Consider the following 72,089-nt stretch of genomic DNA (forward strand, 5'->3'; position numbering starts at 1 on the left):
GAACTGGAGCACTTGTCAGGATAGAAGTAAAAATGGGCGGGAAAAATTCTTGAGGAAAATTTGCTGCCCTCTGCTAGAAAGTTGTCAACGTAAAAAAGGTTTACCAACATGACAATGACCCAAAGTACACAGCAAAAATGACCACACAGTGGTTGAAGGGGAGAAAGGTGAAGGTCTTTGCATGGCCCAGTCAGAGCCCAGACTTAAACCCCATTGAAAATCTGTGGAATGACTTGAAGACTGTAGTCCACAAATGGTCACCATCAAATTTAAAGTGGAGGTCCACCCACCGCTGCAAAAATTAAAAGCCAGCAGCTGCACATACTCAGACCCTTACCTGTCCTGGAGTCCATCGATGTCGGCACCGCAGTTGATGTTTCCATCAGCTGTCGGGTGCATGACGCCTCCATTGCGAGTAAGAGCTTCACACCAGGAACCCTACTGCCCATGCGCTCTGCTCCGCTCCCCTCCCCGCTCCTAGTGGCCCGGCAGCCGGGGAAGGAGGAGGGAGCCCGGGTGGTGACGTCAATACCAGCAGCTAAGGCTCCCGGAAGTGGAAACAGGATACCTGTGAAAGACAGGTAACCTGTCCCCCCCCCGAAAGGTGCCAAATGTGGCACCAGAGGGGGGGAGTGTATAACGAGCGGAATTTCCACTTTTGGGTGGAACTCCGCTCGAACTGAACTTGAGCATTTCTGCGAAGAATTTTGGGGGAAAATTGCAAAGTCTAGATGTGCAAAGTTAGCAGAGCCATATCTGAAACAGACTAAAGGCTGTAATTAAAGCAAAATGTGGTCCTTTTTCCAACTCAGTGATTTGGTTTTTGGATTTTTTTCAATATTTTTCTGACATGGTGTTATAGCTTTCACTTGGATGTTATAAGTTGCACTGAGTAAATAAAAAAAAAAAATAAAGCTGGATAAAACATTCATTATTTCAGGCTGCAAATCAACAAAATGTGATTATTTAAAAGGGGGGAGTGTTTCTTTTCTATACCCGTTGTGTATATAAATATATATATATATATATATATATATATATATATATATATATACACACACACTGTATATAGTAATATTGGGGTACTTTTCCAATGAGTTGCGCCAGTCCAAACTGTACTTTAAGGTATGATAGCCAACTTTTACTGAACATAACAGAAAGTTCACATAAACATCCGTTGACCACACAGGGGTTCCTCTACATCAACATGAATAGTCAACTGACAATGCTGAGCCACTTTATCAGTTTCTCTGGCTGTGTTTCCCAGCACTTACTATTTACTTGGCTCATGTAGCCTCTAGTCGCAGTGCCCTGCTGCACGGTCCACTCCTTGCTTCTGGATAGGGGTTCTCCCGACACCCCGACGGGAGCCAATTTGACTCCTGGGACAAGACCTCCAGTTTCCTGGCTATATAATGTGGCACAAAACACTGCAACAGCTACCATTTTATTATCCAGGTATATATACACTCTATATTGTCAAACGTATTGGGACACCTGCCTTTATGAGAGAAATGTGGTTATAAAAGTTATTGATGGAGTAAAGGTTCACCCAATAACTAGTGAAATAAGTGATTTGATGCTGTCTCTATCTCCAGTAAACAGATTTCCCAAACCTTTAGATTGCCAGGGACAGAAAAAATCTGTGGGAACACAGAGGGTAAAAAAAAAACCTGACGAGCCCGCAAAAAACGTTTTAATCCTCCCCAATCATGCTCCAACAAACACAACATTTTGCTTGGATTTGGGCTTTATTTGTTACCAATTTTTAATGTATATAAATGTGTCAGGAGAATGAGATGAATATTGTATTTCCAATGCCATTTCTATTGACCTCTGTATCCATGTTTCTGGCTTGAAGCATGGTGAAGTTATTTACCAAAGAAATACTGTATTTTTTATTTCGTGTATGTTGTTATTGTGGCTGTACAAGAACAAACAAGATAGATGAAAGAAAAGAAGTTTACATAATAATGATAAAAGCAACTTAGCAAAATTACTAAGGTAAGAATAGGTTAATAGGAAATAACCCATAACTAAGATTTAATAAGGGACTAAACAGAAACAACTCAAATCTAGTTTAACCTATGCGTGGGTGATTTTTATCCCCATAGACCTGTATATTCTGCTTCCTCAGGAAGACATCTAAACGATTTTTGGAGTTGTAGATTTTGAATTTGTATGGCTCATTTATTTAGGAGCTACTGTCATTGCGCATGAAGCACAGAGTGAGATCTTTCTGTCAAACTGACTGCTCAGCCCTGCAGATGATATCAAGAGGAAGTTGTTCCTCATGTAATCAATGTATCTTATCTACCAATTTAATACATGGGTCTCACGTTTCTAGAGTGCTGCAGAGTTTGACAACCCAGTTATGAGTATCAGAAGCCCTGACAACTCCTGGTACACAGCGTGGGACTAAACTAACAAATTAATCCCAAACAGTGACACTCCTGATGTAATCTGTGAATATGATGGGTTGCCTCATGGCAACCATGTGGGATGCTATAAATTATATTATACCACTGGTGCAGAATCCAATGAGGATTCGATTTTTAGGATCAGTGGTGAATGAAAAGACATTGCAGACTTAAAAATGTATACTTTGCTATTAAGCAGTATGCTAATAGGAAAGTATAGAAGGGAAAAGTTGTGATATAAGAAATGTCCAGGGTACACTGCAGCCTGAAATTTCTTGCAGGACAGCCTACATCTCTGTACAAATGTCCTTGGAAAAAAGTTGCAAGCTTGAGACATCACACTTTGGGAGAGCCCAGGCCAACCACTGGAAACAAGGCTGTTGCTAATTAATGAAGAGATTAGGATCCGCAACTTTCTAAAATTTTCTGCTTAAAAGTTAGGCTTAATGAAAGGAGAACTGAATAGTAATACACAGGTGGAGATGAAACACTGCGTGTTAGGCATGCTAATAATATGGAAGAGAAAAAGTTTAATATGTGTGGAACGTGCTGTAAAGAGGAAGGATCTGGTTGTCATAGTGAAAGAAGAAAGACTTTTATACATAAACGGACAGAGAAAAGCAAAGAGCCTTAGTAAAAGGAAAATAATTAAGGGGGAGAAAGAGAAATTGTAAGCTGTGTAGTCTCAAAACATTCTCATTTGCCACATTTGTCAGTTCTAGTCATCTCCCATTTAACTTCCACATTCTATTATGTCATGTTTCAAGACATCAGGGGGGTTATGGATAGATATGTAGCTGAGAAAAAATAAAAGCTGAAATTCCACTTAAGGTGACAGTTTACAAACTGCATATACTGTATGTACGGTAAATATAAAAGGCCCACAGAAAACCATTGGAATATAAAGTGCTTCACAAACACAATACAAAGAATATATATATGATAGAATGATATTTATTAAGCTACCCAGTTGTTTCCTAATTAGAATATCTAGAAAAAAATATTTATAGATTAGCATAGACTATGAACATTAGAAAAAAAAAAACAACCATCAAACAACAAAAACCTCATCAAAGCTAATAAAATGAATAAGTAAATAAATAAATTCAAGCATTATTCAGGGTCAGCATCTACTTTCTGAACTGAGATGCTGGCTCTGAGATAACACAGACATTTAAATAATGATACCTGTGCAGTTTTTGGCTATGTTTTTAAATGAAAAGGACAAAGGAAGCTGCGCTAATAAATGGAAAGTCCATACAATTGCTTGTGGGTAAATCAGTAAACAGTTCAATCTAATGAATCAAACACCAGGGTGAACCAAATCAAATCAAACGTGCCGCCACCTTAAGAAAAACCTGCTTACCAGCTGGCAAGCAAAGTCGGGCAGATGGCTTATACCCAGTCAGGGCCTTTGCTTGTACAGAAGATCAGCTGATGGGCTAGAAGCTGGATGGTTAATGGATGCTCAGAACCCTCCTGACATCGTACGACCTTGGTCAGAGCCCCGGGACCCAGCCAAAAACAGAGGAAAGAAAACCATCCATAGCGTAATACTGTCACTAATAATAATTTAATGGATTAAGTATTGCACTTACATAAAAGGCTTAAAAAATCGCATATAAAAAGCAGAGCCAACCGGCTGCAAACGATATCCCGTCCTCCTAACGTCCTTGCAATTGTATGGACTTTCCATTTATTAGCGCAGCTTCCTTTGTCCTTTTCTTATCCTAATTGTGTTATCACACATCAAGCTGCTGCTTTTTGGACTACACTGTATGATTTTGAGTTATTTGTGATTTTTTATTTTTTCACTTATTTTCAATGTTTGATATTGTTTGACCAAGCACGGTTTTATTTCCTTTTAATATGTTTTTAAATGTCCTACTTAAGTCAGCCTCGTGTTGTACAAACTCACGGTGTTGCAGCCTGATCCCTATGGGAGGGAAGACTAAAGCCACGTACACACGATCGGACTTTCCAAAGGGAAATGTCCGATAACAAGCCGACCGCGTGTATGCTCAGTCGGACAATTGTTGGATTTTCCGCGGACAAATGGTGGCTAGCAGGTTTTAAAATTTTCCACGGGCAAATGTCTGTTGATGGATTTTCACAAGTCCGTCGGATAAAAGTCCAATGTACAAACACACATGCTCGGAAGCAAGGACGAGCCGGAAGCAGTCAGTCTTGTAAAACTAGTGTTCGTAATGGAGATATCACATTAGTGAAGCGACAAATTATGAGATCTCTCAATGCAGCGCACATTCTCTTCTTCTTTATAATGGGATAATAATGAAGCTGCTTTTCTGGTGATATTGACAGAGTTCTGCCAAACGTATTTCAAATGTTTTTTTTTTTCTAGTGATATCCAGAATAATATATTTTTTTTATTTTGGTTCAAGTTACCACAACGCCATTATTATCTCATAGTTTTTAAGCTCAAAGATACAACTATGTTGGTGTCCCTTGTTAATTTGACATTGTATTTTTGAAATGTACCTGCCTACTCACAAACTGTCCTTTTTAAGTAAAACACATAGCCAAGTATTTTTCAAACTAAATATTTTTTATTCAAAAGGGAGCACAAGGTCATATAAAAATCAAGAGGAAGGCAGCAATGGAGAAACAGTTGGAATTGGTGAATCGTTTGTACCCCAGGGCAGACATCAATTATGTGAAGTGCAAAATTGGTAACCTGAGGAGTCCATTTAATAGGGAGCACAATACGGTCCTGGACTCCGAGAGATCGGGAGCAGCAGCAGATGACATATATGTCCCCAGGCTGTGCTCTTACAACAGCCTGCATTTTTTGCCAGACCAGACTGAACCCAGGCCATCACTCTCAATGCTTCCTTCCACACAAATAAACTAAATTAAATAAAAAATGCATTCTCTGCACAAAAAAGTAGAACAACTCAAATCATAATTTAAAAAAAAGAAAATTACAAATTGTAGGGCTGAAAATCCCCAGCCCAGTGGGCTTGTTGGGGATGTTGGGGCTGCATTTGCCATTGTCTGCCATGCTGCTGTGGTGGGTGGGGTGGCTGTGGTGTCTGTGGAGGTGGTGGAGGATTGTGATCTAAATCACAGATGTGGATCTTCTGTGTAATTTGGCCCCTCCTCCCTTTGTTGAGGAGCTTCAGGATCAGCTCCTCACACATACTGCGTTGGTCCTCCTCCATATCCCTCGGCTTATTGCCGGTCAGGCAGCCAAATGCCTCCTGTGCATCCGGGGACATGCTAATGGCAGTTGTTGCAAGCCTGAAGAAGGCAACTACAGCGTCATCCAGGTATCTGGTCTTCCTTTTAGTAGGAGGGCGTAGGGGAAGAAACTGTGACTCCGTCTGGCTGCTTGGCATGGGATTGTCCTGACTGAGACTTTCCTGTGTATGAAAATGGGACATATTTGTGGTTTTTTGGTCATCAATCACACACAATTTTGAGCTCATGACTGTTGCAAATTGAATGTTGACAAATAGAAAACACTATCATTCTGACCCCAGCATTTTTCATTCTTGTCCCAATCATTTTTGGTCACTAAAGTCTATTGGTATGTAAACCACTTTGTTAAGGCAGAGATTTGGGATCAATAACGTCTAGTTAACATCATTCAATTTTTGTCTACAAATATGTTCAACAATGCTGTATCTGGGTCAAGCTGGGCTCATCCACATCTTCTTCCTGTGTAGAAGGACCAGGGTGGACCTCCGGAGCTGTGGCCTCAGCCAATGTGAAAGGAAGCATTGAGAGTGATGGGCGTGGTTCTGTTTGGTCTGAAAAAAATGCAGGCTGAGGTAGTAACACAGCCTGGGGACATATATGTCATCTGCTGATGCTCCCGATCTCTGGGATTCCATGACTTTCTTGCGCTCCCTATTATATGTACTACGCAGGCTACCAATTTTGGCCTTCAAATAACTGATGTCTGCTGTGGTATACAGAGGCTTCACCAATTCCAACAGTTTCTCCATCGCTGCCTTCCTCTTGATTTTATTGGAGTAATCCCTACTTTTGACTTGCAATAGACATGGCAGCTCCCAATACTGCTGTATAAATTCTGGCAAAAAGTCTGGCACTGTGAATTTATCCACCATTGTGCCTGCAAGACACAACACAAGACAAACCCTAATGTCAGGCTAAACTAATAATCTGGTCCCGATATAGGCCTCAATCTATAAGCAGTATAGGCCACAAACCACTGATGCCCTAATTTACAATTGTATCTTTGTTTTATGTATATCCTTTTGGTGATGTTGATTGTTCATCCTCCACTCCCAGATCGTTCCTACGGCTGTGACATCAACCACGTTATGGCTTTATATACACTGCACATATACTCCGCTCTCAGTGCGTCATGGCACTGGGGCGTGACCATTTCTCATCTGCATGCGACACACATGGCGGAAGATTTTGGAGTGTGACAGCATGGCGGATTCTGAGGATTCCAGGCATCCCCGCGGTGGTGGATCTTATAGGAGGCACAAAGCCACCTCCATAAACAAGGCTGAGATGGTGGAGATGGTGCGTAACCTTGAGAAGCATGACTACGATTGCAAGCTGCGCAACTATGAAAGGCCCAACAGTCGAAAGGACCTCATTTTGGAGAAGGTCCTTGCTGTTTTGGAGGTTGAATTTTTGGTCAAACGAAGGACCAAATCCGAAATCGATGGTCAGATTTAAAGCACCGCGAGTAAGAGCAGATGATCCATCACATAATCAAAAAAAGTAAGCAAGATTTGTATCTAAACAATATGTATATGTGTAAATTAGCTGTCTGTATATGTGCTTTCTAGTAGGTTTTTAAAATTCTAGATCATGTTTTCTCTAATCTTTGTCTGAATTTCTGAAAACATGAAATTAAATATAAAGCAGATTGAACATTTGAATATTTTATTTTTTTGCCATTTTTTGGGTAAAAAATATTTTTTGACTCTTCTTTCAACAGGGACAAATGGAAATGTGTTCCTCTTGCGGGACTTTAAAGGGAGAACCTACTCAAGAGTAATAAGGAGTATAAGGAGTGTGAATTTGAAATGAAATTAGGTATTTATTAAGGTATAGACCTAAACAGATCTGCAGTACACAGGGTGAATATACATGGGATACAAAGGGATACAGGAGGTGTGATACAGACAAAAAATTTTTGCAATACAGTATGCAAAGATACACAATCATAGAACTCCGGTACATATGGAAAACACATATGGGGAGTACCCAACTTCTTTCAACAGGGAACCACAAAAAATGGAGGCTACAGACAAGCCACCAGAGGGGACAAATCGCCCGGGCCCCAACAGGGGAGACTTCAAGGCCATCTTCACCCCAAAATCGTAAGTTAAACTTAAAACACACTCATTTAGCCACTGACAGGGGTGATTCTACATGGGCCAAAGGCCTTGGGCTTAGGGCGGAACTTAAGGGGTAAAGAACACTTTCTGGTTTCTGCCTGGCTCATCAGTGCCCATTAATGCAGCCTTGCCAGGGTAGACATGGGTAGAGGAGAGGCCCCGGGGATCAAAGTCACACAGAGTCAGGCCTGCTAGAATGAGCCTCATATATCCCCTATCCCATAGGAGACAAGAGGGGTGGGGGGAAACTGCATGAGTTTTTCAATGTTGGCACTTGTCCAGTGTTTCCCCTCTGTAAAATGACATCACCTTCCCTTTTCGATGCATTTTTAAGGTGAAATAAACCACAGTGCAGCATGGTATAGTCCACTAGTCATGAGCAAACATTGTCCCCAGTGCAAGGTTGGTCAACTAATGCAGCAAAATGAATGTTAGAAACATATGTGACTTGGGAGGAATTAATGTATGTTGTATTATTTCTTTTTTTTTTTTTTTCACAAAAAAGTTTTTATTCAGTATATGAAAGGCAGCATATACAAAAAAAAAGAACAGTTGTCATATAGCAATATAACAGTGCATAACAAATTTAAACTGGTAGCGTTAATTATAGGATACATCATATGAGGACAAGTTGGTAGGAAACGGACAGGAGCGAAATACGTGGCCCACAATTGGCGTAAGCGGGTGAAGAATCTCATTTCACTTTTCACCTCCCCCCTCAATATGTTCGAGGGCAAGATTTCACATGGTTTTATTACCTTTAAGCCCCGGTTCACATTGATGCCACTTTGAAATTGCACTACTTCACCTGAAGTAGCGCGATTTCAAAGTAGCAAGGTCAGTGCAATTTCAGGTGCAACTTGATAGACATTTGTGTGGCTTCATGCACAGATGTCTATTGACGTCGCACCTCAAATTGGAAAAAGTAGTGCAGAAACTAATTTTGCAAATTGCTGTGGTGCCGCTAAATCAGTGTCACACCGATTGGAACAGTGCCATTGCCTCAAATAGGCAGCAACTTGTCATGCAATTTTATCGATCAATTTGCCTGACAAATCGCTCCAATATGAACCTATTCTTTATAGTGTCTGAGGTCAGTGTTTAGCCACTCCACTTCTCTAGGTGCACCACCAGGTCCTGTTTTCTTTATTTTCCGCAGGCTAAAATGGACTGTGTGAATTACTAACCTTGAAAAGGACATCATCACCTGTGCCAAAAACAAAAAATATAGAAAACATGACCTAGAAATGCATCTGGAGAAGGAGAGTTGTGAAACACTGCCCCAAGTAATTTTTTAATTGTAATCTTTATGTGTTTTTAAGAATCGCAAAGCCAAAAATTGAAGATGCACACAAATTGGGCCACAAAATTCTGAATTCCCTCATGATCCCATGCCTAAAATGTGTGTCTTTTCCTACATCTAGTTTGCTAAAGCCCCAAAACACAGTGTGTCAACATGTGCTATTTCCCATCATGGGATTTCAATGTACACATTTTGGGGGTGCAACCCCTTCCTCCAAACTAAAGTAGGTGAGAGGAAAAGGTTGCACCCCCGAAACATGTCCATTGATCCTCCATGATGGGAGCTAGCACATGTTGAAACACTGGGGGTTATTTCTGAAAGGCCAATCCACTTTGCACTACAAGTGCACTGCACTGTGTGTTTTGGGGCTTTAGCAAATAACCTGTTTGTACCTACACACATTTTAGGCAGGGGATCATAAGGGACATTTAACAGTTATGTCTCTATGTGTATGTGGCTTCAAATTTTGGCTTTTAGAGGGGTGAGATCACCCCATTTGAGGAAGGCAACATCAACATAGTTTTGGGATACTAATGTCTCATATGGCCTTCACTTTAGCAAAGTCGAACTTTGTAAGTTCCTGAGTTGGGGAGTTTGAGTTTAAACATGCCTGTTTAGCCCCAAAAAAAGGCAAAATAATGGCAAACATACATGTTATACACCAAGATGTTGGTTTGTTCAAAAACCTTTTAGAATGCACATGTGGATGTGCTTGGAGTAAAATGTTTTATACTAAAACAATGTGTGGCTTCTTATTTCAACACGCAATACCAGTGTATTTGTTAAGATGGTGTAGTTACAGTGACAATGTGCTCTAAAATGTTGGAAACTTAGGCAATTTTAGAGCCTCAAAGCAATTAATTATAGGAGTTGAAAAGGCTGAATATTTTTAACATTAATGCATTACATACATTAACAAAAATAACATTGTGGGTGTGTAGCAGACCCACAGCACAACATAATAGTTAGCTGAAGAAGAGATTGTCACCTCATGGAGCAAATAAGTTATTTTGCACTATTGAAGAAAATGGCCAAAATTAAGGCCATTTCAGAACCTAGGAGACAGATAAGAAACACAAACAGTAATTCAAATGAAATAGGAGTTTAGTATCAAATAAAAAATTTATTCATGAACAGCAACATTTTGCTGCAAAGCCACTGCCCCTCTACCCACAAAGGAGTCCATATACTGTTGCCTGACATCTCGGGCAGTTTGGGAGGGCAACCCAGCACAGCCACTTTCCAGAGCCGTCATCACAGCAGGATCAGCTGGGCCTGACATTAAAAAGTCAACCTCACTTGGAAGTGAGGCAAGGTAACTGCTTACATTCCTAAGTAATTGTGTAGTAATTCCTAAGTAATTGTGTAGTATGCAGCAGCACAATACAACATGGTTTAGCTTGTATTTGGCCAGGTTAATCAATGTTAGAAACAGCCTGAACCGACTGGATAGTATTCCAAATGCATTTTCAACAACCCTTCGGGCACGAGAGAGCCTGTAGTTGTAGATCCTCTGCTCTGGGGTGAGGTTCCTCATAGGAAAGGGCCTCATAAGATGTTCCCCCAGAGCAAAGGCCTCATCTGCAACAAATACAAAATTGAGGCCCTCGACATTCTCCTCAGGAGGTGGCAAATGTAAGTTGCCATTCTGTAGCCGACGGTAGAATTCGGTCTGTGCAATCACTCCTCCGTCTGAGTTACGGCCATTCTTCCCAACATCCAGGTACAGGAACTCTTAATTTGCAGACACTACCGCTAGCATCACTATGCTGCAAAAGCCCTTATAATTATAATAATAAGAGCTCGAGTTGGGTGGTGGGACAATACGGACATGCTTCCCATCAATTGCCCCACCACAGTTGGGAAAATCCCACTGATGTTAGAATTGGGCTGCAACAGCCTGGCATTCCTGTGGGTTCGAAGGAAACTATGGAGTCAAACAAGAAAAAAAAATACTACTTTTGCACATAACATTGCGAGCAGATTTGACACAAACATCCTTGGCCAACATAAGTATAACATTTATTTAAGTGAATATTTAAAGTCAAAAGTGTAAGGTCAACTTATCAGATTCCTCACCCCCTCTGGTGGCCCATTCTAAAAATGTTATGGTGGGGGATGGGTAGATGTTTTGGACAGGTAACCCTCTCCACTTCCATGAGAGCTGAATGCCTAAATAATGTGTAATACTTTGGCCAGCCCCTCCTTACTTACACTATTGGCAGCCCACTGGACAGGTGAGAAGTGTCATAATCCAAAAATATGGATACACACTGTCCAAACTGAAGCACATTACATTCAAAAAATACCTATCAAGATAATAGGAGACAAAAACTTTCAACAGTACCATCTGAAGGGATTCAGGCAGGCACTTGCACTACATGCTTTGATGAATTCATCCAGAAATATGACCACAAAAGAGGTATAGTGTGTATGGGTTTTGCAAAGTCAGCAGATAGAGTATTGGTATCGGCTGAGTTAGCATTTGGGGGGGGGGTTCCAAATGAGTTTGTGCCTCAAAAAAATGGCCTCTTGCACTCTGCCTTAATTTTTAAGGACAACAATAACATTTGTACACATTTTAGGGGGTGTTTAGGGTAAGCACAAAAATGAGCTAACAAAATACATTGTTAAGTTACTGGGCTAGGTGTGTATGGACCCAGGATAGCATGCTGGGGAGGTTAGTGAAGGCAAATATGCATGAAGGACAAAAAAGGAGCATTAAAAGCTTACAGCATGCATGAGGACAAAGAGGACATTCACAGCATATTACAATAATGGTAATTATGGAATGAAGAAATTAATATAATACATTAGCAAACATTAAATACATAGAATGTGATGTTAAAGGCTAAAACTTACCCGAATACATTCCTTCTGCAGGACTTGGATAATGGCAGAACAGGTCTCTGGAATAATGATTCCTAGAGCCTGAGGGGAGATCCCAGTTGTGAACTCAGATCCTGGAGACTTCTCCCCGTCGCCAAGTACCGCAAGGTGGTGACAAGCCTTTGCTGAGGAGTAATAGCTTGACGCATGCAAGTGTCCTGCTTACTAAAATAGGGGGTAAGCAATGCCAATAGACAGTGAAAGCAGGGCTCGGTGATCCAGAGATAATTCCTGAAATCATCAGGATTATTCTCCTGGAGCTCCTGCAGCAAAGGCATATGAGAGAATTGGTTACGATTAAGCAACCAATTCTTGGTCCAAGAACTCCTCTTCCTCCTGTTCCTGGACTGGACTTGGATCAAAGCAATAACTCCAAGACCGATCTCTTCGTTGAGAACGCCACATGGCTAGTAGACGAACAGCTGTTCAGAAATGAACTGACAAGCATGCACTGAAAACTAGAAAGGACCTGACTAGCGTGACCTGAAAATCAGAAACAAACTGACAAGCACACACTGAAAATCAGAAGCGAACTGAAAAGAACGCACTGAAAATCAGAAACGACCTGACAAGCAAGCACTGAAAAACAGAAATGAACTGACAAGCATGAGCTGAAAATCAGAAATGAACTAACAAGCACGAGCTGAAAAGCATGAATCGACACTTGCCAAACTTCTACTAACACGAGATTAGCAGAAGGAGCCCAAAGGGTGACGCATGACTATTGAGCTTCCTTTTTATCGGCTCGTAGTACGTCTAGTAAGTTATTACGTTTGTAATTGTTGGCGAACAATTGTGTGGCCGTGTGTATGCAAGAAAAGTTTGGGCCAACGCCCTTCGGACAAAATTCTACGGTTTTGTTGGCAAACAATCTGATCGTGTGTACGAGGCTTAAGGAAACTGGGCACAGTCAGCTGATTGAAGCAAAGAAACTGTGTTTATTGATAAAATTAAAAGCTTTTTGGAAATAAAAAGAAACACTTTACAGAAAGTGGGATATGTTATCTATTCTCTCAAATTGTAGGCTCTTGTGATTCAGCTGACCAAGAGCAAAAGCTATTTACTGGACTTACCTCCAACCCATTGCAGTGGTGAACTTAAACCATCCCTAATAGGTGAGGGTGAAAAGGTAAAAATATGGATACAGAGAGCTACAATGTCAAAGAAGCATAAACTCTTTACAATGAAAAATGGTTTTGGGTAGAGTCTGTAGCTAATACAAGAAGTTGGAGGAAATCTCTACACAGTGAGGAGAAATTCGCTTAGATAGTGGCCCATGCAACAAATGTTCCTATTGGAAGATTTACACTCAATTTCTCTTCCAATGACAATTCAAAATGTTGGATTCTTCCTCCCTTTCAGTCGTGGTGAAAATGGTCAGTCCCAGGACAGAACATGAGGGTGAATCTTCCCAGTGGGAACACAGGAAGCAATAAAAACCTAAAACTTAAAAAAGGTTCTGACTTTAGATATTATTTAACCACTTGCCCTCTCACACCCCCTAAGGACCAGATTATTTTTACAGTTCTGCTATGGACCTGTTTTTGGCAATAAATTTGCCATTACCTAAGATAAGTAATGTATTTTTGTTTTTGATATGTTGTTTCTTTAAGGACAAGCAAAGCTTTCTTTTCAAAATTTGCAAAAATGCTTAGAAAATTGTGAGAAATAGCATCAAACAGTAGAGCTATAAGGACACCGCCACTTGCTTCTCATCTTTTTAAGGGCTTTTCTGGCCCAATTTTATTAAAAGAAAGTTTAAAAGTAAAACTCAGCAGTTTCCCCACACAGGGGGTTTTCAACATATCTCTTATGCCACACACGAGCGGAATTTCCGTCGGAAAAATCTTGGATGGTTTTTCTGACGGAATTCTGCTCAAGCTTGGCTTGCATACACACGGTCACACAAAAGTTCGCTGAACTTTTGGCCGTCAAGAACATGGTGACATACAACACTATGACGAGCCGAGAAAATGAAGTTCAATGGTTCAGAGCATGCGTCGAATTGTTTCCGAGCATGTGTAGGAATTTTGCACGTCGAATTGGTACAGACGATCAGAATTTCAGATCGGAACATTTTCCGACCGAAAAATTGAGAACATACTCTCAATCTTTTGCTGGCTGGAATTCCACCAGTAAAAGTCTGATGGAGCATACACACGGTCGTATTTTCGGACCAAAAGCTCTCATCGGACTTTTGCTGGCGGAATTTCTGCTCATGTGTACTGCTGCTCTGGCCTTACACTCCAGGCCCTTGTCTGTCTTCTACAGACTGTTCGCACACCAAATCTGGGCTTTCTACTCTGGCTTCCACCTCTCTCCTAGGTGGAGCTCTCCTGATTGCTGGGCAATGACCTCCGGTCCTCCAGGGCATAGCCAGGAACTATGGTCAGGTCACTACTAAAAGCTCTGCACACACCTGTGCAATCAGTGTGCAGGCTGCTCGCAAAACCTGGACCCAAGATTGGAGATTTCACCCCACTCGGATCTCTAAGAAATCTCCAGGCCCCAGGTCCCAAAACTGACTTTACAAAACAATGAGGAAACTGAAAAAGTAGTTTCCTCTGCATTAAGAACACCCACCGGAGCCCGTCAACTTGCCTGGTTGAGAATCCTGGGTTATAGCCTCTATTTAGACCCTGGCAGGGTACCATACTGCCACACATTAAAACATAACAAAACTAAAGAAAGCACACTTTTTCTTTTTTGACCAATGTTAGTTTATAAATAGTTACTGTTGATAAAATGTGTACATTTTATTCTGTAATTTGTCCTGTTTAAAATGACACTAAAAGTATGATATTGATATTATAGTTTATAATAGTTGAATAGAGAAGGGAAATTAGGAGTTGATTAGAGTAAGCTAATGGTTATTACAGGGTTAAACAAAAGAACATTTTATTTAAAAAATAAAAACCCCATAAACGTTGTTTTAACTTGTCAGATTGCTTTAACCACTTACGGACCGCCCGCCGTTGTTTTACGTCGCTACTTTGAAGAGGATTATCGTTGTTATGGCAGTAGCTAGCTACTGCCATAACCCTGGTATCCTCTTCTTCAGCAGGCAGTCCGCTTTCAGATAAAAGTGGTCTCTTCGGCGGATTCACTTTTATCGGTGGCGGGAGAGGGGCCCCCCTCCTGCTGCGCTCCGGTGCCCTTCGCTACTGATGGCCCTGGCAATCGGTTCTTCTCTCTGTTAGGCATGGAGACAAGTGAGGGGAAGATGGCCCCCACGTGTCTTCATATCATTGCAGGGCGGAAGCGATGTCAAAACGTCACTTCCACCCATAGCTCTTAAAGGGACTTTTTTTTTTTCACATGACATTTAATTATTATTATTTTTTTATTGCATTTTAGTGTAAATATGAGATCTGAGGTCTTTTTGACCCCAGATCTCATATTTAAGAGGTCCTGTCATGCTTTTTTTCTATTACAAGGGATGTTTACATTCCTTGTAATGGGAATAAAAGTGACACTTTTTTTTTTTTAAGAAGAAGAACAGGTTAAAAATAAAAAATAAAAGGTAAAATAAATAAGGAAAAATTTTTTTTAAACGCGCCCTGTCCTGCCGAGCTTGCATGCAGAAGCGAACGCATACGCGAGTAGCTCCCGCATATGAAAACGTGTTCAAACCTCACATGTGAGGTATTGCCGCAATAGTTAGAGCGAGAGCAATAATTCTAACCCTAGACCTCCTCTGTAACTCAAAATATGCAACCTGTAGAATTTTTTAAACGTCGCCTATGGAGATTTTTAAGGGTAAAAGTTTGTCGCCATTCCACGAGCGGCCGCAATTTTGAAGTGTGACATGTTGGGTATCAATTTACTCAGCGTAACATTATCTTTCACAATGTTAAAAAAATTGGGCTAACTTGACTGTTGTCTTATTTTTTAATTCAAAAAAGTTTATTTTTTCAAAAAAAAGTGTGCTTGTAAGACCGCTGAGCAAATATGGTGTGACAGAAAATATTGCAAGGACTGCCATTTTATTCTCTAGGGTGTTAGAACCCCCAAACATTATATATATTTTTTCTAAGTAATTTGCTAGCAAAAAAAATGTTTTTAACTTGTAAACACCAAATCTCAGAAAGAGGCTCGGTCCTTAAAGGGGTTGTAAACCCTTGTTTTTTTAATTACCAAACATGTCATACCTCCACTGTAAAGTTAATTTTGCACAGAGTGGCCCCGAACCTCCTCTTCTGGGGTTCCAGAGCGGCTTGCGGGTGCGCTCCGGAGTCCCGCATCTTTTTCCATTCACACAGAATGCAGGACTCGGCCCCACCCCCGGTGCCGTGTTCAATGGATTTAACTGACAGCAGTGGAAGCCAATGGCTGTGCTGCGATCAATCTATCCAATCGGGACATGAGACACCAGCTACAGATGGTGTGCTCATTTCCGGACGGAGGATGACAGCATCCAGGTAAGTAAAATGGGGGGGCTGGGGGGCTGCAGCACTAAAAAACGTTTTTCACCTTAATGCATAGAATGCATTAAGGTGAAAAACCATGAGGGTTTACAACCCCTTTAAGTGGTTAACAGACATCATCTGCAGATTGAAGTGCAACTTAGTTTGATCTCCAGATGAAAGAAATAGAATGGACACAAAGGGAAAAAATTTTACATTTCTTTCTATTTTCCATATGAACAGTGTTCACAGAATCAGAGAGTTTTTTCATTTTTTTAATTTTGTTACAACAGTAGCTGCCAGAGCTGCTCTGTGTACACAGCAAATCCAACTTTGATTAATCAGGGCCTAAGAATTGTTGGGGAGTGGGATCTCAGCAGCATGGCAGAATGACTGGATCTGCTACACATGTCCAGTGTACTATAATGATGTTTCTTTGGGTGTGTGTTTAACCTAGTTAAATATCTCTGTTTTACCAAAAATGATATATGGGTATGCAAAAAACACATTAAAAATGTATTAACAAGGAAGATATTAGTTAAAAATATAGTTACATAGTTGCATAATTTAATTACAAAAATTATTGAAAAAAATAGTTTTTTCTCATTATTACTCAGTATTTTTCTCTCTCATCTTCGTTCTTCTCTTTCTCTCTTTGGCTCTATCTTTCTCTCTTCTTCTCATTCCTTCTCCTTCTCTCATTCACTTTCTTTCATTTTCTTTCTCTATGGTTCGCTCCCCTTCATTATAGCTTTCTCTTCTATTCTTATTCTCGCTCTATCATTTTCATTGTTTCTCTATCTCTTTTCTTTCTCTCTATGTTCATGTTATCTTACTTTCTTTTAACTTCTTCCAGCCCAGCCAGTAGATGTAGATAAATGGCTGGGCAGGTGCACTGTGTTTCTAGGAGGAGTTACAGGTACGTCCTCCTGTTGACATGCAGCAGTGCGCTCTGTCTGGTGGACACAGTGGATAACTGTGCTAGGTACCAGGCCACTGTGATTGGCTGATGTACCAGGTGATCGCTATGATCAATTACACCGGTCACATGATCACAAGTAAACTATCATGATTTTATTGCTAAAGTGATCTCTGTGATTGGTCACAGTGATCACATGGTACAGTGCCAATCACTATTAGATAGCTGTAGCCAATCACTGCAATCACAATAGTAAACAATGAGTCATGAATGAAAGCCACACAGGACAGGTAAAATGATTGCCTTTACAGTTATCATCACTGTAATAAGCAATTATAGTCCCCTGCTCAGAGTAGTACAATGTCAGATTGGTGACACTGTGATACTCTGGTGACATTATGTAAAAGAAAAGAAAAATTGTAAAAAAATAAATATATATATATATATATATATATATATATATATATATATATATATGTCAGTATTAAAAAAATATAGACAATCAGTGTCTCTAATCACCACCACTCACTCACAGTATCCCTGTTCACCGCCTTACCAGTCATATTGTCCCTAATCAATGCCACACCATTTACAGTGTCCCTGATCACCGCCACACCAGTCATTGTCCATGATCGCCACCACACCAACTACCGTGCCCCAGATCACTGCCACCCTGTTAAAGTTTCCCTGATCACTGCCATACCGGTTACAGTGTCTCTGATCACCACCATGCCAGACATTTTTTCTCAGGTCAGTTAAAGTGACCCAGATCATCACCACGCCGTTTACAGTGTCCCTGAACACTGCCACTGCAGTCATTGGGGTTGATTTACTCAAGGCAAATAGTCTGTGAACTGAACCAACCAATCTGCACATCCAACTGACTTGCAAGGTTAGGGCTGTTCCTGCATGATCCCAGTCTCAGCCATCCCCTGAGGACAGCTGCAATCCTGGAACCACATGAACTATTTTTTTCTTCCTTTATTTAGCGTCCTGTACTTCCTGGCCAGTGAAGGTGGCATTCCTGGGGCCACCCACAAACAGTAGGCTAGGCTTGCTTGGCTTATAGGAACTGGGACTGCTATAGATGTCACTACACTAAGCTATTATCCCTGACCACTCATATAAAGGCGACCATTACAGTACATTGCCTTTGGTACAATTGGTTGATTTGTATGATACACAAGATACAATGTCTGGTACATAATCAGTCCTGCACTGAAAAAGTCTCAAACATGTGGTATTGCCATACTCAGGAGTAGCAGAATGTGTTTTCGGTTGTAAATCTTTTTTTTTTTTTTTTCCTTTTTTTAACTTTAATCCTTTTTTATTGAAAAAAATCACATTAAAAAAAAAGAACAACTCACAAACAGGGACTGACATATCCAGCATCTACGCAGTCCTTACATTTACCACATTTGTACAGTAGTCCACATAATAAGCAAAGAAAACGAACATCAATAAAATACCCTCCTTTATCAAAGGGATATTCAAGATTTTTCCCCTTTTTCCCTATCCATCCCCCTACCCCCACCATTAAATCCCCCTCCACCTCCCTTCCCCCCAACCCTCCTATACCTCATTCTCCCCCACCACCATTCATTCTATGCTCCTCCCACATCACCCAATGCTCCCATATTTTCTCGAATTTTTTGTAATTACTTCTTTTCTTATATATATATTTCTCTCTACTGACTTCCTCCTTTACTTCTTTCACCCATTCTTCGAACGTCGGGGGTTCTTTTCTCTGCCAGTTCTTAGCTATGAGCTTTTTCCCTTGAAACAGGCACCTAACTATTGCGGTCTGTGTGTCCCTTGCGAGCTGTTGTTCCTCCATCAGGCCCAGTAGACAGGTCTTGGTACCCATGTTCAATGATGTCTTAAAAATGAAATTTATCCTGTCCACTATGCATTTCCAATATCTGTACAATTTGGGGCAACGCCAGAACATGTGCAACAGATCTCCCCTCTCTCCTCCACACTTCTGGCACCCCGCATCTACCCTCTTCCCCATCCTAAACATCTTTAGTGGTGTGAAATACACCCTATATATCATATATAGGTGAGATACTGCCTGTGATGGGGAGAGGGAGACCCTAGGTCCAGAAGACAAAACATACTCCCATTGACTGTCTGACATTGGCCCAACCTCCTCCTCCCATTTCTTCCTATTTTTGTCTTCCGCCCTGTCTCCCTGGACCGAAACTCTCAAACTACTGTACATATGGGAAATTAAGCCTTTCGTGAATTCTGCATCGATCAGCTTTCTCAAAGAGGTCATATCACTCCATAATGGCTCCTTACCATTAAATTGTGCATCTAGGGCATGCCTTAATTGCAAGTATCTGTAGAATGATCAGTTGGGGATCGCAAATTCAATCACTAACTCCTGGAATGTTTTTAATCTCCCAGCCTTATAAAGCTGCGGTAAATAATGGATGCCCTGCCGATCCCAATCCTCAATCTCCCCCATTATTTTTAACTCATTGAGCTTGCTATTTTCCCATAATGGGGAGAATTCCGAGAAATCCACATATCCCATTATTTTTTTAACCTTAGTCCAGCTCTTGACCATCAACCGGGTGGTGGGACATCTAGTGTCAAAGGAGTCCGCCTCCAGTGCTTATACTATGGAATCATGATTAGTGTTGTTTAATAAAACGTTGTTCCCCGCTACCCAATTACCGAGTCTGTTACTCCCTCCCAAATGCTGGATGTGAGATGCCAAAAAATAGCATCCCGGATCCGGCACTCCCAACCCACCCTTCTCTCCCGGTCGCCGAAGCGTCTGCAAGCCAATCCTTGCTGCCCCACCCTTCCAAATCAGCTCTCTAAATAGGCTATCAATTTGATTAAACCAACGTTTAGTAATCCAAACAGGAGAGTTGTGTAAAATATATAGAATTTGCGGCATCCAAACCATTTTTATCAGATTACAGCTCCCGGCGACCGAAAGAGGCAACTGTCCCCACACCCGACATTTCTGTTTAAGTTTTTTCATTAAAGGAACTAGGTTTTCTGCAATATAATGCTCCGGATCCCTTGAGATATTAATCCCCAGGTATTCCAACTGACTTACTACCTTAATTTGTGGAATTTGGTGCGGGAGGGGCTCCGTCAGAGGGTCTATGGGTAATATTGCTGACTTTTCCCAATTAATTTTTAACCCGGAGAAATGGCAAAAATCCTCAATTATCCCCATGGCCGTCCTTAATGAGTCCTGTGTGTTACCCAGGAACAACAAAATATAGTCTGCGTACATTGCTATTTTCTCCTCTCCCCTCCTTCTTTTAAACCCCTGAACCCCCTGAGATGCCCTTATGGCCGCAGCCAACGGCTCCATTGCCAGGGCAAACAGGAGGGGTGACAGAGGGCACCCCTGCCTGGTGCCCCTTCTTAATTGGAACCATTCTGAACATTCGCCATTGACTCTGATCTTAGCTTTTGGCTTGTCATATAAAAGACTCAGCCAATGAACAAAGCTGGGGCCAAATTGGAGTTTCGCTAGCACCTTCCAGATATAGTGCCATTCCAGGCAATCAAATGCTTTGGTTGCATCTAACGAGAGGAGAGCTCTCTTACCGCTATTTACTGTGGGGATCTGCATATTTAAATATACTCGTCTTATGTTTGTACTTGTAGCTCTGTCCGGGATAAACCCGGTTTGATCTATATGGATTAGCTTTGGAATTATTTTCTTTAGCCTTGTTGCCAGGGCCTTTGCCAGAATCTTCACGTCCGAACATAATAATGATATCGGTCTATATGATGCCACTTCTAACGGGTTTTTCCCCTCCTTCAGCAACATTATTATGGTGGCTTCTGTCATAGACGCAGGTAAATTATCGTCCTTCCTAGTGCCATTTAACACTTCCAAAGGCATGGGGAGCAAAAACTCCCCATACTTTTTGAATATTTCTATGGGTAAGCCGTCGGGGCCAGGGGCTTTCTGATTTGCCATATCTGCCACAACCCTTTGTAACTCCTCGAGTGTTAGTGGGGCCTCCAACATTTCCCGATCCTCTTTCGCAAGAGGGGTTAACTTTAGCTGTCCAAAAAAATCCTTAATTTCCCCCGCCACGTCTTCCTGTGCCGAACTATATAGGTTTTTAAAGTATTCCCTGAACTCCTCTAATATTTCTGGGTTAGTGTTTTTTATTGTTCCCTCTTTTCCTTCAATCGCTGGTATGGTATTTGGAAGGGCATTGGCACTGATAATCAGGGCCAAGGTCCTCCCTACACACTCCCCCTCACAGGCAAACCTCCGTTTTTGAAATACTTTTTTCCTCTCCATCTTTTCCAAAACCGTTCTACTATACTCATTTTGCCTCTCTACCCATGCCTCATATCTGGATGGGGTTGGTGCCTCAACATACCGTTCTTCCGCTCTTCTACCCCTCTCCTTGACTTTTAGTTCTTCCATTTGTGATTGTTTCTTAATGTGGGATATTTTTTGAATTAGGATCCCCCGGAGAAAAGCCTTCAGGGCATCCCAAACTATCCCTAATGGAGCAGTGCCTAAATTTAAATTTGCGAATTCCACCAACCTTTCCACGACAGTACCTGTATCCTCAATAATCTCGAGCCAGAAGGGATTTACTTTCCAGTCGCCCTTATTAAGGCCTCTCTCACCCTTTAAATCAATCGTCACTGGTGAGTGGTCCGAAATCCCCCTTGGCTCGTAAACTATTTCTTCCACTATGTCTAGCGATTCTTCATTGCCCAACACTAGATTTATTCTGGACAGGGTGGCATGTGTCCTGGAGTGACAGGAATATTGTCTTACCTCGGGATGCCTCTCTCTCCAGATGTCCATCAAACCCACCTCATCACAATATTGTGAAAGAGGACTCTTAGGTGTACCTCTACCCAGCTTTTTTGATGGGAACCTGTCTATTTCATTGTTCATAGCCATGTTGAAATCCCCAACCGCTATTACCGGGACCCCTGAGAAATCCGCCATAAATCCAGTTAGGTCATCCAAAACCTCCCTCCCAAATGGGGGGAGATATAGATGTTAGCTAATACACATTTCCTATTCTCAATTATACAATAGAGAAAGATATACCGTCCCAATACATCCACCTTACTCTGGCTGCAGGAGAAAGCCAACCCTGATTTTATCAAAATACTCACACCTCTTGAATACGAGGTGTGAGTAGAGTGATACTGTATCTGAAATTTTTTATGATCCATTATCTTAATTGAGTCCTTATCCAGGTGTGTCTCCTGCAGGCAGAGTATCTGAACCCTCCCCTTATCTGCCATAGAGAGGATCGTCTGCCTTTTCAAATTATCTTTTACTCCCCAGGAGTACTGTTACAGGAACATATAGTGAACTTCTTTTTTAAGTTCCAAGTTCTATTACAACCACCTCTGCCGTGCAACAATAGATCCTATATCCTTATATCCCTTAGCAAGATTAAACCACCTCTTAATGTAACTCCTGTGATATTTGTGGGTTGAACTTCCCCCTACTTCTCCCACCCTTACTTCAAAATCAACGTTCCCCCCTCCCCGCCACACACTCATACACACATTCCTCCCCTCCCACCCCCCACCCATACACCCCCCCCACCCCCCAACTATTTTTTACCCCATTGCCCAATTTTGGGCCTACCCCTATGGCTTCTATAGTGACCGGCCACATTTATTTAAGGTGAGAAAAACAGAACTACACCCCCCGGACCCAGTAAGAGGTGAGCTATCCCCATTATTTCCACTGTGCCTATAAACCATCAAATTTACATACCCCCCCCTCCCCACTCCCCCTTTATCTATAGAAATGTGCATATTACAAAAAAAAAAAAAGGGGTTGTAAATCTAAGTATGTCCTTGCTGTATGTGAGACATATCTTATTCAATTGACATCTTTGTGCAGAAAAATAATTTTTATTTTCTTTCTGCATTTTCCCAAAATTTGTGGCAAAAATGAAGTATTCAAAAGACTCACCATTAGTCCTAATTGTATGGGTGTTTCCACTGTCCTGCTGCTCCAGAACCTCCAAAAATGTGATAGGTAGTCAGTAAATCAGATGCATAATGTATGTAGAATTTATGCTCCTTGGATTTTGGACCCTTTATGAATCTAAGATGTAAAAAAAAGTCTTACACATGTGGTTTCCCTATACAGTACTCGGAAGGAGTAGCATAATGTGTTGCGGGGTGTAATTCTAAGTAGGCCTATGATGTGTGTTAGAAATATCTTATTAATTAACAACTTTGTGTAGAAAAAATACATTTAATTTTTTTTCCTGCGTTTACCAAAAACTTGTGAAAAAAAAATTTCAAAAGACTAGTTATGCTTCTTAGAAAATACTTTGGGGTGTTTCCTTTTCAAAATGGGGTCATTTTGTGTGTGTTTCCATTGCCCTGCTGCTCCAGGGTCCCCAAAAATTTGATAGGTAGTCAATAAATTAGATCTGTAATTTATGTTCCTTGAAAGCTGAAAGGTGCTAATGCATCTAGGCTGTGAAAAAGTCTCACACATGTGGTACTGCCATACCCAGGAGGAGTAGCAGAATGCCTTTTGGGGTGTCATTTTAAGTATGCCTATGTTGTGTGAGAAATAATGTGTTTAAATGTTTAAATTGTGAAAAAATACTTAATTCATAATTTTCTAAAAATCTTTGGCAAAAAATTACAACTTCAAAAAAACTCACCATGCCTCTTACTAATCACCTCAGATTGTCTACTTTCCAAAAGGAGTTATTTGGGGGGTATTCGTACTGTTCTGGCATTTTAGGGCCTCGAGAATTTACATAGGTAGTCAGTACACCAGGACTCATCGATTTCAAATATATATACCATAGTTTGTAGACTCTATAGCTTTCATACAGACAAAATATTTACATACACTGATTTGGGTTTTTACCCCAAAAAAGTAGCAGAATACATTTTGGCCTACATTCATGAAGAAATATAGTTTCTCTTATAAAATTTTGCAAAGAAATTAAGAAAAACTTGTTTTGTCATTATATAGCAAACCCAGTGGTGATTAAATACCACCAAAAGAGTTTTATCTGTCTAAAAACAAGTTACAAAAATTTAACTTGGGTACATGACTGAGTAATTGTCATTCAAAGCGTGACAGCTCTGAAAACTTAAACATGCCCTGGACAGGAAGGGGGTGAAAGAGTCTGGTATTGAAGTGTTTAATACATAAATGTAATATGTATTCGCAATGTTTAACCAATCAGACATCCTGAAACTGTAGCCAGTACGAAAGATCTTATATTGCCATATGTCAATGTCAGAACTTTCTTATTTGACTACAACTTCAAAGTCTCTGATTGGTTGATTTACACATTACACTAAGTGAACTGCAAGACAGCGGCTATTTCATTCATTGCAGCTGTCGTTTCTCCTAGCTATTGCTTCTCTGATGAGGTCTGAATGGTTGTGCAGCATGAACAAACTACAAGGACAACAACCACATCTGCTTCCTAGCCTGGGCCTTCCCCTGAAGCTGTGGCAGGAGAGTGGCTGCGAGCTGGTGGTAGCCACTAATCGAGAAATTAACATTTAAGCTAATATGAATCATAGGTACTCTTAACTATATCTCAACAGTCTAGAACGTAAATTACATAAACATAGATCAATGGATAGACAACACTTGAATCTGTTATGTCAACTTAAAAATAAAAAATAAACACTATAACTGCTTCATTAGAATAAGTAATTTTTAATAAGGCTTTTGTAGAGCATCAAATCATCTGCAGATAAGATTTTACATCCAGACAGATATTACTTAATAGTGGTGTTTTTGTGTGATAGAAGCTAATTACCTCCCAGTAGAATTCCTTGCAGTCAAACTGCTGCATGTGTTTGATGTTGTATTTCAGGGAATTCAAATTAAAACTGAAGACATAACATATGGATAATTTTATCGTCCACTGTAAACATGTAAGGGTTTTGAAAATGCAAACGTTGATTTGACTTCTGGTGAGACATTTACATAACTTTTTTCATTCTTGTTCTGAAAGGCATGGCTGCTTTGCAACCCAGTTCAAATTAAAATGTTCTAACTATTTCATGTAGGTTTTAAAATTGTGACTCAGTGTATTTTAAATTTTATTTAATACATGCTGTGGTTACACGCCAGTAAAAAGTAGTTGATTAAAATGTGTATTAAAGGCCAGTTATAGCTGCAACTGCTCTTCACAGTCCACTGCCATTTGTTGTTAATCCATAAACTAAATTTTGTTTCTTTGAGAAATTTTGTGATGGCATGCAAAAGGTGCTGTCCTTGGTACCTGAATTAAAGTACTACTCTGCTTTTGAAATGTCAAGAAAGTAGTGATGATACTCATCAGCAATGTGTTCATTGCTGCAGCAGTACAGCAACAATGCCATTTCTATAACTGTCATAAAACTATCCATTACATCACTTAGGGGTCTATGTATGAAAACTTGTTGTGTAGAGACCTTTGACATCCACACAGGAACAACAAATTATTACTGTATTGTTTGCAATATGATTATTACCTATGATTATCAGCTCCATCTAGTGGCAATAATGCAGTGTTTTTCTGAAGGACCTCAATAAAAAAATTAAAAATCACCACATTATGGCCACTAGATAAAACTGGCGATCATATTACAAACAATGAATAGTTGTGATGCCTGTGCGAGTGCTGAGGACATCCAGACAGAAAACTTTTTATACATAGAGTCCTTAAAGTCCCTTTAAATTGATTGAATTATGAAATAACAGCAATATCAAGACACAGTGCCATGAGTTTTGACTTCAGATACTGCTGATTGGCTGCTTGCCAAATAAGAGGACGACAAACTGGAAGAAGCATCATCTCTCCTTTTCCCTCTTCATGCAAAAAAAGTCATATGCTCTATAAAGCCAAATTATTGGCTGCATTCAAACCTATGCATTTTGAATCGTGGGCAGATTTGCTGCGATTCTTCCAGCGGTTTCAAAGCGCCGAGGTGTGAATGACAAATCGCAGAACACACATTTGAGATGCCACTCATTTGAATGGCACCTAAAATCCCGGTGAGGTTCTGCTGTGATTGTCACGTGATAAAGTGCGCTGCAATCATGGCAACCCACCTCACATGAAGCATGTTGCCCAAAAGCAGCTCCTGAACTTTTTTTGAGCGACAAGCTTCACGCGATGCATGTTACCGCGATTGCAGCACGATTTATCGAGCGACAATCGAGGCAGAACAGCACCGTGATTTAAGGCGCCATTCAAATGAATGGCATCTCAACCGTGTGTTCTGCCATTTGTCATTCACACCTTGGCGCTTTGAAATTGCGGGCAGAATGGGGCAAAACTGCCCGCGATTCAAAATGCTGAAGTATGAATGCAGTCTAAAGGACTGTGAAGCATTTGTTAACAATCTTATTCTGTATATATTATTTTATATTTATTCTGCAACTCGCTACTTTTTAATCAGCATGGGAAACCAAAAAAATAGCTTGAAGTTTAATTACACTTTATGAACTTTGTGGCCTCCTACCAAATTTTTTGCATTCAGGTGTTTCTACTGCACCCATTATTAATAGGTGCATAAAAGGCCATGGCAGGGTTTGGATTTTAATCCCCAATAAACATTTTTGGAAAGAATTAGGCTGACAATTGCGAGTCAGGCCTTCTTATTAAACATCAGTTACTCACCTAGCACATGCTTTTTTAGAAAAGTGGAGGCTTTTAGAACTGCAAAAGGGTGCAATTCCATATTACTTCCCATGATTTGAGAATGGGATGTCAACAAATTCACATAGAAATGATGGACAAGTGCTAATAAATATTTGTCCATATAGTGTATATGAGATTACTGGATAGAACATTGGGTTTATGTTAGCAAATATCATTCCTACAATCCATGGTAATTATTATATCCTCTTTAACATAAACTATGATATAAAAAGTTTGTATAATAGCACTTAATGCAGGTTAGTATTACACATCTTAGCACACTTCTGGCCTAAAAAGTGTAAGATTAGTTCAAAAATGCTGCAATTTGTGGTGCCTGAAAGCACCTCTGTTAATCTTCAGCTCAATCTCTGTATCCCTGTTTAGTCACCACCTTTTACTAAGGCCTGACACTGTCATTCACCTGTCAAGTGCAAGAGTCTTTATAGCCCACTGAAGCTGAATGATAGGGCAATGCTAAGAGCTGGGAGGGAATAGACCTTAAAGGTCAAGTTGACACCACAGCAACATCCATACCTGTTAGTGATCCATATTTTTTTCTTCCTGCAGAATAAGGCTCAACAATAGAAATGAATGGGGCCATGGTGCATTAAAGTATGGGTATAGATCCAAGGGCTGCATAGCCACCAATTTGAAGATTAACATAGGTACTTGCAAGCACCAAAGGGTCCTTGCATTTCAGTACTGTTGCTACCTTACAAAACATTTTAAACAGTCCAGTTTACTTTATGGTGGCTAAACATGGAACAAGTCTTTTGCATTACTCTGATTTTGGGACAACAATCTCTCCTGTGTCTGGAACACAAATGGTCATATAACTGACCTCAGAAATCTGTCAACATTGTATGGGATGTGGTACATTTTTTTCTTCTAATAATCCCTGCAGATATATATGAACAGACATAAACAGGGGCGCCTTATTAAAATATTTACATTGATATCTATAGTTAAACTTTTCAGAGTGCAAGTTCTGTTATGCACTGAACTTGCCTATTTTTGACCTTTTGGAAAGCTCCTAAATCTATACCTGTAGAGCTGGATCTCCTAGGAGCAATTATACCTTGTGAATATGCTATTGTGCCCTTTCAGTTCCTGCAGAAAATCCCTCATTAGAGAACTCCTATGGTGAACCTTGTGACAACGTAGGAAGTTCTTTAATTGCAATGCTTCAATTTCAGCTTCAGAGACTACGTGGGAATATTGTATCTTTTATATTATTACGCACTTTGATCATTTATACACAACGGCAGATTACTAAAATATTGCTTACATTAATGTATTTAGTGATTAAATGTGATTTCAAACATTTTTATTAAACAGCAGATTGAAGCTTCTGTATATTAAAAATGAGCCAACGGTTTAAGTCGAACGTAAGTTCGACTCGAATATTGGGTGTTCGTTTGTTCTGAAATGAACCAAACATCTGGGGCGTTTGCAGAAAATTCGAGTGCCGTGGAACGCCCCATAATGCACTGCAAGATCGCAGTGCATTGCTGTATGATTGGCCAAAGCATGCACCTGACATGCATGCTTTGGCCAATCACAGCGGGCTCTGCTGAGAGAGCCATAATTGGCCAAAGGCAGGGTGTCTAATAGAGTGTGCACAGTTTCTACTACACTTCTGGTGGTGTACACAGTATACAATACAGTGGAGATGTTGTACAGTTGCTAATACAGTGCAGGCAGTGTACACAGTATCTGATACAGTGTGTACAGTTTCTACTACACTTCTGGTGGTGTACACAGTGCAGCTGTTGTACAGTTGCTAATACAGTGCAGGCGGTGTACACAGTATCTGATACAGTGTGTACAGTTTCTACTACACTTATGGTGGTGTACGTAGTGTACAATACAGTGCAGCCGTTGTACAGTTGCTAATAGACATGTGCACACTGAAATATTTTGTTTCGGAATTTAATTTTCGTCCGAAAAATAAATGTATTTAGTTACTCCCGAAATTCGTTTTTATTTATTTTGTTTTTCGTTAAAAATTGCATTCATCCGAAAATCCAAATTAATTAAGGTCGAATCTATCATTGAAGGCTTATGATGTCTGTCAAATGTTCAAAGAAGATTCGACAGAGCAGCTAAACTGTACGACGCCGTATAGTTTAGCTGCTCTGTCAAATCTTCTAATGCCGCGTACACACGATCGGACTTTACGGCATACTTGGTCCGGCATACCGGATTTCGTCGGACAATTCGATCGTGTGTGGGCTCCAGCGGACTTTGTTTTCTCAAAAGTTTGGCAGACTTAGAATTGAAACATGTTTCAAATCTATCTGACGGACTCGAGTCCAGTCGAAAAGTCAGCTCGTCTGTATGCTAGTCCGACGGACAAAAACCAACGCTAGGGCAGCTATTGGCTACTGGCTATGAACTTCCTTGTTTTAGTCCGGTCGTACATCATCACGTACGAATCCGTCGGACTTTGATTGATCATGTGTAGGCAAGTCCGTTCATTCGGAAAGTCCGTCGTAAAGTCCGTCGAAAAGTCCGCCGAGCAAAGTATGCCGTAAAGTCCGGTCGTGTGTACGCGGCATTAGAACTTTTGAAAGACACCATAAGCCAAAGATACGACATTTGTATGTTTTTTGCTGCTTTGTCGAATCTTCGTCGTTCATGTTGAATGTATATAGTTCAAACAGAAAATGGACTGGTGATAGTGATTACTGATCAGACAGGTAACAAGACAAAGGGCAGCCTTTGAGTTGTCACAACACTAGCAACACTAGTATCACTATCAAGTTCACAACACTAACACAATAGCAGCAGATTATTATGAAAAAGTTAAGTTGAACTGTAGCTTGCTTCACTATTGTTCTGCTGCTGTGCTTATGCTTAATTGCTAAATATTTCAGGTTCTCTGACAAACGGACCAGCTAAGATTGACTGTCTTCTGAAATGATTCAGTGTGTGTGTTTCTCTCTGCTAGCAATTGTAAGTGAAAGTAAGTTGGCTGTACGTGTGTACTTAGTTCTAGCTATTTTACTGCTCCTCCTCTTTGGTTACAATCAGCCAATAACATTCATCATCAGCATTATTTTTATTTTACTTCCCCCACCCAATTCCAGCAGCGATATTTTCTCTCTATGTAGAATAATCTTGGACTAATAGAGTTAAACTTAGGCACATTCGACCACAGGTTTGATGGACACAGATTGTTATTGTCAGCATCATGTCGAATCTCCTATCTATATCGAACTGTTGTCGCAACGAAAACGAAAATAAAACATTTGTTTATGTCGGATCTTTCGTTTTTCGGATTCTGCGCTTTCGTTATCGTTTGTTAAAACAATAACGAAAATACCTGAAATTCGGACAAAAACGAATGCACATGTCCAGTTGCTAATACAGTGAATGCGGTGTACACAGTATCTAATACAGTGTGTACAGTTTCTACTACACTTCTGGTGGTGTACACAGTATACAATACAGTGCAGCCATTGTACAGTTGCTAATACAGTGCAGGTGGTGTAAACAGTATCTAATACAGTGTGTACAGTTTCTATTACACTTCTGGTGGTGTACACAGTATATAATACAGTGCAGCCATTGTACACTTTCTAATACACTTTAGGCAGTGTACACAGTATCTAATACACTGTAATGTGGTGTTTCAAAACAAAAAATACATCATGTCCGGAAGACCACCAAGAAGAGGCAGATGCTCACAGGCCACTAAAAGAGGGCAAGCAGCCTCTGTGTCTACAGTCAACAGTGGTGGTCGTGGACAGGGTGCATTCTCTGCAGGTGGCCATGGGGCACACTTGTACTTTTTTTCTGCTGCTGGCAGTGTTATTGAGCCACAACATGCAGAAGAGTTGGTGGAGTGGATAACGAAGCCATCCCCATCCTCTGTCACCCAGGCTCAGAGTAGTTTGCCTTCCAAAGCAGCTGCCAAAGTGGCCTATTCCACCGGCTCCTTGTCCACAGTCTTTCCTTCCGTAGCCCCACCATCATGCATGCACGAAGGAGTCCCCAGAATTATTTGACCACAGTGTCGGTTATATGCTGCTGGAGGATGCGGAGCTATTTGAAGGCTCTGATGTTGGCTCCCAGGTTGAGGAAGGGAGTAACATGAGCCTAGAGAGAGGGGGTGCCACAGAGGGACAAGGAACTGGCAGTCATGTTTCACAACAGGGCTCATTCCTGCACCCAACAAGAGTATCTGTGAGGGGTTGCAGTGTTGTAGCACCACCACCACCACCACCCAAAGTCCAATTTTTCTGCTCCTGTTTAACAGGGGCAAGTAATTACAAAATTTGCTATAATATTTCACAGCAGGGCCCGTTCCTGCACCCAACAAGAGTAACTGTGAGGGCTTACAGTGTTCTGGCGCCACCAAAACCAAAGGCCCAATTTTTCTGCCCCTGTTTAACAGGGGCATGTAATTACAATTCTTGATATAATATTTCACAGCAGGGCCCGTTCCTGCGCCCAACAAGAGTAACTGTGAGGGCTTACAGTGTTCTGGTACCACCAACACCTAAGGTCCCATTTTCTGCAGAAAATGTAGGGATGTAGGCTCATCCCTACTGTATATCCAGTTGGATTACTGTAGCTACCATGTAGTCATTTTCAACTTTCTAGAGCATAAATATTTTTTTCTTAGTTTAAGAGCATTTCTATATATATATAAAAAAAAAAAAAAAATGCTGACTATACAAATTAAAACATATATGGGAGTTGTCTTACTTGCCAAAGAATTTGTATTTCTGTCTATCCACTTTTGAGATTTACAAACCTCTGCCACACAGTGCAGCTCTGTCTGATTTCTCTCTTTTGCGGTTATGAATGGTTTGTTTACAGTGGCACAATGCATCATTTTACAATGCAGAGGGCAGATGGCGGTGTGATGCACATCTCTGCCTATTGCACGGTTTACTTTTTAAAGTTTATTTGAAGCATCAACAATTCATGTCTCCGCAGAGTAGAATGGTGCAATTTTTTTATGATGATATCCGATGCTATCCAGTATGCTGTGGAAAAATACAGCATGTCTGCATTTTCCACCCCGCTCTGAACCATTGCCCTGTGTATCACACCAGCTTGATGGTGTAAATGAGGCACAGCTAATTGGGCCTGTGCAGGATTTTTACGTGCAGCGGACAGTGCAAGGAATGTCCACATTTATGCATCTCCCTTTGAGTGAGCAGAGTCACCTCATGGGTGTCATTCTCTTTATTACCAATGATTTTTATTTTTGTTGAAAAAGAGAAAGACGGGGGAGATGGGCGGAGCCTAACGGAGCAGACATGCATTGTTAGAGCTCTGCACCGCTGAGGAGAGAAGAGAAGGACAAAGCGGAGCCTGCAGGCTCAAAAGGTATCCATTTGAACCTTTTTACCCCAGGGAACAAACTGTGAAAGTTTGGGCAGGAAATATGGTACTGGGAGGAAACCGTGGCAGAAATAAAAATCACCTCACAAAGAGCTCACAGGCCCTCACTGCAGCTGAAGCAGCTCCAGTCACCTCACAAGATACAGCATCAGGGCGCTCTCACAGACAGAAAATGTCACAGCAAGACTCTCCATTTGAGTCAGATACAGAACAAATCCTCTCACAAACTTCTCCACAAGCCTCCTCAGCATCCCCAGTAATATTATTACAATTTGAAAAGATGCTTCATAAGGCTTTAAAACAAACCTCAGACCAAATAACAAAAAGCCTAACCAAAGAAATAAGAGAGCTGGGAAACCGCACCGCAGCCTTAGAAATAAAAATGGATGAAATTGAAATTACAACCCAAGTAAATATAACAGAATTGGAACAATTAAAAGAAGAGAATTTAATACTTCAAACTAAGCTCGAAGATTCAGAAAATAGAGCCAGACGTTCAAACTTGCGCATAAGGGGAATACCTGAAACTGTGACAGACCTGCAATCTACTATTACTGCTCTATTACAAGAACTAAAGCCAGATATCCCTATTGAACTTTTAGAACTGGACAGAGTACACAGAGCCCTCACAGCCAAAAAGAAAGATGGACCCCCACGTGATATAATCACAAAATTTCATTATTACAGAACGAAAGAACAAATACTAATTGCTGCAAGAGAAAAAAAGGAACTTAATTTTCAAGGACACAATTATCAAATTTTTGCTGACCTATCCCAACTTACTATTACTAAAAGACGATCCATGAAACCCCAACTAATGGAACTGCAACGCCACAACATTATGTATCAATGGGGCTTCCCCTTTTCAGTCAGATTTAACTACCAAGGTACAATTTACAGAAGCAGATCAGCAGATGAACTACAACAAACCCTTTTAAAATTAAATCTGACAGAACCCACAAGCAGCAACACTCCCACACGCAGAAGAATGGCATCATCTTCACCTTCAGGCAGCACCCAGAAAATTTCAGAACAAAATGGGAATCATCATTCTCACAAAAGAGGCCATTATGCCACATCATCCATGGACCAAGAAGATTCAATGGACTGACATCCTAATTCCTGATATCTCTTCATTTATTATACTAAGAGATGGTTCTCTATAAAAAAACCTGTATTTATAACTGAATGTAACTGCATTCTGATAGTCACACACTGTGTGGGATCATGTTACATTCCAGTTATATTTCTTATTACTTCCGATTCATATAGCCTTAGAATATATAAGTGAAATAAGGAAATTCTTGTTCACTTATATATTATCAGGTAATAACAATAGATTTATTACTTTTTAGGACAAATATGCTCAATAATCCAGAAGTAATGGAAGCTTTTTCTTTCTTTTCCTAACTAGTTCCTAGAATTATGTTTTTATTTATTCTAATCTGAAGCAATACAACCTCAATTTTATGAGTTAACATATCTAAACAGTTACATATGAATAAAATATGTAATTGTTTACTCTAAAAGGGTTAAAATCCCAAAATAATTCAAACTATCTTCATCAATACCAAAGTTATTAACAGTACCTTTCTAACTGAATTATTTAGCCTAGGGCAAGACTAACCATATACAACCACCCTGGAATAAATAATTTCAACAAAAACTATATTCTGCACTCCAATTAATGAAACATCATTTTGATGTCTTTTGACATAGCACTTCTCTCCTGTAAGCGGAAGATCCGTGTACCCCCATTAGCCCTCCTCATTCTCCCAACCATATTATGTGGGAGTGTGACGAAGGCACTTATTCCCCTGAGAGAGATATTTATTCTCTTTCACGGGTAAATTGTGATTACTTGCAAAAAATAATTTATACAATGTATCAATTAATCTCATATGTTTTTTGTTTACTCTTTACTCCAGAATTCACTGGTTTCTTTTTTATCTATTCATCTCTTCAGTCCACACAGGTTGATCTGCGCAGTCAGCTCTGCATAACAAAAAGTAAGTCAAAACTATTTGATCTGTTGACATGGCACCACTGAATATACTTTCCCTGAATGTTCAGGGAATAAATGTCCCTCAAAAAAGGACCAAAGCCTTCCGTACTTTTCATAACAAGAAGGCTCACATAGTATGCCTCCAAGAAACACACTTCACCAAAGATTCCACTCCAAAATATATTTCTCCTTTTTATCAACAAATTTACACGGCTTCTGCCTGTACCAAGCAAAGGGGAACTCTAATTGCATTTCACCGATCCACACCATTCACCTTATCATCAGAAATTAAAGACCCAGAAGGTAGATACCTGATACTCATGGGTTATATAATGGATACAGCAATCACGGTGATTTCCTACTACGCTCCTAACAAACAACCTACACCATTCCTCTCACATATATTACAAGTGATTAATACACACAAAATAGGAACAGTGATAATGTGTGGGGATTCGAACCAGGTCCTCCTCCCATTTCTAGATAAATCACCTTTTACACCATCCAAAATAACCTCTAGATTACCTTTTTCTCAACTTCTTTCCAAATACAATCTGGTAGATTCCTGGAGAGAAAGTAACCCAATAAAAAAGAAATTCACTTATTTCTCGCACCCTCATCAAACCTTCACCAGAATAGATCATATTTTTCTAACAATAGGAATGATACCAGAAATTATTGCATCAGATATAATTCCGATTCCGTGGTCTGACCATAATGCAGTATACACTACTATAGCCTCAGCCATACCAAAAGCGAATGACCCAACGTGGTACTTACCGGACATAATGCTCAAACACCCACTACATCAGAGGGCCATTGCACAAGCTTTAAAGGAATACATATCAATTAATAATACAACAGACATCTCCCCAATAACACTGTGGGAAGCTCATAAGCCTGTCTTGCGTGGTACAATACAAAGACAAATGGCACTATTTAAACGGGAACGCAAAAATCTAGCAAAAAAACTAGAACTCAATTTTAATGCAGCCTACATATCATTTCAAGATAATCCATCTCAGAGTACAAAATCTCATCTGGAAAAATCTAGATTGGAATACGATCTATTTCTCACTGAGTCAGTTGATAAATCCCTCAAACGCTCCAAACACAATTTCTACATGAATACAAACAAACTAGGTACATATTTGGCTCGGGCATTAAATTCAACTAACAAATCTTTCAAACCAATACGTTTGAAATTATCAAAAAATGTTTACACTTGTAATCCAGTTAAAATAGTCCATAAATTTCACTCACATCTCGCAACTTTATACAAGAAAAAAATGAATTTAATCCTACAGAGGCTGAATCCTTCTTCTCAAAAATAACCTTACCTGAGTTATCTCAGAATCAAAAAAGCAGTTTGGATGAGCCTATAACTATAGATGAAGTTGTTAATGCCATAAAAGACCTAAAACTTAACAAAAGACCAGGCCCAGACGGCTACTCGGCTTTATACTATAAAACATTCTCAGAAATACTCTCTCCCATTCTCACTGAAACTTTTAACAAACTTCTAGATGGACATTCTTTTCGGCAAGAAACACTAATGGCAATTGTTTGTATGATCCCAAAACCCCTTTCCGATGATACTTCCTGTGTGAATTATCGGCCTATCTCTCTGTTAAACCTCGATATTAAATTATTAGCAAAAATAATAGCAACACGCCTCAATAGCATTATAGAAAAATTAATACATAGGGATCAAGTAGGCTTCATGCCAAATAGACAGGCAGGCGATAATATACGCAGGGCAGTGTTATTGGCACATATTGCTAAAAAACGGAAAATCCCTTTATGTTTTCTATCTCTCGATATTAAGAGGGCATTTGACACAGTATCCTGGCAATATATGCAATATTCATTACAAAAATGGGGTTTTGGACCCCACTTTTTAACATGGATCAAAGCATTATATAATAAACCCAAAGCCTATATAAAATATGCTGGATACAAATCTGAAGCCTTTAATATCGAAAGAGGTACCCGACAGGGTTGCCCATTATCTCCCTTATTATTTGCCCTTATACTCGAACCCATGGCCCAATACATCAGAACAAACCAATCTATAACTGGCATTGAAGTAGGAGGTATTACACACAAATTATGTATATTTGCAGACGATATATTACTTTTTCTATCATCACCACAGGTCTCTGGTCCTAACTTAATACCAGCTCTTGATGGATTTGCAGCCCTATCCGGCCTTATGATTAATCCTAAGAAATGCCTAGTGCTTAATATTTCGCTCACAAACATGGAATTGATCCCGGCTAGGGCTGCACTCCCATTCACATGGGCAGAAAAATCAATCCCATATCTTGGAATTCATTTAACAGCATCTCATTCTGACTTATTCTCAACCAATTATCCTCCTGTATTAAGACAGATCACAAATCTAATAAAACAATGGTCACAACTTCCTTTATCCTGGATAGGGAAGATTAATGCAATCAAAATGACTATTCTACCCAAATTGCTTTATCTATTCAGAGTCCTCCCTATTCCAATTCCTTCCTATTTTTTGAGAATAGTACAAAAAAGAGCAACTTCGTTTATATGGGGCTCTTCTAAACCACGTATACCTATACACACACTACATCTTCCCAAAAATAAAGGAGGCCTTTACTAACTACTACAGAGCAGCACATTTGGCCAGTCTGTCCAAATACCATGCAAAACAGGAAATCCCATTATGGGTATTTATAGAGGCTTCAGAAAATGACCCTCTATTAATATCAAATTTATTATGGCTTGATCCTAAAGACCGCTTTAAAATTCATAATCCCATAACTAAACACTTCTTATCTCTCTGGGATAAACTAAAAACCAAATATCAGTTACAATCTCCACACAATCCTCTCCTTTCTTTTATCAGAAATCCGGCCTTTTATCCGGCATGGATCTACCCAAATTCTTTTAAAGCTTGGATAACATCAGGCATTCAGACATTAAATGACTTCATAGCATCTAAATCATTCCTCTCATTCCCATCGCTTAGAGAAAAATATGATCTACCAAACTCTGAGATATTTAGATATCTCCAAATCAAAAATTTCTATACACCATTCCTAAAGGGGGATACACCATTATCCCAATTATCCATTTTTGAATCAATCTGTACAAAAGATCCATTTGCTAAAGGTTCAATTTCATCACTTTATAATCAATTATATGGAGTAGCAAATCTTAATAGACCCTCTTACGTTCAGAGGTGGGAGGAGGACCTGGGACGAACTTTAGAAGACACGGACTGGTCTAACATATGGCTCACATCTAAGTCATCTTCACCCAACATCTTAGCACTGGAGACAAATTATAAAGTCCTAACTCGCTGGTACCTTGTACCCGCTAGAGTGGCAAAATATTCACCTAATACCTCAACTCTTTGTTTTCGAGGATGCCCAGAAATAGGCACATATTTACACATATGGTGGACGTGCCCAGTAATCCAAACCTTCTGGAAGGAAGTCTTCGTGATTGCATCTAAAATATTTAAAAAAATAATACAACCAGATCCATATTTAACCTTACTTAATCTAAAACCGGAATGGTTAACACTCTCTCAATTCAAACTTATGATCCAACTAATAACGGCTGCAAAACAAACAGTGGCCAAGGCATGGAAATCTCCTACATTGGTACTAGCAGAAACAATTCACAGAATGAATAATACAATGTCCCATGCTAAGATGGTAGCCATCGATCAAAATCAAATTCCAAAATTTAAAAAACTTTGGCACCCTTGGATAAAACAACAGTTCCTGTCAAACTTCAATGACTCTGTCCTGTTGCCATGGTAACAGATTAAATGACTTACAGAGACACCCATTCTAAGGCTTCAAAGAGAACTAAAAAGAATAATAAACTGACGAGCGGGACAACCTTGTGGACCATACCTCTACCTTTCAACCCTTTTTCTTCTTTCTCTTTCCTTTTCTCCACCTTACGATTAAAGCTCATTATCAGAATTTATTTGACCTATATACACTCTACTTGTAAACAATATGTATAGTAGGTATAAATCATTTAAATACCTACAAAAGTAACTAAGGAAATGATATATATCTTTAATTTAGGTTTACGTGAACCCAATGTTTAATATTTGAAATTTCATGATATTTACCTATATAAACCCTACTGTAAAACAATGAGCTTACTTTATAGATCCTTGTAAACTTACTTTATGTATCTTTATAATATTGTATACTCAATAAACTTCTTTTGACAAGGAAAAAGAGAAAGACAAACATTCAAATTACAAGTTATAGTTATGTACATAACAATTGTAATCCATTATAGGATAATCTGGTGATAATCACATACCAAAAATAAATGATTACAGGTTGCATGAGTAACATTAACAAACACGTATGACTGCCCTATCTGGTAACCGAAACTACCATTATTGTATTAGGGGAATATCCTAAGAGCATCACATGCTTAAAACCATAAGAAGAGAAAAGGAAAAAAGAAAGTAAATGAGGGGGGGGGGGGGGGGGCTCAGACATAATGACTGTGAGGTACCATGCATAAGTAAATCCACAGTCCCTGGACCTTGAAGATCAAAGGATAACCAGGGGGCCCACTTTCTTTCAAATACTGGCATAGTGTCCATCAAAGTGTGGTGGACTCTTTTCATGAGACGGATCGCCTCCCTGCGTCATAAAAACTGGTCCCAGGAACTGCCGGTGATCTCCAGTGCAAGGCTATTGCCCAATGTGCTGCACTGAAGAGCATATGGGCACGTTTCTGAGCTGGGGGGGGTGGCCTCTGGGAGGTCAGTGAAAAGAAGGCCCATTTGGCAGGTTATAGTATAGTGTGTTCCTGTGATTTGGGCTACTTTAATGGCTATTTTTAGCCATAGAGGCTGGAGGACCTTGCAGCTCCAAAAAATATGGAGGTGTGTGCCTCTATCCGGACAACCTCGGAAGCAGTTTCCCAGGACCAGGGGGTTAAATCTATTCAATCTTGAGGGGGTAAAATACCATCTTGTGTGGAGTATTACCACTGTTTCCCTTACTGCCATTGATTTTGTACATTTTCTCATATTTGATACCATATCTGTCCAATCCTCGGGGGCTTTTTCTAGACCTGTTTCCGCCTCCCAGCTAAGCATCGCTTGTGACTTCGAGGGGAGGTCGCGGTCGTTGAGTTGAGATATTGGTACATGGTGGAAATAGTTCCTTTATCCCTGGAGAAGGACCGACATAGATGTTCAAATGTGTTAGATGTACTAGGCCCCTCCCTTTGATATTGAGTAGCATGGAAATGCCTAATCTGCAAGTATTTATAAAATTCCATCCTAGGTAGATCATGCCGCTCCTGCAGGAAGGCAAAGGAGCTAAAGGGGGGTTCTTGGGTGAGGGCCTCAAAGGATGTTAAGCCTTTCAGTATCCAGAGGGAAATTTTTTTAGTTGTGTTATAGGCTGCCGGGAACTTGGGGTCGCCTAAGAATGAGGCCAAGCAAGGGCAGTGTGGAACTAGGGCATATGATTTTTTATATAACAACCATAGCTGTAATGATTGGCCAACTACTTCGTTTAATAGTGTTAGGTCTTTGGGCCTTACTCTATCCAACCAGAGAAGACCCGGGAGGTAATATGGGTCCACCGAGGATTCCTCAAACTGAAGCCATGGGACACTTCCCGAAGGGGAGTGCCACTGTGCCATTTGTATCAGTCTGGCGGAAGCATAATATAGCCACAAGTGCGGTAGCCCCAGACCCCTCATCTTCGCTGGTCGGTAGAGTAGTTTTTTATTCAATCGGGGTTTTTTAGCTTGCCAGACAAAGGCATTAACCTCCTTTTGAATAGTCTCTATGGTCTGGCGAGAAACATATAGTGGAAGGGATCTGAAATAGAAGAGAAGCTTAGGAAGTATGAACATCTTGATGGCCTGTATCCTACCCAAAAATGATATATGGTATGTAGCCCACATACCTAGCAGTTGCTTGATAAAAGCAAATGCTTGGGGATAATTTGCAAAGTACAGTTTGTTGAGGGAAGTGGCAAGCTTAATCCCCAGGTAAGGTGATGTTTCCCCGCACAAAGTAAAGCCAAAACTCGACTGGATTTCTATCAGTGTATGTTGCAGAATGTTGATTGGAAGCGCAGCACATTTAGATAGATTAACCCCCGAGGCCCAACAAGTTGTGGATGGTGTTTAAGATGGGGATCAAGTTTGGCAAAGAGACCACCAGGTCAGATTAGTACATCATCCGCGTACATTCTTAGATTAAATTCTTGTTTCCCTTTCACATATCCCCTAATGTTGGGGTTCAGACAAATCGCTCTGGCCAGAGGCTCAATCACCAAAGCGAAGAGCAAAGGGGATAGGGGACATCCCTGCCTGGTCCCCCGGCCCAGTGTGAAATACTCTGAGGTACAGCCCGGTAGTTTAATGTGGGTGCGAGGGTGGTGGTATAGGGCTCTGAACCCATGCACAAACTCCCCCCGAAACCCAAATTTGGACAGGACGGATTCCAAGTAAGGCCAAGTCACGCTATCAAATGCCTTATGTAGATCTAGACTCAACAGTAGGACTTTTCTGGAGAACATGTCTGCGTCTTGAATTATATTGGAGGCCAATCAAATATAGTCAGTGATTTGTCTAGTGGGGATAAAGCCTGTCTGATCCGGGGAGATCAGCATGAGGATTATGGCTGAGAGCCTATCAACTAGGAGGCGGCCAAAAAGCTTCAAGTCATTATTTATGACTGAAATAGGTCGGTAATTTTGGGGGAGAGAATGATCTTTGTTCGGCTTGGGTATCAGGGACATGTTCGCCAGCAACATGTCCTCTGGGAAGGTATGGCCTCCAAGTATGTGGTTAAAGAGTTTTACTAAATGTGGGGTCAACTTCCCTGAAAATTTTTTATATGTGGAAGAAAATCCGTCCGATCCTGGGGCTTCAGAGAGGTTTCAGGGAGGCAATCGTTACCTGGATTTCCTCAGCGCTGCAGGGGGCATTCAGGGCCTTGGTTTGTTCTTCAGTTAGTGAAGGGAGGGTCAGTCTGTCTAACCACGTTTTGGTTGAGGGGCCAGGCAGGGAGGAAGGGGTTGCTAAAAGGTCCTGGTAAAATTTGGAAAATATCTTGAGCACCTCTGTGGGGTGAGAGACCATCTCTCCCCTATTATTTCTAAGTTTATGCGAGTGTGTAGGTTGGATGGTGGAATTTAGTTTTCTAGCAAACATTGCTGAAGCCAAGTCGCTGTGCACTAAGAACTTAGCTTTCGACCATCTCAGTATCTTTTCCGTTTGCTCAGAGAGGATCGTGTCTAACTCAATTCTCTTGGTAATAATCTGTCTGAGGGTGTCGGGGGAGTGGGACTGGCTGTGTATATGATACAGTTTGGTCAGCTCATGGGAGAGTCTGGTGATATCTGCTAGTTTCTGTTTTTTTCCTAGTGCGGCTAGAGCTATCAGATATCCCCGGATAACTGCTTTATGGGCCACCCATTAACATGGTGGGTAGAGTGTCCCGTGTGTTATTTGTGTGGAAATATTCATCTAGGCGGTCTGTGACTTTAGCAACTAGGTCAGGGTCTGAAAGGAGGGAGTCATTGAGGCGCCAGGTGGAATTTACAGGTGAGATGCCTATGTGTGCGATAGATAACATTACCATGTGGTGGTCCGACCATGGGCATGGATGTATGTTTGCTGCGGTCGAGTTGGCCAGTAGAACTGGGGTGCTGAAGATATAGTCCAGTCTAGAATAGCTGTCATGGGAGTGTGAGTAAAAAGTGTAGTCTCGAGCACCTACATTGTGGGCTCACCAAGAGTCAATCAGTTGGTGGGAGCTGAGCAAATGGATGAGGGTCTTTGGAAAAGCATTGGCATTACTTACAACTCGGCTTCTGTCTAGTCCCAAATGAGCCACCAAATTGAAATCTCCTCCAAGCACTAGGTGTGGGAAAATGTACCTGTCCAGGACCTGAAAAAAGGAAGCAAAAAAAGAGGCTTGTGAGACATTAGGAGCGTAAACATTTGCTATTTTAATCGCCTTGCCACAAATTGAGCCCTGAATTATCAGAAACCTACTTGAGGGGTCTTTATACACGTGCTGCACTTCCAATAACACTGAGTTTTTGATAAATATGGCCACCCCCTTGGATGTCGAGTTAAAAGTAGTGTAAAAGTGCTGTTTATATTGGCGGTCAAAAATACTAGGGTGGTTGGAGTCAGAAAAGTGGGTCTCCTGAAGAAGCAATATGTCAGCTCCCAGGTGTCTATATGCTCTAAAGGCATTCTTTCTCTTTTGAGGGGAGTTAAAGCCTTCCACATTATGTGATAATATTCTAATCCCCATGGTTACATCTTAACAGGTAGAAGATTGGGTTGGAATCAATTGGAGAGACATGTTCCAAAATCAGCACGTCTCCCCTAGTAAACATGAAACCCAAAGGTGCGTAAACCAAGTGGGAGACTGCCTCCTCCTCCTCATGAACAGCATAAAAACCTCCCCACAATAATAACATTTTGTGCCAGCGCAAAAAAAACAATATTGATAAAAAATAAAAATGTGGAAAGAAGAAGGGTATAGAAACCGGTAAAAAAAAAGGGAACAAACATGGAAACTATGTTTGAATGGCGTCGGGGTGTTACCGAAATTTGGCTGCACACAGAGCACACAGCCAAATCTCCTGTTTCTAATAATAATAACAATTTCGTCTAATGATATAAATGTATCTCACCTTCTGATCTTATGTCATCCTCTGCCGTAGCCCATCCTCTGGTGTGTGCCCCATTACCCACAAACAGACATCAACACATCCTTACGTTCTCAGCTCCAGCATCACACTGCCAGCAAGACCCCCCTGCCGAGCAGTCTCCTGGCTCTTTATTAACATAACAGGAAGTCCCAAAACTCATGGGTTGGGCTTCCAACAGCCAAACACCTCTTACAAAGCTTGTGACCTCACAGGAAATGAACACATAAGGACATGACCATATAAGGATTTAACAACACAACAAAATACAACCAAATGACAATGACTAGAGTTCCTCATGGATGGGAGATTATCTGCAGGTGTACGTCATGGCACCCCAAATATGTTGATCAGGCATACTGGGGTGACACGAGCAAACAACCACTAAACCGATAATGTCTTTGCAGAGCGAACACACCCCCACCAGACGATCATTCTGTGCATTGCACAGGGGCCCTTTGCTGGCGGACATGTCTTCTCTCCGCAAACACCTCTCTCCAAACACCAGGAAGTTTTCCACTACCTAACAGGTCTCAACCAGCGTCAGTCTGCCCCAGTCAGCTCTTTAGATCGGGCTGCGAGAGAACAGACACTAGGAGACTCTTATGACAATACATTAATATAAAATTTTCCACAACAGTCCCTCCTCTTGTCATATGATCCCATGTGTCCCTCGATGAATCCTGATCTTCTTCTTAGTCCATAAAAAGTAAAACACGGCTTGACATGTAGACTCTGTTGGAGATGACGTGGTGAGCTGTAGTAGTCGCCGGTCATTCTGGGATCCGCTGTGTCTTGTATGTGGGTCAGGCTTCGGGGCATCTCATCAGGGAAGATGTGGTCATCTGCTCAGGCTCTGGTCACGCGTCCAATCAGGCAACAGGAGCACCTCATCATGGCATATAGAAGGAATAGAAACAAAAACAACATGAGTATATATACCCCTACTTCCTTCACTATGATCCGCTGCAAAATAAAAATTAAATCCCCAACAATTCCCAAACCCTTAAAAAGGATTCCAACCTTCACTAGCTATAGCTCTGGCTTTGCCTTGTAGGGATCTAAGTCTTATCCATATGGGCCTGAACTTTGTCACTACTATCCCCGATCCACATATAACAATCTTTACTTATGAATTCCCAGAAACCCCCTTGGACTGTGGGAACTTCCTTGTATCTTCAACAGTTACATGCAAGTGTTTCATAAGCTCAAGCCCCCACTGTGTACAAGCAATTCCCTTCCAGCTGTCCCTGCCATTCTTCTCTCGCGCCATCAGATCCTCACGATCGGCCACGACATAAGATGCTGGGACAAGTTTCACCAGCACACATGAACCTCTTGCCTTAGGGGAATTACCTTATAAGCTGTAGATCCGCATTAATACCAAGCTACAGTTGAAGTACGCTTGTGGGCTACCTAGTTATCCTGATACCAAAGCTGGCAAGAACCAGAGCTATTGTTAAAATTATAATTTTACCCTCTAGAAATGTTTTGTTAAGTTCTATTGACAAGTGTCTGTTTGGATTTTACTAGTCTGTCAAAACTCCTCACACCAATATGAACGTCGCATATAGCATGTACTGCCGTCATCGCTGGGGCACTAATACCCGACCATGTGTCCTGTTCTCTTTCTTAGCTAGTTGGGATGCTTTTCATCATTACCCTTGCTAAAATGTAATAAACAAAAAAATATAAATTAACGAAGATGCTCCTCTACTTTTTGTGGTTGATCCGCTTCTTGCAGTGGCTGGCGTGGTCTCATCCCTCAAGCTTCTTTACAATGACACAGTCACCTAGTTGGAAAGAATGTAAACTGGTTATTGTGTCAGGGTCCAGGATGGACTTGTGAACCCTGTGGTGGACCTTTTGAAATTCATGTTACAGTGATTGCACCTACCCCATCAGCTGAGAAAGTAGGTGACAGCTAATGAGGAAAGTACAACCCTGTTTTTGGTTGACCTCCAAACAAACCTCATATGACAATAACCCAGGCATTGGGACTGTGGTCAATGCATAACCTGTGCGTGGCTTACCATCTGGGGTGTAATACCTGGAACCAGTGACAAAAAGGTTCTTAGCATCTGGGATGGGAGCCTACTTCACCAGACTGCTGCTTGCTGATTCAAATTCCATCAAAGACAGTCTTGGCACAAACTTGGTTAGAATTAGAGCGGTTAGTATTGTTGGTTTGAAAATGTGTCATTCTCACCACTATCATCCCCCCTTTTCTTCAATCCTCATTACAAACTGGAGGAAGACATGCAGGGTTTAGAATGGTGCAGAATAAAACAGTGAGATAGCCTATGATACTTTTACCTTTTTATACACCTGTACACACACTTCCAGAAACTCTTTGGACCTGAAAAGATACTTATAAACAAAAGTTATTACTTTATCCTTCAAAGAATGGTAAACAATACAACATTCATGTACATTGGTAAATTGTTACTGACATTCCTCAAAACCGATAATAACTAAACCCTCTGTAAGTCTCACTTTCACGTTTTTACTTAAAATACAACAGCCGCGGCACGCAAGAGGGCTGTCGCGGTAGGTTCAAACATGTTACTACATACAAACATTGAAAAGAGACAAACATTTAGATGCAAATGTGGGGGAGATATTTCATCGTTCCCAAAAGCAAAAATGAAAAGAAACAAAAACAAATCAGATGGAATGCTGCCTTCACTCTTTTAGCGACAGAAAAAGAATACAATTTGAAAAGCACGAGAGCATTTCAAAATCTTTGCATGGACAAGCCACACAAAGTTCAAAAACAGGCCTGTAAAGTTTTAATCACACAAACGTGTACTACGCATCCATCAACTCACTCAACATTACAGATTTCTGAAGCCGCAGTCAACTCCAACTCAGAGGGACTACATCAACTCCAGAGGGATACCCAAAATAGTATCCTTGGACCACCGGTGTCAATCTTTCTGGGGTTTAATGGCCTTTTCCTCAGAACTAGACTCCAAGCTCTTGTGCATCCGTTTGACTGTGGGAAGCCTTCCTTCCCTTGCACGGACTGCCATTGCCCATGGCGATTCGAATCGGCTTATCGTCTTACCCCTGCGTCCAGGGAAAACCCTTGCACCCATTTAGGAGACAACCGCCCGGTGTCTTCTTACACGGTGGATTGACGGACTACAACCACTATTAGTCACTCAACTAGAAACACTAAAACGAGGCATCAACTCTATGGCTTGTTGTCCCAACACTTTTTGCACAGAACTGCAGAGTACCACTCTTTTAACAACCAAACTATTAACTATGCCAAATGATTCACCAACAACCACAGATCAACCCCCGAATTATGTCTCTACCCCTCACAGTGTATGCATACATTGCGCTGTACGACCATACACTGCATCAAATCTACACAGAGCACTTTTGCCTGCTTCTTTTACAAAACACTGCGGCTTCTCTCTGTACCTTGATATTACAACAATAACTTGGATGCCTCCTGTTTGCTCTCTACCCAAAACTGTATTACAGTATAAAACTAAAAAAAAAACAGCTGGGAGATATTTAAAACACTTTCAAACGCTAGTATTTTCCCATTGTCCTTCCAAGCACAAATCTCATTTGCTTGTGTGATACCCCAAGCTCCCCCCCCAACTTCCTGTGGATACATGAAACGCTGAAAAGAGCTTCCTGTTGCATGCCCAGCTCTAAAACCCTTCAAACTGGTTTATTTACATATCAATGTACAGGAAAAGGGAGGGGGGGGTAAGCCTAGTTTCATATATTGCAGGCTATACAATATAACCCTCAGCTAAAGACACAAAAACACAAAACAAACAAAAATTAAACACACACTGCTAAAAGTAAAAAAACTCACAGTTAAAGCTAGTCTTGTTATCCATTGAAATTCAGTGTAAAGTAGAGATTTCACTCAAAACCAATATTCAATACAGAAAACGCAATAGTTTCCTTGAAAAGTAGAATTCACTAAAAAAGAGAGGGAAGGTGGCGGCCCAGACTGCATGGCTACACACACACACACACACACACACAAAGGAAATTGGAGCAGCTTCCCCTGTAGGAAGGCCCACAGGTCTTCAAAATGGCCGCCGATCCACATGGTGACTACAACAAAAGCCAGACCCCAACAAAATGGCGCATTTTCCTGCCAAAACTGAGAAAATGGCCGACCATAGTCACATGGTAGACAACAACAAAAGGAAATAGCAGACAAAAACCATTTTCCTGCCAAAACCAAAAATTTCTCCCCACAAAATTACACATTTGAAATAGACAAACATTTAAAAGTGTTAAAGTTACGAACAAGCACAACTTAGGAACACATGGTAGATGAAATCTGGACCACAGCAAGATGGCCGATGACAAAAAGACCACACTAAAAACACAAGCACACGGCTAAAACATACCCTCTTTTCTCAAACTCAGTTCACATCAGCTTTCACAGGAACAAGACATTGGGAAATACAGACAGTGAATGCTTGCATGTTCTTTTCATCTCAAAACAAAACCTTTCTATTGTCCACAGGGAGCAGCCAACTTTTCACCATTGTAAAATGCTTGGCCGCCCCTCCCCCAGGCCGCATGGCCATTTGGAATTGCAGCAGCATTCTTCCAACCAAAAAGCTTTTCTATATTCAACTATCAAAATCCACTAACCATTTGTGTCTTGAGACAATTAAACACTCTTCAAAACTCATGCAATTTACTTGTCCCATACACAAGTAATAATTACAATTCATCCATATCTCACATGCATTACAAACTTGTTACACAGCATCCGTCACATCCACATTGGAGGCTGCAAATAATCATACATTTCTATTTATCATATACTTATTACACAACATACAGTTACACATGCACACAGTCTCCTTACACAAATAATCGAGATACAAATCACACACACACACGCAGGCACACACCAGACATACGATCAAACTTCCAGCATTATTTCAAAAGACGAAAAATTAGTTCTTTTCACGAAGCAGACCCTCCCCAACACATCTTAATGATCCGATTGTGAAGGAGGTTCTGTTCACTCCTACCTGGCATTCTGTTACCGAAACTTGGCTGCACATAGAGCACACAGCCAAATCTCCTGTTTCTAATAATAATAACAATTTCGTCTAATGATATAAATGCATCTCACCTTCTGATTGTATGCCATCCTCTGCCGTAGCCCATCCTCTGGTGTGTGCCCCATTATCCACAAACAGACATCAACACATCCTTACGTTCTCAGCACCAGCATCACACTGCTAGCAAGACCCCCCCTGCCGAGCAGTCTCCTGGCTCTTTATTAACATAACAGGAAGTCCCAAAACTCAAGAGTTGGGCTTTCAACAGCCAAACACCTTTTACACACAAAGCTTGTGACCTCACAGGAAATGAACACATAAGGACATGACCATATAAGGATTTAACAACACAACAAAATACAACCAAATGACGATGACTAGAGTTCCTCATGGATGGGAGATTATCTGCAGGTGTACGTCATGGCACCCCAAATATGTTGATCAGGCATACCGGGGTGACACAAGCAAACAACCACTAAACCGATAATGTATTTGCAGAGCGAACACACCCCCACCAGACGATCATTCTGTGCATTGCACAGGGGCCCTTTGCTGGCAGACATGTCTTCTCTCCGCAAGCACCTCTCTCCAAACACCAGGAAGTTTTCCACTACCTAACAGGTCTCAACCAGCGTCAGTCTGCCCCAGTCAGCTCTTTAGAGCGGGCTGCGAGAGAACAGACACTGGGAGACTCTTATGACAATACATTAATATAAAATTTTTCACAACAGGGGGAAATAAGAACCAGAAAAAAACACTACTTCTCCCTCCGACTAACAGAAATAAAACCTTTCTTGGAGGACTATAAAGTCCAATGCTTTATTATTTCAAATAAACCGTTCAGAGTTCAGTGCAGGTGATCTCCACAGGGCCTGAGGTCTGGAAGATCTGTCTCATGTAAGTTACCAAAGATCTCCAGGCCAGGCCTCAGAAAATGTAGAGCAGGGGGTCACTTAAAGGGGTTGTTAAGGTAAACATTTTTTCACCTTAATGCATTCATGCATTAAGGTGAAAAAACTACTAACAATACCGCCGTCCCCAGCCCCCCCGTTTTACGTACCTGACCCCTTGAAATTCGGCTGTTCGTTCACGTCCTCGATTCCGCTGCTCAGCCTGGCCGCTGATTGGCTACAGTGGATGGATTGGAAGCAGCGCAGCCATTGGCTCGCATTGCTGTCAATCACATCCAATGATGTGGCGCGCTGGGGGGCGGGGCCGAGTGATACAGCGAGCGGCTATACCGCCGGCTGTATCACAGGAGCGCGCCCGCAATAACTAACCACCATGCGAGGGAGCTCGCATTAAGGTGGTTAATTATTGCGGGGAGGAGATGAGACAGCCGCCGAGGGACCCCAGAAGAGCAGGTTCGGGGCCACTCTGTGCAGAACGAGCTGCACAGTGAAGGTAAGTATAACATGTTTGTTATTTTTAAAAAATTTAAAAAAATACCTTTACAACCCCTTTAAGCGGGCACAACGAGACTTGTCACAGGCAAAAGAGACATCAGGGGTATCTGGCAGCAGGGACAGAAACAGCCTCTTGATTGCTGGGAGCAAGTCTGTTATCTGCTCTGGGACCCCCTTTACTCTCAGATTATTGCTCCTATTGTGATTGTCCAAATCCTCGAGATTGGATTGCAGCTGGGTGACTGTGTCTGTGAGGGATTCATGATCCCTTCGGAGGTCAGAGTAAGCCAGCTGGAGTTCGTCATGTTTAATCTCCAACAAGTCAGTTCTCCCCCCAGTACTGCCAGTTCCTGAGTCAGTGTATTCGAGGATGGAGCGCCACTTGTAATTTGTCAGCAAGCTTCTCATACATGGCAGAGAGGCTGGCATCCAGCTCTGTCTTTGTAACAGGGGCGGATCTAAAATCTTGTCTCGGGAGGGGCACTGCCACAAAATATGTTTTTTTTGCGGGTAATTTATCAGGGAAATGGCTGTTGGTGCTTTAATCATCCCGGCACCATGGTTGTTATGGTGTCAGGATGATTGAAGCGCATTATTTCTATTAATACATTGTAATATAAAATTAAATCATTCAACTCAACATAATGCAGAATCAGTGGGAACCCCGAGCGTGTCACTTGCCACCTTCGCCTGCCACATGTTGTGGATTGTCACTTGCCTGCCACCAGATGCAGATTGTCACCTGCCACATGTTGCAGATTGTCACTTGCCACGTCAGCTGCCACTAGATGCGGATTGTCACTTGCCACGTAACCTGGCACTAGATGCGGATTGTCACTTGCCACATAACCTGCCACACCTTGTGGATTGTCACTTGCCACGTCATCTGCCACACATTGCGGATTGTCACTTGCCACGTCACCTGCCACTAGATGCGGATTGTCACTTGCTACGTCATCTGCCACTAGATACGGATTGTCACCTGCCACTAGATGTGGATTGTCACTTGCCACTAGATGCGGATTGTCACTTGCCATGTCATCTGCCACTAGATGCGGATTGTCACTTGCTATGTCATCTGCCACTAGATGTGGATTGTCACTTGCCACGTCACCTGCCACCAGATGCAGATTGTCACATGCCAGGTAAGGTGATGTTTTGCTTGTCTCTTGCTTCTTTGTCCCATAGTCAGGCAGCAGAGAGATAAAGTAATTTCCCTGCTGCCCACGCTACCTGCACAGGGCGGAAGTTACTGCAGAGATGCGGGGGCGGTGAGAGATGATGTCATCTCTCTGCTCCCCTGCCCATCGGCTCGCCTACTCAGTCTCAAGTCTCACCCGCTCATCCACACACGGAGCCACCCGGCAGCCTGGCCAATCTGCTCTGTCATCCACCCTCAAATGGAGCCGCCCGGCCCTCCCGCGGAGCCACCCGCTCTCTGAGCCGCCCACGGAGCTCACCTGCCCGGCCCGCAACAGATTTCTCGGGGGTGGCAATTGCCATGTTACGCCCCTGGATCCGCCCCTGCTTTGTAAGGTGGACCGAGTACTCACAGTCTCCTGGTGGGCTAGCTGAAGAAGGTCCCAGGCCGTGTGCTGCTGCCTGAGCGCCTGGAGGCTTCGTATGTGGGAAGAATTTCTGGCTTCTGTGAGTAGAGAAGAATCAAGTTTCCATGTCTTTGTGAAAGGTATTTGCTCAGGGAATCAGAGGGTTAGCGTTATTGGGTGATGGTCTGATACCACCATTGGTTCAATTGTCGCGTTAAGTAGGAAAGGAAGGTCTTTTTGCATCAAAAGGGGGTAATCTATCCTGGAGTATCGGTTGTGAGGTGGGGAAAAGAACGTATAATCTTTTGTATTAGGGTTCAATGTTCTCCAGGTATCATGCAGTAAGAGGTCATGTAATTGTAGTTTAATTTGTTTGAGTGCTTGGAAAGGTATCGTAGAGGAACCTGTCAAGGTGTCTTCTAGAGGGTTGAGTGTGACATTGAAGTCACCTCGCACTATCAATATGCCAGACTGGAATGCAGCTAGTACTTGTGTGATTTCTCGAAAGAAGCCAACCTGCGCTTTGTTAGGGCTATAAATATTTGCAAGAGTTATGGGTCTCCCCCATAGGGTACCTTTGATATGTAGGTACTGGCCCTCGGCGTCTATTAGGAAGTCATCTATGTGTAAAGGCAAGTGTCTGGAGATCAAGATGGATACTCCCTTAGTTTTATCTTGTTTGTTAGTTGCATGTATGGCATTTGGATAGTGCAGGTTGGATAGTTTCGGGATGCAGTCTGAACAGAAATGTGTCTACTGTATAAACAGAATCTCAGCTTCTAGGCTTTGTGCATGTGATAGCAGCTGTGAACGCTTCTCTGTGAGATTTAGTCCTTGTACATTGATGGAAACAGTTTTAAGTTTGGCATCAGTAGCTTTCACTGTGCTGACAGCCATCGTTGGGGATAGCAGGCTCTTTCTGTGTCAGGACACAAGTATCTGAGGAGAAAAAAAAAGGAGGTGGGTGAGAGAGAATGTAGGGGCTACACTAACTCTGGGAGATAGTGTAGGGTTTTATAAATCTCCCGTCAGTGAGATAGTCAAGCTATCTCCTCTGGTTTGGTAAAAGTCCGGGAAGGGTCGGCGTGATTCAGTAGAGTCCACCTAGTGGTAGCGTGGAGTGGTTATAACCTGGATGTTGTGTGGGTGATATGAGGGTCACGAAGAGCTTCAGCACTAATGAGGTCAGATCCAGAGAAGGAGTCTAATGGTGCAGGCTCTACATAAGTCAGATAGGAAACATGGGGTGCAGAAAATGTGATTCTTGCCATAGGTAGGAGAGTCATACCTGTTTGATCTCTAAGACAGGTGGGTGCAGGAAGAGTATCACAAGGAAAAAGAGAAGGAGGCCTCCCCAGTGCCTCAGAATATTTTTAGAATTGAGATATAGTTACATAGTTACATGGTTAGTAAGGTTGAATAAAGACACCAGTCCATCCAGTTCAACCTGAGTAAGTGTGGGTGCGTGTCTACAATTATCCCTATTTTTATTTAAGGTACCCATATAGTGCCATCAATTTAAGCAGCGCTTCACACATACATCGGTCCCTACCCTCAAGGAGCCCACAATCCAAGGTCCCCAACTCACATTCATATACTAGGGCCAATTTTGGACAGAAGCCAATTAACCTACCAGCATGTCTTTGGAGTGTGGGAGGAAACCAGAGTACCCGGAGGAAACCCACGCAGGCACAGGGAGAACATGCAAACTCCAGGCAGGTAGTGTCGTGGTTGGGATTCGAACCAGCGACCCTTTTTACTGCTAGGCGAGAGAGCTACCCACTACACTACACCACTGTGCCGCCACGCCTGCGTGGGTATGGTCTGCTATGGCAGGGTGTTGCCAGTTTTAAGTCTCAAGTCTTAAGTTTAGAGTTGTCTAGAGGTTAATGACCTGAGAAGGATACTGGTTAAAACAATCATGACAGCCCTCGAGTGGTTGTTTTATATGCAAGTTCTGTTCATGTAGCAGGTATGTCCGTCCCTCTGCCTCTGCTAACTCGATGATACAAAGGACACATAGATGACATGTAGTAACGTGCTTAATGCAGGGTAGCAAAGTGATCTTTTGTTTCCATAGTTCAGATCTCTTACCCAGCATGCCCTGACAATGGCCACAAGGACGGCCACCTCACATGAGTGGCTGAGTGCAGTGAGTAGGAAACCACAAGCTCGGTGTGAGGGGAGGGTTTAGGTCATATATCGAGCTGGCTGGTTAAGAGATCAACTTTGCCTAGGAACATACAGCCTTAACACATAACTTTATAGGTTCACCATAATGGAGGAAAGAACAGGAGGTGCCCAGTTAAATGCTGAATGTGAGGAAATAAGTTTGACATGTGTTATAAAGCTTGTGAAAGTAGGAAACCACAAGCTCGGTGTGAGGGGAGGGTTTAGGTCATATATCGAGCTGGCTGGTTAAGAGATCAACTTTGCCTAGGAACATACAGCCTTAACACATAACTTTATACGTTCACCATAATGGAAGAAAGAACGGAAGGTACCCAGTTAAATGCTGAACGTGAGGAAATAAGTTTGACGTGTTATAAAGCTTGTGAAAAGAAAAACCACTATTAAACGTCCACGTCTTTGCAATACACACCTTTCCTGCAGATTAATTCAGTATACAGGCAGTCCCGAGTTAAGAACGGGTTAGGGACTGCTGGTTTGTTCTTAAGTCAGATTTATTCGTAAGTCGGAAGCGCATGCGCAAAACGGCGTTTTCCAATGTTCTGTCAAGTAGCCGCGCATACACAGATGTCGTTTTCTGATGTTTTCCGCTGTTTTGCGATGTGCCTGCCATCGAAAAGTGGCCACGAATGCGCAGAACGTCACGCTGCCTCCCGTTCATAAGTAGGAGTCGCTCGCAAGTCGGAGGTTCGTAACTCGGGGACCTCCTGTAGTGGCATGGGAATCAATCTTGCTTATAACTGCGTTGTTAGTCTGTAAAATACATCAAAGACTACCCCTGTATTTTTGCCAATGAACTGCTGTTATCTAGAGGTAAAATAGAGGAGCCATTATTTGGCTTCCAGGATCTGCAGATAGCATGGAGGTATCCGGGGTAGAATAAAGTTTTAACCACTTCAGCCCCGGAAGGATTTACCCCCTTCCTGACCAGAGCACTTTTTACAATTTGGCACTGCGTCGCTTTAACTGCTAATTGCGCGGTCATGCAATGCTGTACCCAAACTAAATTTGCGTCCTTTTCTTCCCACAAATAGAGCTTTCTTTTTATGGTATTTGATCACCTCTGCCGTTTTTATTTTTTGCGCTATACGCGGAAAAAGACTGAAAATTTTGAAAAAAATTATATTTTCTACTTTTTGTTCTAAAAAAAATCCAATAAACTCAATTTTAGGCCAAAATGTATTCAGCCACATGTCTTTGGTAAAAAAAAGTCAATAAGTGTATATTTATTGGTTTGCGCAAAAGTTATAGCGCCTACAAACTAGGGTACATTTTCTGGAATTTACACAGCCTTTAATTTATGACTGCCTATGTCGTTTCTTGAGGTGCTAAAATGGCAGGGCAGTACAAAATCCCCACAAATGACCCCATTTTGGAAAGTAGACACCCCAAGGAAATTGCTGAGAGGCATGTTGAGCCCATTGAATATTCATTTTTTTTGTCCCAAGTGATTGAATAATGACAAAAAAAAAAAAAAAATTACAAAAAGTTGTCACTAAATGATATATTGCTCACACAGGCCATGGGCATATGTGGAATTGCACCCCAAAATACATTTAGCTGCTTCTCCTGAGTATGGGGATACCACATGTGTGGGACTTTTTAGGAGCCTAGCCGCGTACGGGGCCCCGAAAACCAATCACCGCCTTCAGGATTTCTAAGGGTGTAAATTTTTGATTTCACTCTTCACTGCCTATCACAGTTTCGGAGGCCATGGAATGCCCAGGTGGCACAACCCCCCCCCAAATGACCCCATTTTGGAAAGTAGACACCCCAAGCTATTTGCTGAGAGGCATGGTGAGTATTTTGCAGCTCTCATTTGTTTTTGAAAATGAAGAAAGACAAGAAAAATTTTTTTTTTTTCTTTTTTCAATTTTCAAAACTTTGTGACAAAAAGTGAGGTCTGCAAAATACTCACTATACCTCTCAGCAAATAGCTTGGGGTGTCTACTTTCCAAAATGGGGTCATTTGGAGGGGGGTTTTGCTACCTGGGCATTCCATGGCCTCCGAAACTGTGATAGGCAGTGAAGAGTGAAATGAAAAATTTACGCCCTTAGAAAGCCTGAAGGCGGTGCTTGGTTTTCGGGGTCCCGTGTGCGGCTAGGCTCCCAAAAAGTCCCACACATGTGGTATCCCCATACTCAGGAGAAGCAACAGAATGTATTTTGGGGTGTAATTTCACATATTCCCATGGCATGTTTGAGCAATATATCATTTAGTGACAACTTTGTGCAAAAAAAAAATTTGTCTCTTTCCCGCAACTTGTGTCACAATATAAAATATTCCATGGACTCGACATGCCTCTCAGCAAATAGCTTGGGGTGTCTACTTTCCAAAATGGGGTCATTTGGGAGGGGGTTTGAACTGTCCTGGCATTTTATGCACAACATTTAGAAGCTTATGTCACACATAAATATGTAAAGACCGCGCCAATCCAAACCATCAAGGTAGCAGCCAACACTACAAAACGACTAATTTGTGCACAATAACTAAGTAATATAAGTGTAGCGCTAAAGTGAAAGTGAAATTTTGAATAAATTTGAATAAATAATGTAGGTAAGGGTGAAGGATGGAAAGTAGTCAATCTATATCTGAAAAGACGAGTGACCCCATTCAATCCTAAACACAAAAAATGTGTATGATGAGTGATTATAAAAATAAATTTAACCACATCTACAAGCACGTGAGACACTCTTTCTTCTCAGAGAAAGTACAGAAAATCACAATGTATATGATGGATAGTGACGACAAATTCTATATTAAAATATCCAAATTTGTGAAAATAAATTTGCATAAATAGTAACAAAAGTGTCCGTAATGTTGGTGGGGAGATATGACTCCCAAGTGAACAACATAAATATGACGAATTAGTCCATATAATGCAACCAGTAATTGGCCCAACTTGAATCCAAGACAGATATCATCACAATAGACATCCAGATCAAAGTAAGGGATAAATTACTCTTACCGACTTCGGTGGACTCACAGGCCGTAGGCGGTGAGTCAGATAAGCTTGTACTGTCTTAGGATGGATGACAGTGTGAAAATGGCTTGTACATCAGATGGAGGGCTGGGGACCTGCCCAGACGGTTTCCACGGTCAGCGTCTTTGTCAGCAAACATGGACCACGTGTAAAGAGAAAACAGGGAGCCTCCACATAGTGTAAATCCAAAGATTATTAAAAAATGATGTTTATTAGATCACTCAAGATCGTCAAACAATCCATAAAAAGCTTTGTAGAATCGATTCAAATTGCAAAGATGGGTATAAAAACAATAAGCGTGGTATAGGTGGCTGGGTACAGCAAGAAACCCGACCGGTTTCGTCCACAAAGACTTCGGCTGGGGTGTATGCCATCCTGCCACCTCCACGCTTTTATACATATATTGTAATACTCAACTGAAAACAGCTGTTACAGCGTCATGCAGACTTACTTCCTGAATCAGTGGCGTGCGCTCCATTCAGGGTCATGTGTTATCTCAATTAGCCAATGGGGGAATAAAGCGATGGGTTCACCTCTATTTCCCAAGCCTCGATGTGGATGTCATCTCGGCGCACGCACTCATTGGAAGGAAGAGTGCGTTCCTCAGTTGTTCACCCAATAAGGGCCGCCGCCGTGTGACGTACATGTAACGAACGTCACGTGATGGCGCCTGACGTACCCATAGGTGTCCATCATTGTACTCTGCCGGAAGTATAACCACATTACCGAGGCTGTTGGAACGCAAACAGCGTTCCAAACGGATCATTAAAGAAGAAAATAAATGATATAAAAACCGAAAACAGACAAACGGCGATCGTTATAATCCGCCGTAATACTAAATATATGAACCCAATTTGGATTTTAAAAGACCTTTGTTATTTATACTAGAATGTTCTATCGGGAAGTAAGTAGGCATTGCAGCCATATCACAATTTCTAAGAACGGAGAAGACTATGTAATAAATGACCATTCCTATACATTAAACATATACATATACTAATGTGCTCTAAAACACATGTAGCCATGCTAGAGTAAATCCTTCACAATAATTTTTAATCATTAGAATGAAGTAAAAAATGAAATAAAAACTGGGACTAATATTAAAATAATATTGAAAAATGAAATTAAAATTGAAATTAAAACCAAAACCTAATATTGAGCAGAATACCAATTGTAGAACTCTTATTTGTATGTAAAAAATCTAATATTGAGCAAGATACTAGTTGTAGAACTAATCTTTATATGTAGGAGGCCAGCTTGGTCTATTATTTAAGAGCTAGGCTTAAAATGCCTTCTAGCCAATTGGACTTCCCTTACTATATATATTGTAAATAAGACTAAGGGGGGAAATTGGTGAAGGGAAAGGGGGGGCTGTAATCAAGATTGGTTGATGAATGAATTGATGTCCCACTCCACATTTAATCCATGAGGCGTGAAACATCTTAATTGGTGTATCCAGAAGGTTTCAAGCCTTGACACTCCCCTTATAGATGACTCTCCTCTCCAGTGAGGGGTAAATTTATCTATTATTTGGAACTTCGTGCCGGTGGGATCTCGGTTATGGCATGTTAAGTAATGGTTAGGAACGCTATGATTTGTACGCCCCTTTTTTATGGATTTAATATGTTCATTGACCCTTATGGAAAAAGTACGGATGGTCCGCCCGACGTACTGTTTCCCACGAGGACATGTAATGAGATATACAATGTACCTCGTCCAGCATGTGACAAAATGTTTAACGGCATATTCTTTCCCTGTGACGGTTGATCTAAAAGTCTCGATCTTCCGGATTTTGAGTGTGTTAGTTATACACACCTTACATCTTCGACAGGGGAAGAAGCCCTTCATGTCCTGAAAGAAGGAAGGGACCGAAGGGGGGTCTATTACATTAGGTGCAATCTGGCCCCTCAGGGACAAAGCACCTCTGTATATCACCCCTGCTTGTTCTGGGAGAACTGGTCCAAGTACAGTATCATTTTTTAAAACCTTCCAATGCCTATGGAAGATATCTTTAACCTGCTTATGTTGAATAGAAAAATTGGTGAAAAAAGACCATTTATGTTTATTTTCTACAATGGGTTTGGGTTGTTCTGAGATAAGTATATTTCTATCAACTAGGGAGACACTTTGGATTACTCCGTCTATCTCCAATGCATCATAACCCTTGTCTGTAAATCTCGACTTCAAAACATTAGCTTGGTCAAAGTAGTCAGTGAGTTTTGAACAGTTGCGTCTGATCCGCAACATTTGACTTCGGGGAATGGATTTCAGCCAAGCTGCGTGGTGGCAGCTATCGATCGGAATGTACCCATTCCGATCGGTGGCCTTAAAAAAAGTCTTGGTAGTAAGATGGTTATCGACAACTGAGATCTCAAGGTCGAGGAAGTGAATGGTCGACCGACTAGCTTCATGGGTTAACTCTATCCCAATTTGATTATCATTAAGGGTGCATATGAATTTGTCTAGAGATTCCATATTCCCTTTCCATAGGAGGAGGATGTCATCAATGTACCTAGCCCACAACACCAATTGCGGCGGGTCTAGGGCATAGACGACATCCTCCTCCCATTTGGCCATAAATATATTGGCCAAACTGGGGGCAAACTTTGCCCCCATTGCTACCCCTTTCTTTTGGAGATAAAAATCTCCATCGTACCAAAAGTAGTTGTGTTTGGTGGCAAAACACAATAAGTCCATAATAAACCTCTTCTGGGTACCCGGAATTGAGTTATTCCTGGAAAGAAAAGAGTTAACTGCTTCAAACCCGGAATTATGGGGTATGCAGGTGTACAACGCCTTAACATCGGCTGTGGCCAGAATAAGGTCGTTACTATATGTGACACATTTAAGTTTGGCAATAGTGTCCTTGGTATCCTTTAGATAGGATGGTATGGATTTCACTAGCGGTTGGAGAAAAAAATCAATATATTTCCCGATACGGGAGGTTATGGAATTTATGCCACTAATGATAGGGCGACCGGGAGGTTGTGTAACATTTTTATGAACTTTCGGTAAATAATAAATTATAGGAATACGTGGGGCGACTGGAACCAGGAAACTTTTCTCTTTCTTGTCAAGAATGCCCAATTGGGAACCAGTATCTATCAAATCAACCAAAATTTTCTTGAACTCCGATGTAGGATTCTTGGTTAGTTTAAGATAAGTATCTGTGTCACCAAGAATTCTCATCATCTCTGTATGGTAGTCTGCCTTATCGAGAATGACGATCCCGCCCCCCTTGTCAGCTGGGCGAATGACGAGGTTTTTTTGTTCACAAAGGGACTTAAGCCCAATTTTTAAGTTAGGGTCACTGTATATTTTTTTGTCAGGTAGCTTATCAAGGTCTTTGAGTACCAAATCTCGAAAGACTTTAATGGAAGGTGCCACTTGACAAGGAGGATTGAACAGCGATGGATTCGCGAGGCCTGAATGGACCGTATGTGACGTAATGTCACTGGTCCGAGGTCTCATGGGGTTGGACATAATATATCTCTGGATATTCAACTTTCTGATGTATTTGTGTACATCTATGAAAGTTGAGAATTTATTTAGTCTTTTTGGAGGTACGTATTTCAACCCTTTATCTAAAACTGATTTTTCGGCTTTTGTTAGTTCTACATTGCTCAAATTAAAAATACCAGTGTCTTTCAAACACGTTTTCTTTTTCCTGGCGCGCCACCCCCCTCTGGAGCCGCGCCCGGATTTGGATTTCTTGGATGACTTTCCCCTTCCCTGTGAAAATCCCTCCTTGTGGATAGTCCTGGTTGATTCTGGTTATAATTAAATGGTGATCTCACATGGTATCCGTCATCTCTATCAAAATGGGAGTATCTGGAAACCTGGTCATCATTAAATCTTCTCTCTCTAAGAGGTGAAAATCTATTTCGTGTATGAACAGGGGTTCTCTGAGGATATTGGTATTCTAAATATTGATCATAATGATCATTGTTTCTTCTCCAGGGGGACGAGTCCTGTCTATGATGATCATAGTACGGTCTCTGGTTCCTATTTCCCTTGGCTCTACCTCTATTATTCCTCCCCCTTCCTCCATTATTGGAGGATGAGTACTTATATTGGGGTGTGGGAGTGAGGGGTCCAATGGGTGGATGATATACATCCTGTATGTTGGATTCAATCCTATTGGTTGGTTGTTGTGAACTAGAAGGGGCTAGACTATTATTGGGTGCTTGTCCTATCTCAGGGGCCATAATTGGTGGATTCTTATCCTGCCAACTAAACACACAACCATTCTTGTAATCACAGGTGTCCCTGGTGTATTTTTTTTGCTTTTTAATCCTCTGTTCACGTTCTTCTTTTTCTAAATGATCTTTAAGATTTGTGGAAAGTATATTATATTCAGCTAATTTTTTATGAGGGAGGAGTCTATCCCTGATTTCTTTGATGTCTGTGTCTAAGGTCATTTTCTTAAGGCGCTTTCTTTCTATCAAAAACCCAAGTAGGGAGAGACCTGCCTCATTAAAGTAACGAAACCAAGAATCAGGGTCAGGTTCACCCTGTTGGGGGTGGATGTTCCACCTCAAACCCCTTGGGACCAAACGTTCTTTCAAGTACTGTTCGAGGAACGCTATGTCCCACTCCAAGTGGAGTTCAGAAACCATCAGGTTTTTTAGTCTTAGAAATAGCCCTCCTATTTCAGAATCGCTATTCAGGGGTGTAAAAACGCCTTCGATGTTAAATGTACGATTACTTCGATAATCAAAGATATCCATTATTGTGATATCAACCCTTGACTATGGAAGCAGGGAGAGGCAGCAGTAGTAAAGTCAAAGAAGTTGGCAAATAAATATGTAAAGACCGCGCCAATCCAAACCATCAAGGTAGCAGCCAACACTACAAAACGACTAATTTGTGCACAATAACTAAGTAATATAAGTGTAGCGCTAAAGTGAAAGTGAAATTTTGAATAAATTTGAATAAATAATGTAGGTAAGGGTGAAGGATGGAAAGTAGTCAATCTATATCTGAAAAGACGAGTGACCCCATTCAATCCTAAACACAAAAAATGTGTATGATGAGTGATTATAAAAATAAATTTAACCACATCTACAAGCACGTGAGACACTCTTTCTTCTCAGAGAAAGTACAGAAAATCACAATGTATATGATGGATAGTGACGACAAATTCTATATTAAAATATCCAAATTTGTGAAAATAAATTTGCATAAATAGTAACAAAAGTGTCCGTAATGTTGGTGGGGAGATATGACTCCCAAGTGAACAACATAAATATGACGAATTAGTCCATATAATGCAACCAGTAATTGGCCCAACTTGAATCCAAGACAGATATCATCACAATAGACATCCAGATCAAAGTAAGGGATAAATTACTCTTACCGACTTCGGTGGACTCACAGGCCGTAGGCGGTGAGTCAGATAGGCTTGTACTGTCTTAGGATGGATGACAGTGTGAAAATGGCTTGTACATCAGATGGAGGGCTGGGGACCTGCCCAGACGGTTTCCACGGTCAGCGTCTTTGTCAGCAAACATGGACCACGTGTAAAGAGAAAACAGGGAGCCTCCACATAGTGTAAATCCAAAGATTATTAAAAAATGATGTTTATTAGATCACTCAAGATCGTCAAACAATCCATAAAAAGCTTTGTAGAATCGATTCAAATTGCAAAGATGGGTATAAAAACAATAAGCGTGGTATAGGTGGCTGGGTACAGCAAGAAACCCGACCGGTTTCGTCCACAAAGACTTCGGCTGGGGTGTATGCCATCCTGCCACCTCCACGCTTTTATACATATATTGTAATACTCAACTGAAAACAGCTGTTACAGCGTCATGCAGACTTACTTCCTGAATCAGTGGCGTGCGCTCCATTCAGGGTCATGTGTTATCTCAATTAGCCATGACGCTGTAACAGCTGTTTTCAGTTGAGTATTACAATATATGTATAAAAGCGTGGAGGTGGCAGGATGGCATACACCCCAGCCGAAGTCTTTGTGGACGAAACCGGTCGGGTTTCTTGCTGTACCCAGCCACCTATACCACGCTTATTGTTTTTATACCCATCTTTGCAATTTGAATCGATTCTACAAAGCTTTTTATGGATTGTTTGACGATCTTGAGTGATCTAATAAACATCATTTTTTAATAATCTTTGGATTTACACTATGTGGAGGCTCCCTGTTTTCTCTTTACACGTGGTCCATGTTTGCTGACAAAGACGCTGACCGTGGAAACCGTCTGGGCAGGTCCCCAGCCCTCCATCTGATGTACAAGCCATTTTCACACTGTCATCCATCCTAAGACAGTACAAGCCTATCTGACTCACCGCCTACGGCCTGTGAGTCCACCGAAGTCGGTAAGAGTAATTTATCCCTTACTTTGATCTGGATGTCTATTGTGATGATATCTGTCTTGGATTCAAGTTGGGCCAATTACTGGTTGCATTATATGGACTAATTCGTCATATTTATGTTGTTCACTTGGGAGTCATATCTCCCCACCAACATTACGGACACTTTTGTTACTATTTATGCAAATTTATTTTCACAAATTTGGATATTTTAATATAGAATTTGTCGTCACTATCCATCATATACATTGTGATTTTCTGTACTTTCTCTGAGAAGAAAGAGTGTCTCACGTGCTTGTAGATGTGGTTAAATTTATTTTTATAATCACTCATCATACACATTTTTTGTGTTTAGGATTGAATGGGGTCACTCGTCTTTTCAGATATAGATTGACTACTTTCCATCCTTCACCCTTACCTACATTATTTATTCAAATTTATTCAAAATTTCACTTTCACTTTAGCGCTACACTTATATTACTTAGTTATTGTGCACAAATTAGTCGTTTTGTAGTGTTGGCTGCTACCTTGATGGTTTGGATTGGCGCGGTCTTTACATATTTATTTGCCAACTTCTTTGACTTTACTACTGCTGCCTCTCCCTGCTTCCATAGTCAAGGGTTGATATCACAATAATGGATATCTTTGATTATCGAAGTAATCGTACATTTAACATCGAAGGCGTTTTTACACCCCTGAATAGCGATTCTGAAATAGGAGGGCTATTTCTAAGACTAAAAAACCTGATGGTTTCTGAACTCCACTTGGAGTGGGACATAGCGTTCCTCGAACAGTACTTGAAAGAACGTTTGGTCCCAAGGGGTTTGAGGTGGAACATCCACCCCCAACAGGGTGAACCTGACCCTGATTCTTGGTTTCGTTACTTTAATGAGGCAGGTCTCTCCCTACTTGGGTTTTTGATAGAAAGAAAGCGCCTTAAGAAAATGACCTTAGACACAGACATCAAAGAAATCAGGGATAGACTCCTCCCTCATAAAAAATTAGCTGAATATAATATACTTTCCACAAATCTTAAAGATCATTTAGAAAAAGAAGAACGTGAACAGAGGATTAAAAAGCAAAAAAAATACACCAGGGACACCTGTGATTACAAGAATGGTTGTGTGTTTAGTTGGCAGGATAAGAATCCACCAATTATGGCCCCTGAGATAGGACAAGCACCCAATAATAGTCTAGCCCCTTCTAGTTCACAACAACCAACCAATAGGATTGAATCCAACATACAGGATGTATATCATCCACCCATTGGACCCCTCACTCCCACACCCCAATATAAGTACTCATCCTCCAATAATGGAGGAAGGGGGAGGAATAATAGAGGTAGAGCCAAGGGAAATAGGAACCAGAGACCGTACTATGATCATCATAGACAGGACTCGTCCCCCTGGAGAAGAAACAATGATCATTATGATCAATATTTAGAATACCAATATCCTCAGAGAACCCCTGTTCATACACGAAATAGATTTTCACCTCTTAGAGAGAGAAGATTTAATGATGACCAGGTTTCCAGATACTCCCATTTTGATAGAGATGACGGATACCATGTGAGATCACCATTTAATTATAACCAGAATCAACCAGGACTATCCACAAGGAGGGATTTTCACAGGGAAGGGGAAAGTCATCCAAGAAATCCAAATCCGGGCGCGGCTCCAGAGGGGGGTGGCGCGCCAGGAAAAAGAAAACGTGTTTGAAAGACACTGGTATTTTTAATTTGAGCAATGTAGAACTAACAAAAGCCGAAAAATCAGTTTTAGATAAAGGGTTGAAATACGTACCTCCAAAAAGACTAAATAAATTCTCAACTTTCATAGATGTACACAAATACATCAGAAAGTTGAATATCCAGAGATATATTATGTCCAACCCCATGAGACCTCGGACCAGTGACATTACGTCACATACGGTCCATTCAGGCCTCGCGAATCCATCGCTGTTCAATCCTCCTTGTCAAGTGGCACCTTCCATTAAAGTCTTTCGAGATTTGGTACTCAAAGACCTTGATAAGCTACCTGACAAAAAAATATACAGTGACCCTAACTTAAAAATTGGGCTTAAGTCCCTTTGTGAACAAAAAAACCTCGTCATTCGCCCAGCTGACAAGGGGGGCGGGATCGTCATTCTCGATAAGGCAGACTACCATACAGAGATGATGAGAATTCTTGGTGACACAGATACTTATCTTAAACTAACCAAGAATCCTACATCGGAGTTCAAGAAAATTTTGGTTGATTTGATAGATACTGGTTCCCAATTGGGCATTCTTGACAAGAAAGAGAAAAGTTTCCTGGTTCCAGTCGCCCCACGTATTCCTATAATTTATTATTTACCGAAAGTTCATAAAAATGTTACACAACCTCCCGGTCGCCCTATCATTAGTGGCATAAATTCCATAACCTCCCGTATCGGGAAATATATTGATTTTTTTCTCCAACCGCTAGTGAAATCCATACCATCCTATCTAAAGGATACCAAGGACACTATTGCCAAACTTAAATGTGTCACATATAGTAACGACCTTATTCTGGCCACAGCCGATGTTAAGGCGTTGTACACCTGCATACCCCATAATTCCGGGTTTGAAGCAGTTAACTCTTTTCTTTCCAGGAATAACTCAATTCCGGGTACCCAGAAGAGGTTTATTATGGACTTATTGTGTTTTGCCACCAAACACAACTACTTTTGGTACGATGGAGATCTTTATCTCCAAAAGAAAGGGGTAGCAATGGGGGCAAAGTTTGCCCCCAGTTTGGCCAATATATTTATGGCCAAATGGGAGGAGGATGTCGTCTATGCCCTAGACCCGCCGCAATTGGTGTTGTGGGCTAGGTACATTGACGACATCCTCCTCCTATGGAAAGGGAATATGGAATCTCTAGACAAATTCATATGCACCCTTAATGATAATCAAATTGGGATAGAGTTAACCCATGAAGCTAGTCGGTCGACCATTCACTTCCTCGACCTTGAGATCTCAGTTGTCGATAACCATCTTACTACCAAGACTTTTTTTAAGGCCACCGATCGGAATGGGTACATTCCGATCGATAGCTGCCACCATGCAGCTTGGCTGAAATCCATTCCCCGAAGTCAAATGTTGCGGATCAGACGCAACTGTTCAAAACTCACTGACTACTTTGACCAAGCTAATGTTTTGAAGTCGAGATTTACAGACAAGGGTTATGATGCATTGGAGATAGACAGAGTAATCCAAAGTGTCTCCCTAGTTGATAGAAATATACTTATCTCAGAACAACCCAAACCCATTGTAGAAAATAAACATAAATGGTCTTTTTTCACCAATTTTTCTATTCAACATAAGCAGGTTAAAGATATCTTCCATAGGCATTGGAAGGTTTTAAAAAATGATACTGTACTTGGACCAGTTCTCCCAGAACAAGCAGGGGTGATATACAGAGGTGCTTTGTCCCTGAGGGGCCAGATTGCACCTAATGTAATAGACCCCCCTTCGGTCCCTTCCTTCTTTCAGGACATGAAGGGCTTCTTCCCCTGTCGAAGATGTAAGGTGTGTATAACTAACACACTCAAAATCCGGAAGATCGAGACTTTTAGATCAACCGTCACAGGGAAAGAATATGCCGTTAAACATTTTGTCACATGCTCGACGAGGTACATTGTATATCTCATTACATGTCCTTGTGGGAAACAGTACGTCGGGCGGACCATCCGTACTTTTTCCATAAGGGTCAATGAACATATTAAATCCATAAAAAAGGGGCGTACAAATCATAGCGTTCCTAACCATTACTTAACATGCCATAACCGAGATCCCACCGGCACGAAGTTCCAAATAATAGATAAATTTACCCCTCACTGGAGAGGAGAGTCATCTATAAGGGGAGTGTCAAGGCTTGAAACCTTCTGGATACACCAATTAAGATGTTTCACGCCTCATGGATTAAATGTGGAGTGGGACATCAATTCATTCATCAACCAATCTTGATTACAGCCCCCCCTTTCCCTTCACCAATTTCCCCCCTTAGTCTTATTTACAATATATATAGTAAGGGAAGTCCAATTGGCTAGAAGGCATTTTAAGCCTAGCTCTTAAATAATAGACCAAGCTGGCCTCCTACATATAAAGATTAGTTCTACAACTTGTATCTTGCTCAATATTAGATTTTTTACATACAAATAAGAGTTCTACAATTGGTATTCTGCTCAATATTAGGTTTTGGTTTTAATTTCAATTTTAATTTCATTTTTCAATATTATTTTAATATTAGTCCCAGTTTTTATTTCATTTTTTACTTCATTCTAATGATTAAAAATTATTGTGAAGGATTTACTCTAGCATGGCTACATGTGTTTTAGAGCACATTAGTATATGTATATGTTTAATGTATAGGAATGGTCATTTATTACATAGTCTTCTCCGTTCTTAGAAATTGTGATATGGCTGCAATGCCTACTTACTTCCCGATAGAACATTCTAGTATAAATAACAAAGGTCTTTTAAAATCCAAATTGGGTTCATATATTTAGTATTACGGCGGATTATAACGATCGCCGTTTGTCTGTTTTCGGTTTTTATATCATTTATTTTCTTCTTTAATGATCCGTTTGGAACGCTGTTTGCGTTCCAACAGGCTCGGTAATGTGGTTATACTTCCGGCAGAGTACAATGATGGACACCTATGGGTACGTCAGGCGCCATCACGTGACGTTCGTTACATGTACGTCACACGGCGGCCGCCCTTATTGGGTGAACAACTGAGGAACGCACTCTTCCTTCCAATGAGTGCGTGCGCCGAGATGACATCCACATCGAGGCTTGGGAAATAGAGGTGAACCCATCGCTTTATTCCCCCATTGGCTAATTGAGATAACACATGACCCTGAATGGAGCGCACGCCACTGATTCAGGAAGTAAGTCTGCATGACGCTGTAACAGCTGTTTTCAGTTGAGTATTACAATATATGTATAAAAGCGTGGAGGTGGCAGGATGGCATACACCCCAGCCGAAGTCTTTGTGGACGAAACCGGTCGGGTTTCTTGCTGTACCCAGCCACCTATACCACGCTTATTGTTTTTATACCCATCTTTGCAATTTGAATCGATTCTACAAAGCTTTTTATGGATTGTTTGACGATCTTGAGTGATCTAATAAACATCATTTTTTAATAATCTTTGGATTTACACTATGTGGAGGCTCCCTGTTTTCTCTTTACACGTGGTCCATGTTTGCTGACAAAGACGCTGACCGTGGAAACCGTCTGGGCAGGTCCCCAGCCCTCCATCTGATGTACAAGCCATTTTCACACTGTCATCCATCCTAAGACAGTACAAGCCTATCTGACTCACCGCCTACGGCCTGTGAGTCCACCGAAGTCGGTAAGAGTAATTTATCCCTTACTTTGATCTGGATGTCTATTGTGATGATATCTGTCTTGGATTCAAGTTGGGCCAATTACTGGTTGCATTATATGGACTAATTCGTCATATTTATGTTGTTCACTTGGGAGTCATATCTCCCCACCAACATTACGGACACTTTTGTTACTATTTATGCAAATTTATTTTCACAAATTTGGATATTTTAATATAGAATTTGTCGTCACTATCCATCATATACATTGTGATTTTCTGTACTTTCTCTGAGAAGAAAGAGTGTCTCACGTGCTTGTAGATGTGGTTAAATTTATTTTTATAATCACTCATCATACACATTTTTTGTGTTTAGGATTGAATGGGGTCACTCGTCTTTTCAGATATAGATTGACTACTTTCCATCCTTCACCCTTACCTACATTATTTATTCAAATTTATTCAAAATTTCACTTTCACTTTAGCGCTACACTTATGTCACACATCACCCACTCTTCTAACCACTTGAAGACAAAGCCCTTTCTGACACTTTTTGATTACATGAAAAAAATTATTTTTTTTTTGCAAGAAAATTATTTTGAACCCCCAAACATTATATATTTTTTAAAGCAAATGCCCTACAGATTAAAATGGTGGGTGTTTCATTTTTTTTTTTTCACACTATTTGCGCAGCGATTTTTCAAACGCATTTTTGGGGGAAAAACACACTTTTTTAAATTTTAATGCACTAAAACACACTATATTGCCCAAATGTTTGATGAAATAAAAAAGATGATCTTAGGCCGAGTACCTGGATACCAAACTTGACATGCTTTAAAATTGCGCACAAACGTGCAGTAGCAACAAAATTAATACATTTTTAAAAGCCTTTAAAAGCCTTTACAGGTTACCACTTTAGATTTACAGAGGAGGTCTACTGCTAAAATTACTGCCCTCGATCTGACCTTCGCGGTGATACCTCACATGCATGGTGCAATTGCTGTTTACATTTGACGCCAGACCGACGCTTGCGTTCGCCTTAGCGCGAGAGCAGAGGGGACAGGGGTGCTTTTTTTTTTTTTTTTTTTTTTCTTTATTATTTTTTTGCTTTTTTATCTTATTTTTAAACTGTTCCTTTCATTTTTTTTTAAATCATTTTATTGTTATCTCAGGGAATGTAAATATCCCCTATGATAGCAAAAGGTAGTGACAGGTACTCTTTTTTGAAAAAATTGGGGTCTATTAGACCCTAGATTTCTCCTCTGCCCTCAAAGCATCTGACCACACCAAGATCGGTGTGATAAAATGCTTCCCCAATTTCCCAATGGCGCTGTTTACATCCGGCGAAATCGAAGTCATAAAATGCTCGTAGCTTCCGGTTTCTTAGGCCATAGAGATGTTTGGAGCCACACTGGTCTCTGATCAGCTCTATGGTCAGCTGGCTGAATCACCGGCTGCATTATCAGGTTCCCTGTTGAGACAGGAGAGCCAGAGAAAAACACGGAAGACGTTGGGGGGGCTTTCCCTCCCACTGCTTGTAAAAGCAGTCTAGAGGCTAATTAGCCACTAGGATTGCTTTTACATGAAAGACGACCGCTGACTGAAAAGAATGATACCAAGATGATACCTAAACCTGCAGGCATCATTCTGGTATAACCACTCAAAGTCGTGAATGGCGTACCTGAAGACAAAAAAATGGTTAACAATAAAGCACAGTAGACGGTAAAGTATAAAAAAATTGCATACCTGAAAAGCAAACATGATAAAACATAATAACAATAAAACATTGCAGAATAGAATACAGTAAAAAAGAGCAGAACAACAGAGAGAGAATAGAGAGAGAGAGAACAATAAAACGACAACTATTTTTTTTTATTTTATATTATTGTTTGTGTTTTTTTTTTTTTTACACTTTTTTGTAACTGTAACTTTTATAACTGTAACCGGTTCCAGGTTCGGGTCTCTCAAAATGTGATGGCATCTTGGGAGACCCTGTGAAATGGCGCCTAGTATGTGGAATGCTGTACCCTACGCTAATACTCAACTAGTGTATGGTAGCGTTCAAAACATTCACCAATGCAAAGACCAGGATTGTCAGGACAGGAGGGACAATAATAGCGGGTGTCACGCCTATATCCGCGCTTGCTGCAGACACAACATCTTTTTTGGGGGGGTTTGTTGGGTAGGGGTACTCGGGAGGACATAAAGAAAATGCCTCTCATGCAGCCGACTGCATTTGGTTGGGGATGTGAATGGGGGAAGTACGGGTGCTGCAGAAGCGGTGGGTTCCCAATTAGGATTGGCGAATGCAGCAGGAAGGGCACTATGGGCACAACGGGCCTGTGTTTGTCTTCTTCTTGGTGGCAGCGGGACACACTTGTGCTTGCCACCTCACCAGCTTGAACTGCACTTATGGGAATCGCCACGTCACCACGTGTTACTGCAGTGCTGGTTTGACTACGACCGGCTGGTGCTTGCCAGTTCACCAAAACGCTACCAAAAAAACTGTTAGCGATCGCAGGGATCAGGCCTGACTCTGCGAACGCTGCAGTTATGCGTTTAGTGTTTTGTAAGTGTCAGTGACCGATCGATACTGCACTTGGGTGGGCTGGGCTGGGCCAGGCGGAGGGGCAAAACGCGGGTGCTAGCAGGTATCTGGGCTGATCCCGCTAACACTGCGTTTTTGGGAACCCTAAACTGCTGGGGACGCTAGTACTATACCACTAAGGGAGGTGTACAGTGCGTGCGTGGGTGTTAGCGCTACTGGCGCTAACCTGATGCTGCTTGGGGCTGGTGCTTGCCAGTTCACCAAAACGCTACCAAAAAAACTGTTAGCGATCGCAGGGATCAGGCCTGACTCTGCGAACGCTGCAGTTATGCGTTTAGTGTTTTGTAAGTGACAGTGATCGATCGATACTGCACTTAGGTGGGCTGGGCCGGGCGGAGGGGCAAAACGCAGGTGCTAGCAGGTATCTGGGCTGATCCCGATAACACTGTGTTTTTGGGAACCCTAAACTGCTGGGGACGCTAGTATAGATCTGATCGGATCAGATATTGATCCGATCAGATACTATACCACTAAGGGAGGTGTATGGTGCGTGCGTGGGTGTTAGCGCTACTGGCGCTAACCTGATGCTGCTTGGGGCTGGTGCTTGCCAGTTCACCAAAACGCTACCAAAAAAACTGTTAGCGATCGCAGGGATCAGGCCTGACTCTGCGAACGCTGCAGTTATGCGTTTAGTGTTTTGTAAGTGACAGTGATCGATCGATACTGCACTTGGGGGGGCTGAGCTTGGCCGGGCGGAGGGGAAAAACGCAGGTGCTAGCAGGTATCTGGGCTGATTCTGCTAACACTGCGTTTTTGGGAACCCTAAACTGCTGGGGATGCTAGTATAGATCTGATCGGATCAGATATTGATCCGTTCAGATACTATACCACTAAGGGAGGCGTATGCTGCGTGCGTGGGTGTTAGCGGTACTGGCGCTAATCTGACGCTGCCTGGGGCGACGCATATCACCGCCGGGCGATCAGGGGGCTAAACCTTAATTCGGTATTAAACGGCAGGTGCCCTGACACTATAAAAAAAAACGAACTAACCAGCGTCACCCGTAACAGTTATACGGTGATCAGTGGTGAAAGGGTTAACTAGGGGGCAATCAAGGGGTTAAAACATTTATTAGGTAGTATATGGGGGTCCCTGTCGCTATAAAACGCTGACAGCGAACCTAAATATTTAATTCCCTAACTAGCATCACCAGCGACACTAATACAGCGATCAGAAAAACTGTGATATTGGACACCCGTCAGAAAAATTATCACTTAGCGACACTGGTGACGTGGGGTGATCAAGGGGTTAAAACTTTATTGGGGGGGTTAGGGGGGTACCCTAGACCTACAGGGGGCTAACACTAACTGCCCTACCACTTCTAACTGTCACAAAGACCAGGATTGTCAGGACAGGAGGGACAATAATAGCGGGTGTCACGCCTATATCCGCGCTTGCTGCAGACACAACATCTTTTTTGGGGGGGTTTGTTGGGTAGGGGTACTCGGGAGGACATAAAGAAAATGCCTCTCATGCAGCCGACTGCATTTGGTTGGGGATGTGAATGGGGGAAGTACGGGTGCTGCAGAAGCGGTGGGTTCCCAATTAGGATTGGCGAATGCAGCAGGAAGGGCACTATG

The 72,089-nt window shown here is 41.4% G+C and overlaps 1 pseudogene; it reads right to left on the reverse strand.

The window, feature by feature from the left end:
- Nucleotides 1-10,194: 10,194 nt before the first annotated feature.
- Nucleotides 10,195-51,943, reverse strand: LOC141127690 (uncharacterized; annotated as a pseudogene).
- Between the last annotated feature and the right edge of the window lie 20,146 nt (nucleotides 51,944-72,089).

This window comes from Aquarana catesbeiana, linkage group LG01, assembly GCF_042186555.1.
Source record: "Aquarana catesbeiana isolate 2022-GZ linkage group LG01, ASM4218655v1, whole genome shotgun sequence".
NCBI lineage: Eukaryota > Metazoa > Chordata > Amphibia > Anura > Ranidae > Aquarana > Aquarana catesbeiana.